The 71,431-nt window shown below is 43.6% G+C and overlaps 4 protein-coding genes across 6 annotated transcripts in view; 2 read left to right on the top strand and 2 right to left on the bottom strand.

Moving 5' to 3' along the window:
- Positions 1-788, bottom strand: part of LOC100136456 (prostaglandin G/H synthase 2) — a 4,787-nt gene extending 3,999 nt beyond the window's left edge. Inside the window, exons 1-3 of the mRNA XM_014139742.3 lie at positions 631-788; positions 285-401; positions 23-166 (exon numbers count right to left, since the gene is read on the bottom strand). Coding sequence (XP_013995217.1) covers positions 23-166; positions 285-401; positions 631-691 — 322 coding nt within the window. The 5' untranslated portion in view covers positions 692-788. The remainder of the gene's footprint in view (positions 1-22; positions 167-284; positions 402-630) is intronic.
- Positions 789-19,929: 19,141 nt separating this feature from the next.
- Positions 19,930-27,542, top strand: arpc5 (Actin-related protein 2/3 complex subunit 5). Of its 2 annotated transcripts, none has more exons than XM_082960647.1 (4): positions 19,930-20,195; positions 20,712-20,783; positions 21,002-21,178; positions 26,600-27,542. In XM_082960647.1, exons 1-4 carry the CDS (start codon positions 20,055-20,057, stop codon positions 26,660-26,662), a joined length of 453 nt encoding a protein of 150 aa, XP_082816773.1. In that variant the 5' UTR covers positions 19,930-20,054; the 3' UTR covers positions 26,663-27,542.
- Positions 27,476-31,818, bottom strand: LOC106568914 (uncharacterized). Its single transcript, XM_014139743.3, has 8 exons — positions 31,714-31,818; positions 29,921-31,402; positions 29,575-29,669; positions 29,365-29,415; positions 28,852-29,073; positions 28,525-28,681; positions 28,116-28,292; positions 27,476-27,928 (listed from the first exon to the last, which is right to left on the bottom strand). Exons 1-8 carry the CDS (start codon positions 31,751-31,753, stop codon positions 27,822-27,824), a joined length of 2,331 nt encoding a protein of 776 aa, XP_013995218.1. The 5' UTR covers positions 31,754-31,818; the 3' UTR covers positions 27,476-27,821.
- Positions 31,819-32,701: 883 nt separating this feature from the next.
- si:ch211-106h4.4 (MAM and LDL-receptor class A domain-containing protein 1) lies at positions 32,702-71,231 on the top strand. 2 transcript variants are annotated; one of them, XM_014139746.3, is made up of 50 exons: positions 32,702-32,867; positions 33,307-33,435; positions 33,832-33,960; positions 34,173-34,272; positions 34,712-34,847; positions 35,017-35,159; positions 35,279-35,346; positions 37,398-37,529; positions 37,773-37,897; positions 39,797-40,037; positions 40,240-40,508; positions 42,803-42,893; positions 43,078-43,218; positions 44,771-44,905; positions 45,236-45,363; positions 45,455-45,623; positions 45,901-46,020; positions 46,557-46,711; positions 47,203-47,298; positions 48,035-48,125; positions 48,407-48,529; positions 48,789-48,891; positions 49,064-49,214; positions 49,515-49,734; positions 50,059-50,182; positions 50,614-50,743; positions 50,836-50,914; positions 51,092-51,253; positions 51,342-51,467; positions 52,278-52,493; positions 52,751-52,870; positions 53,031-53,192; positions 53,399-53,490; positions 53,775-53,942; positions 54,199-54,535; positions 54,829-54,922; positions 55,101-55,260; positions 55,539-55,644; positions 55,819-55,962; positions 56,397-56,584; positions 56,724-56,889; positions 58,293-58,511; positions 58,849-59,027; positions 66,796-67,033; positions 68,655-68,814; positions 68,953-69,064; positions 69,230-69,353; positions 69,614-69,710; positions 69,934-69,979; positions 70,148-71,231. In XM_014139746.3, the coding sequence occupies exons 1-50, from the start codon at positions 32,840-32,842 to the stop codon at positions 70,247-70,249; spliced, it is 7,074 nt and encodes a 2,357-aa protein (XP_013995221.3). In that variant the 5' UTR covers positions 32,702-32,839; the 3' UTR covers positions 70,250-71,231. The 2 variants fall into 2 exon arrangements, with proteins under 2 accessions (XP_013995221.3, XP_013995220.3); XM_014139745.3 differs by having other exon boundaries at positions 34,682-34,847.
- Positions 71,232-71,431: the final 200 nt, after the last annotated feature.

Below are 71,431 nucleotides of genomic sequence, written 5' to 3'. Positions count from 1 at the left end.
AGGTTATACCATTTCAACTTACATGTCAGGACATAGCTCATTATAGCGTTTCGCACAAAGGTGATCTTGTTGATGACGTTCCACAACCCTTTGTAGTGAGTAAGAAGGTAGTGAACAGTGTTCGGAGCTGGTTTCAATGATATTTTTATCCATGTTAGGAATTCAGCTGCAGAGTGGATAGAAGTGGGAAATATTTATAACAACAATAACGAATAAGTCGCGTTAATAAGAATGCCCCATTATATCGTTGGAATAATCTGTATTACTGAAAACGTTTTACTTACGAGTTGTGCAGTTCTTTCCATAATATCCAGTCCTTGTGCAGTCGCACTCATAGTTTTCAAAGCCTTTTGAATTACATAACCCCCTATTTTCACAAGGCTGTGCACAGCAAGGATCAACTGAAAAGATACGTCAAAAGTTTAGAAGGCTATACAAAATTATTATTATTAATGACTATTTTTTTTCTCCATTACAAGCATTATAATCTTTAACAAACAATTCGGATAAATCGAAAACACCTTATGTACAGTAAAGGTATAATTATAATAAGCCAAATACATTATTTTCACAATAGAATAACTAAAGATGAAAAAATATTCATATGAGAATCCAAATAAATATGCTCACCTCCTTCGCAGAAGTAGAGCCCCACAGTCCAGAGCAAAAATAAACAGATTACTTTATTCATCTCCGAAAGATTCTATTGAATCGCAATCCGGTATAAAATGTCAAGTTCCAGTCGACTCCTGCTCACTCCTGGTCACAGTGATTCTGATGTTCTTGGATGCCTGGTCCATATTTATGTATGATGCTCATTCCAAGCGCCTACGCAAACTATTACGCTCCTGTCGGCTGGGGGGGGGGGGGGGGGGGGGGGGGGACGGACGGACGGACGGACGGGACGGACGCTTCCTCTTGGAGGTATGTGGTCTATTCTGCATCCAGTCTATTTTGGCATCCACATAGTGAGAATTTAAAACAATAAAACAAAAGTAACGGTATTTACAGTGTATTCAATCACCGTACATAGTTTTTTAAAAGATTAAAGATTGATAAGAAAAGTAACACGTTTTCTAAAAACGTATAACAGGCAGAATCTACCGCACATCCAAAATCGATTAGTGAAAAAAATGAAAAACAGGAAAAAGTCTCCGCACACTTCCAGGTAGATCCAAAAAGTATTTTGATCGTAGCTAAACCTTCGGTCAGTCGACCCCTGGCTCTCTGTGTGTCCTTATCTGTACTATGGTTTTTGGAGAACTGCTCCGATGAGGGTCGACTGATTTGCATCTAAATTTGCATCTGACTGGACGTGTGTTGAGACTTTTTCTTGTTTTCCCACTGAATATTGATAACAAAACTGAAAGAAATACAGCCTACAGCCCTACACTGTTGCGTCTAAGTATCCACTGTTATTTGAGACACCAGGCTAATACTACACTAAAGTTTGTCGGCCATAGGGAAGATTTACTTTGCCATTATAGGCTATCTGATGCTGTGAACAAACGTTTTGGCACATAATACTAAAGTATTTTGACTTTATTGTGTTTATGTCCTCAACAGTTTTTGGTATACGCGTCTGTTTCCGGTTGTAACATAAATTGTTAACCCTCCTGTTATGTTGCAGGTCAATTTCACCCATTTCTGCTTTTGAGTTGTCTAAAATACTCTCTTTTTCTCCATGAAATGAAATGACTTTTCCTAATTTAGGGTCATAAACCTAACTTCAAAATGTGGACACACTGATGTGTTGTGGAATGTCTGTGTAGATTTTGTATACAAACATGATTTGGTGGGTCGTATAGATATTTGCACAGGTCCAAAATAAACAAGTGTCTTTGATGTCTTTTGTTTTGACTGGTTCTAGTTGCACTTTTATAATTATATTCGGGTGAAAAGGATCTTTCCAAAGCTTCTCCTTCTCAGAGCGAGAGCAGCAGATCTCTGACACAGACACTCCAAAATGAGCTCCAAAAGATTTTCAGTCCTTGAAGCCTCATCACAAATTCTGGACCGTGACAGTGAAATAGAAGAAGAGGTTTCAGAGACAGAGGACATTTCAGAGATAGAGGACAATGCTGTTTTGATGATCCAGATTGTGCATTTTTCTTTGGTGAAGAGGATTCAAAGGAGGAGTCTACCATACCATCCCCTCCATCAGATGAGAGGACATGGAAGTCTAAAGATGGTAATATAGAATGGTCACTGTCACCACAACGAAGTCAAGGTAGACTGTCAGCTTCCAGTGTAATCAAAATTGTTCCAGGGCCTACTCAATTTGCTCTCCCCCCCTCGCCAAGACAGTAAAACTAGCACCACTTGTGTAGAATGCAATGAATACATCTGCAGAAAGCACACATGTACATTGTGTTCAACATGTTGAGAGAAAGACTGAAGGGATCATTTTGACCAATAGGGTCAAATCACACCAAAGTGTTACTGTTACTGGGAAATTCAAAAACAATGCCTGCTTGGGGAAACAGAAAATGCTTGTTTGTGAGAAAGGAAATATGTTTAATAAATAGTTCTCAAATATAGAGTTTTTGAAATCAAATGTTCTTCTATTTTTTCTTTCTGTAAGGTCTGAGAAGACAAAATAAAGTTTAGTCTGTTTTTACTTGATTCTTTGACTGTCTTGAGCGTGTTTAAACTGTGCGTGTCAATCTGACCCATACCACAGTCATTTTTTCCCCAGCAAAGCACAAGAGTTAAATCAGTCAATTGGATATCACATAATAAATCATCATAATCATCCAGAATGATTTATTAGGACTATTATTGTGGTTATAATTTATATAGTTGTTATTCTTATTTTTATTCTCATTCATATTAACACAATATTCTTTTACTTTTTAATTTTTAGATATTTAAACAAAAATAATATAAATGTTAGGCTATGTAATAGTTATGTAATTAAGCAATTATTTCAAGATATAATTGTGATTTCATTTTTTGGTGAAAATGCATTATTGGCAAACTTCCAAAGCAATTACCAGTAAGTAAGGCATGGACCATATATATAGAAATCGTTGACATTTGTTTAGTAAAAACAGTAGGATAAATATAAATGTTCTATTCTTTCCTTTTAAGAGCTTTGTCAGAACGGACCACGTGGACGGACCATGTACAGTATGGACGGTGGGAGACATATGGACGGTGGGACATAAATGGACGGTCAGACGCATATGTAGTCATTTGGCGCCGACATGTGGACAAATGTACAACTGTCTTTACAGCAGTGGTGGAAAAAGTACTAAATTGTCATACTTGAGTAAAAGTAAAGATACCTTAATATAAAATGACTGAAGAAAAAGTAAAAGTCACCCAGTAAAATACTACTTGAGTAAAAGTCTAAAAGTATTTGGTTTTAAAAATACTAAAGTATCAAAAGTAAATGGAATTGCTAAAGTGTAGTTAAGTATCAAAAGTAAAATGAGAAATAATTTCAAATTCCTTATATTAAGCAAACCAGACCGCACAGTGTATTTATTGATGAATAGCCAGGGGCATACTCCAACACTCAAACATAATTTACAAACGAAGCATTTGTGTTTAGTGAGTCTGCCAGATCAGATGTAGTAAGGACAACCAGGGATGTTCTCATGATAAGTGTGTGAATTGGACAATTTTCCTATCAAAATGTAACAAGTACTTTTGGGTGGTCAGAGAAAATGTATGGAGTAAAAAGTGCATTATTTTATTTTGGGAATGTAGTGAAGTAAAAGTAAAAGTTGCCAAATATATATATATATAGTAAAATAAAGTGCAGATACCCCCAAAAAAGACTTAAGTAGTACTTTAAAGTATTTTTTCTAAATTACTTTACACCACTGCTTTACAGTGAAAGTAGTATGACTGACCAGGCTACTAAAATTGTTATTTGTCTTTGACGTCCTTAATATGTTTTATATGTGATGCTTAATTTGAATACTTATTTGCAAGAGTTAGTAACACCTGTTTATGAATGAAATATGAACCAATTGAGCTTGCTCATCTACAGTAGCTGAGTTGAGAGACTAAAGTGACTGACAAATTACTAATAGTAATTGACTATAGTATACCTAGTTAGTAGCCTAATAATGAACTCAGATCAGTGAGTGAACTTAACTTTTTAAAAGTGCCAGAGGTTGGCTAACTGTCCACATCAGTTCTGGCTGTGCAGTTACTGACATTGAACAGGTGCATGTTTTTGGCGATGGCAATGGTTTAGTGTAAAACAGCCTACTGCAAGTAGCCTAGTCCAGGGATGGGCAACTTTGATGGGGGTGGGGGCCACGAAAAAATAGAACTGCCCCCCCCCCCCTTGTGAGCAGAACATTTTAGCGGCCCCCATCGCAAAGAGGAAATAAAATTCTACACATTTTTCCATGTGATGGAGAAAAGAGTAATTTCCTACAATTCAACACATTTTTCCATAGGGTGGAGGCAAATGTTTGCAGTTTTTATATGACAATGGGCCCCACCCCAGTCGGAAATATGACCATGCTTACTACAACTTAAGATAGCTGGCCGCTAGACTAACTTACCAATCCTAAAATATTTAACTGACATGGGATAATTGAGTGACTAGCGATGCACAACCAAATGTCTAAATTGGTGAAGCAGTTCCGTCCATCAATGGCGTGCTGTTCCCTAGAGTTCCCTGAAGGTGACATGGGTGCACAACCAAATTTCAAAACCAAAAATTCAGCTTTTATTTCTTTCATCACATTCCCAGTGGGTCAGAAGTTTACATACACTCAATTAGTATTTGGAAGCATTGCCTTTAAATTGCTTCACTTGGGTCAAATGTTTCGGGTAGCCTTCCACAAGCTTCCAACAATAAGTTGGGTGAATTTTGGCCCATTCCTCCTGACAGAGCTGGTGAAACTGGGTCAGGTTTGCAGGCCTCCTTGCTCGCACATGCTTTTTCGGTTCTGCCCACACATTTTCTATAGGATTGAGGTCAGGGCTTTGTGATGGCCGGTCCAATACCTTGACTTTGTTGTCCTTAAGCCATTTTTCCACAACTTTGTAAGTATGCTTGGGGGTCAACTGCTCTTCCTCCCGGGGAAGGACTGCCCGTTCCATGATCTCGCCATCACGGTTGACAACTCCCTTGTGTCCTCCTCCCAGAGTGCTAAGAACCTTGGCGTGATCCTGGACAACACCCTGTCGTTCTCCACTAACATCAAGGCGGTGACCCGATCCTGTAGGTTCATGCTCTACAACATTCGCAGAGTACGACCCTGCCTCACACAGGAAGCGGCGCAGGTCCTAATCCAGGCACTTGTCATCTCCCGTCTGGATTACTGCAACTCGCTGTTGGCTGGGCTCCCTGCCTGTGCCATTAAACCCCTACAACTCATCCAGAACGCCGCAGCCCGTCTGGTGTTCAACCTTCCCAAGTTCTCTCACGTCACCCCGCTCTTCCGCTCTCTCCACTGGCTTCCAGTTGAAGCTCGCATCCGCTATAAGACCATGGTGCTTGCCTACGGAGCTGTGAGGGGAACGGCACCTCCATACCTTCAGGCTCTGATCAGGCCCTACACCCAAACAAGGGCACTGCGTTCATCCACCTCTGGCCTGCTGGCCCCCCTACCTCTGAGGAAGCACAGTTCCCGCTCAGCCCAGTCAAAACTGTTCGCTGCTCTGGCACCCCAATGGTGGAACAAGCTCCCTCACGACGCCAGGACAGCGGAGTCAATCACCACCTTCCGGAGACACCTGAAACCCCACCTCTTTAAGGAATACCTGGGATAGGATAAAGTAATCCTTCTAACCCCCCCCCCCTTAAAAGATTTAGATGCATTATTGTAAAGTGGTTGTTCCACTGGATATCATAAGGTGAATGCACCAATTTGTAAGTCGCTCTGGATAAGAGCGTCTGCTAAATGACTTAAATGTAAATGTAAATGTAAATGTCATTGCCCATTTGGAAGACCCATTTGCGACCAAGCTTTAACTTCCTGACTGATGTCTTGAGATGATGCTTCAATATATCCACGTAATTTTCCTTCCTCATGATCAATCTATTTTGTGAAGTGCACCAGTCCCTCCTGCAGCAAAGCACCCCCAAAGCATGATGCTGCCACCCCCATGCTACACGGTTGGGATGCTGTTCTTCGGCTTGCAAGCCTCCCCTTTTTCCCTCCAAACATAACGATGGTCATTATGGCCAAATAGTTATATTTTTGTTCTTGTTTCATCAGACCAGAGGACATTTCTCCAAAAAGTACGATCTTTGTCCCCATGTGCAGTTGCAAACCGTAATCTGGCTTTTTTTATGGCGGCTTTGGAGCAGTGGCTTCTTCCTTGATGAGCGGTCTTTCAGGTTATGTCGATATAGGACTCGTTTTACTGTGGATATAAATACTTTTGTACCTGTTTCCTCCAACATCTTCACAAGGTCCTTTGCTGTTGTTCTGGGATTGATTTGCACTTTTCGCACCAAAGTACGTTCATCTCCAGGAGACAGAAGGCGTCTCCTTCTTGAGTGGTATGACCGCTGCGAGGTCCCATGGTGTTTATAGTTGCATACTATTGTTTGTACAGATGAACGTGGTACCTTCAGGCATTTGGAAATTGCTCCCAAGGATGAACCAGGCTTGTGGAGGTCTACAATTGTTTTTCTGAGGTCTTGGCTGATTTCTTTTGATTTTCCATGACGTCAAGCAAAGAGGCACTGAGTTTGAAGGTAGGCCTTGAAACACATCCACAGGTACACCTCCAGTTGACTCAAATTATGTTTATTAGCCTATCAGAAGCTTCTAAAGCCATGAAGTAATTTTCCGGAATTTTCCAAGCTGTTTAAAGGCACAGTCAGCTTAGTGTATGGAAACTTCTGACCCACTGGAATTGTGATATAGTGAATTATAAGTGAAATAATCTGTCTGTAAACAATTGTTGGAAAAATTACTTGTGTCATGCACAAAGTAGATGTCCTAACCGACTTGCCAAAACAATAGTTTGTTAACAAGAAACTTGTGGAGTGGTTGAATAACAAGTTTTAATGACTCCAACCTAAGTGTATGTAAGCTTCCGAATTCAACTATATATATATACTGTATACAGTGCTGTGAAAAACTATTTGCCCCCTTCCTGAGTTCTTATTTTTTTGCACATTTGTCACACTTAAATATTTCAGATCATCAAACAAATTTAAATATTACACAAAGATAACCCAAGTAAACACAAAATGCAGTTTTTAAGCGATGGTTTTATTTATTAAGGGAAAAAAAGCTATCCAAACCTTTTTAACCAGGAAATCTTTCACCACACTCTGGATCTTCACTCTCAAAGAAGAGAAGCAGAGAAAGGGTTGGGGGAATGTTAGCGCTCTGCTCCCCTTCCCCTGTTCTATCCAGTGGGAGAGAAGCAGATGTGAGGGTGAAAAGAAATGTGGTTGTGTGGAAAGTTGAGAAAACCTGTATTTTTTTCTCAGAGGCTGGCAGGCTGCAGGCTGAAATGGATTGGCAACACACCATAAGCTCATTACACACACATACCACGATGGGATGGCCCTATTCCATTGATGTTGTCTCACTAAGGAACCTCTTCCTTTGGGTTGCTTTTAGCTACTCTGCCACTGGCCATATCATGCAACAAAGTGAACCTATACCTGTGGAATGGTTAACCCCTTATTTGTATATAATAGATAACAAATAGTATACTGCCCTGTTGCCAATAAAGCGACATATTCAACAAGTGGGCCAGGAGATGCAATGATTCATCAATGGTTTGAATGTGTTTAAAATCTGCCTTTGTGAACCTGTAGTGTAGCAATGTTTCATGTAAATTAAAGTTATGGGTTCCTGTTTCACAGGTAGACAATGTTGTTTACAAGTATCAAATACTGATAAAGAAATGGGCATCACAAGGACTGGACAATATGTGTGTGACGGTATGTGTTTAGAAAATGGGACAATGTGTCACGACGTCTACAGAAGGTGGCTCCTCTCCCTGTTCTGGCGGCGCTCGGCGCTCGTCGTTGCCGGCCTACTAGCTGCCACCGATCCCCTTTTCCCTTATCGTTTGGTTTTGTCTGTCTTGTGTTACACCTGTTTTGAGTTGAGTTCATTAGTGGGGTATTTAGTCTTTCTTTCTAGGTTGAGGTTTTGTGCGGGATTGTTTGTTGTTTCCTGTCGTGGGGTTTTGGGGTTGTTTTGTTTTCGTGTGTATTTTTGGAAGGATGTTTATTCTGGACTGTGTCCCGACCCTGTTGAGGTGGACATTTTGGCCTGGTTTGTTTTCCTTATTCCATGCCTGGGTATGGTGTTTTGGACTCAGGACATAAAACACTCTACTAATGCATATTTGGTCTCCTGCGCCTGACTTCACCCCATCACTACTAGTGAGTTCTGACACAATGTTTATTTACATGACAAATTAAACTGCTATTTGCCTTTTAAATTAGTCCTATGTGTGTAGTAACTCAAACTTTTGACAGAATAAGCCCACGTAAGTTGCATTGTCATTCTTGATGCACTAATATCGTCAAGAAATTCAGATCTGCATTAGAACATTGAGTGCGTGCTTAGTCCCCTCCTGTACTCCCTGTTCACCCACGACTGCGTGGCCAAGTACGACTCCAACACCATCATTAAGTTTGCCGACAATACGACGGTGATAGGCCTGATCTCCGACAACGATGAGACAGCCTATAGGGAGGAGGTCAGAGACAACAACCTCTCACTCAATGTGAGCAAGACAAAGGAGCTGATCGTGGACTATAGGAAAAGGAGGGCCGAACAGGCCCCCATTAACATCGACGGGGCTGTAGTGGAACAGGTTGAGAACTTCAAGTTCCTTGGTGTCCACATCACCAACAAACTATCATGGTCCAAACACACCAAGACAGTCGTGAAGAGGGCATGACAACACCCTTTCCCCTCGGGAGACTGAAAAGATTTGGCATTGGTCCCCAGATCCTCAAAAGTTCTACAGCTGCACCATTGAGACCATCCTGACAGGTTGCATCACCGCCTGGTATGGCAACTGCTCGGCATCCGACCATAAGGCGCTACAGAGGGTAGTGCGTACGGCACAGTACATCACTGGGGCCAAGCTTCCTGTCATCCAGGACCTATGTACTAGGGGGTGTCAGAGGAAGGCCCTTAAAATTGTCAAAGACTCCAGTCGACAAAGTCATAGACTGTTCTCTCTGCTACCGCACGGCAAGCGGTACCGGAGCGTCAAGTCTAGGTCCAAAAGGCTCCTTAACAGCTTCTACCACCAAGCCATAAGACTGCTTCACACTTAATCAAATGCCATCAGGACTATTTACATTGACACCCCCACCCCCCTTTGTTCTTACACTGCTGCTACTCACTGTTTATTATCTATGCAGTCACTTTACCCCTACCTACATGTACAAATTACCTCGACCTACCTGTATCCCCGCACATTGACTCGGTACCGGTACCCCCTGTATTTATCCTCGTTATTGTTATTTTAATTGTGTTACTTTTTATTTTTTACTTTAGTTTATTTAGTAAATATTTTCTTGAACTGCATTGTTGGTTAAGGGCTTGTGTGTAAGCATTTCACGGTAGGGTCTAAACCTGTTGTATTCGGCGCATGTGACAAATAAAATTTGATTGGATTTGTATTGCGTGATTGTATACGTGCGATGTATGCAAGTGGAAGGAATCCACATACAGCTCTTGGAGGACCGAAAAGGGATCATTACAAAAACAATGACTCAGCTCTATTATCTTTTTTTTTCTGTGAACCAGCTATTTAGACATGTGCTCCTGTATTTCCCCTATCAAAAACTTCAGACTCACACACTTGTCATCTACTGTAGAAATTGCATGCTGACGCACTGTTTCACCCCTATTTCCTGGTTTTCAACGGTATATTTAATAACACATACTACTAACACTGAAGTGAATCACCTAAACACTCACCATCTATTCCATTCATAAACTGGAGCAGGAATGTGTTAGTTGACTCATGTTATGTCTCAGTACCCTCTGTTAACCTAGTTGACTAGGCTCTCAACTTAGCATACTTCATTGTCTGCTGATGGTTAACGGGGTCCTCATTGTATTGAAAGTGGTTAGGGGTAGGCTTAAGGCACCGGTATGGCATACAGGAGTCATAGAACGTCCTACCTCCTGCTAGGAACCCACATTTAAGCAATGTGTTTCAATAGGCTTCCTGGGAATTTCGTCATTTCTCATTTAAGCAATGTGTTTCAATAGGCTTCCTGGGAATTTCGTCATTTCTCATTTAAGCAATGTGTTTCAATAGGCTACCTGGGAATATTGTCATTCCTCATTTAAGCAATGTGTTTCAATAGGCTACCTGGGAATTTCGTCATTCCTCACCTATAATTGAGAGGGAAGTTCCCTCTTCTCTCTCCCACCATAGTTTTGGGGTTAGAGCGTTAGGCCAGTAACCAAAATGCTGCTGGTTCGAATTCTAGAGCCGATAAAGTTAAAGAGCTGTTGCTATGCAGTTGAGCAAGGCACTTAACCCCTTTTGCTCCAGGGGTGCTGCAAAATGGTGACCCTGTCTGTGAAGCCACTCTCCACGGGTGTCTCAGGGGGAGTTGGAATATGCGAAAAACACATTTGCACTTGTACAAGTGTGTAACAGGACAAATAAAAGTACCCACCAACTTCAGTAACCCTACCAATGGCTATGAAACTGAAACAAAGCACAGTCAAATCTAACCTTAGAGACACAGTACACTCAATACACTGGATCTGACACAGCATATGTTATATTATTTAACCTTTACTTATCTAGAAAAGTCAGTTAAGAACAAATTCTTACTTACAATGACAGTCTAGGAACAGTGGGTTATCCTCTTCAGCGTCTGATCCCGTTAGCGGGATCAAAATCCAGCGAAAAATCATATCGCCAATTAGCATTAAAAAAAATCATCATTTTAAAAAAATAATAATAATATATATTTTTTTTATAGATACACCTCTCCTGAATCGACCCACGTCGTCCGATTTCAAAAAGGTTTTACAGGAAAAGCAAATCATTAGATTATGTTAGATGAGTCCATCGTAAAAAGCAGCAACATAGCCATTTTCCGACCAACCACTTGCATCACAAATAATCAAAAAACAGCTAAATGCAGCACTAACCTTTTACAAACTTCATCAGATGACACACCTAGGACATCATGTTATACAATGCATGCATTCTTTTGTTCAATAAAGGTCATATTTATATATAAAAACAGCATTTTACATCGGCGCGTAACGTTGACTGACTATTTTCCCCTCAAATGCGTCCCGGGAAACAGCGCATAATTCCATTTATTACTATTCGAAAACGATTTTTTAAATTTATATTGTCAATCTAACATTTATAGATGAATATCTCTTGAGAACACCTGTCATACCAGATTTTAAATTAACTTTACTGGGTAATCACACTTTGCGATAAAAGGAGATGCGATACACAGAAAATGAGCTAATAAACCGAGCTCGGCGCCATCTTGGAACAATCGCATGTCACATCTCATCTTGTATAATATTGTCAATAATCGCCTACCTTTAGTTGTCTTCATCAGAAAGCACTTCCAGGAATCCCAGGTCCACAACAGATGTATTTTCGGTCGAAAAAGTCCTTCCTTCACGTTCCATTAGCCTGCTGTTGGTAGCGCGTCCTAGGGCTCTCTCCAAATTCTCCGACGTGCGCAGCCTGAAGTTTCGCCTGTAGGTTCGTTCAAACATGTCAAATGTTGTAAAACATTAATCTTCAGGGCCTGTAACACCAAGAGAGCCAATAAGATTCGAGGGGGATGATTTCATTGTGTTTCAAACCGTTTACAAAGGTGGGGGTAGACATGGCCGCCGGCGTCATAATGGTGATGGCCCATCCCCTGTGACCAATTTCCAATGCGTGTCATTCACTGAGTTTCGACTGTATAAGGCTCAAACCACTGTGAAAAGACTGGCGACATCTAGTGGAAGCAATAGGAAGTGCTCACTGAACCATTGTTAACGGTGTGATTAATAGGGAAAGATGAGAAGTCGAGTCCACAATTCAGAATTCCACTTCCTGTTTCAATCGGTCTCGGGGTTTTGACTGCCATTTGAGTTCTGTTATACTCACAGACACCATTCAAACAGTTTTAGAAACTTTAGGGTGTTTTCTATCCATATATAATAAGTATATGCATGCCCTAGCTTCTGAGTTTGATTAGTAGGCCGTTGAAAATGGGAACGATTTTTTTCAAAATGCGCTGTGGCGCCCCCTATCCTAGGGTATCCTCAAGAGTTAACTGCCTTGTTCAGGGGCAGAATGACAGATTTTTACATTGTCGGCTCAGAGATTCAATCTAGCAACCTTTCGGTTACTGACCCAACGCTCTAACCACTAGGTTACCTGCCACCCCAAAATTATTCATATGGATTTTGTCTCATATACAACGATACCTTGTTTATTATTATTCTCAAATGGTCACTATGCAACTTCAATAATAATAATTATTTCTGTGGCTCATAGGCTGCGTTCAGGCAGGCAGCTAATTTCTGATATTTTTTTCACTAATTGGTCTTTTGACCATTCAGATCAGCTCTGAAAAAGAGCTGCTGTGAAAAGATCTTATGTGACTGGTCATAAAACCAATTAGTGAAGAAAAGATCAGAAGTGGGCTGCCTGTCTAAACGCATTCATAACGTTTTATTGGTACACACCAGTGGCAACCCGTCACCTGTTTTGTAAAAAAAATATATATACAGTACCAGTCAAAAGTTTGGACAAACCTACTACCACCTACTCAAGGGTTTTTCTTAATTTTTGACTATTTTCTACATTGTTGAATAATAGTGAAGACATCAAAACCATGAAATAATACATATGGAATACATGTGGAATCATGCAGTTAAAATGTGTTAAATCTAAATATATTTTATATTTGAGATTATTCAAAGTAGCCACCCTTTTGCCTTGATGACAGCTTTGCATACTCTTGGCATTCTCTCAACCAGCTTCACCTGGAATGCTTTCCCAACAGTCTTTTTAGGAGTTCTCACATGCTGTATGCTGAGCACTTGTTGGCTGATTTTCCTTCACTCTGTGGTCCAACTCATCCCAAACCATCTCATTTGGGTTGAGGTTGGGTGATTGTGGAGGCCAGGTCATCTGATGCAGCACTCCATCAATCTCCTGCTTGGTCAAATAGACCTTACACAGACTGGAGGTGTGTTCGGTCATTGTCCAGTTGAAAAACAAATGACAGTCCCACTAAGCGAAGTCACCAGCAAAGCACCCCCACACCATCACTCGTCCTCCTCCATGGTGGGAACCACACATACGGAGATCATCCGTTCACCTACTCTGCGTCTCACAAAGACATGGCGGTTGGAACCAAAAATCTCAAATTTGGACTCCAGACCAAAGGACAGATTGCCACCGGTCTGATGTCCATTGCTCGTGTTTCTTGCCCCAAGCAAGTCTCTTCTTCTTATTGGTGTCGTTTAGTAGTGGTTTCTTTGCAGCAATTCGACCATGAAGGCCTGATTCACGCAGTCTCCTCTGAATAGTTGATTTTGACATATGTCTGTTATTTGAACTCTGTGAAGCATTTATTTGGGCTGCAATCTAAGCTGCAGTTAAATCTAATGAACTTATCCTCTGCAGCAGAGGTATCTTTGGGTCTTCCTTTCCTGTGGCGGTCCTCATGAGAGCCAGTTTCATCATTGCGCTTGATGGTTTTTGCTCTTGAAATTTTTCGGATTGACTGAACTTCTTAGGGCTAGGCGTCCCGTCAGCGGGACACCTGTCGACAACTTACGGGGAAATTGGAGGGTGCGCAATTCAAATAAATAATCATAAAAATTATGGATATTAAACATTTAGGTACATACAAGTGTCTTATATCGGTTAAAAGCTTAAAGTCTTGTTCATCTAACTGCATTGTACAATAGGCTTGACAGCGAAAGCATGCCATGCGATTGTTTGAGCACGGTGCCCCACATCAAAATATTTTTCAACCAGCACAGGCTTTATAAAAATCACAAATAGCGATTAAATATTCATTTATTTTTTGAAAATCTTCCTCTGATTTGCAATCCAAAGGGTCCCAGCTACAACATGCATGTTCGTTTTGTAAGATAAAATCCTTTATGTCCCAAAAAGTCAGTTAAGTTGGCGCATTCGATTTGAGTAATCCACTCGTTCAACATGCAGAGAAAGGAATCCAAATAGCTACCACTAAATTTTGTTAAAACAAGTCAAAATACATTTCTATTTAATCCTCATGTACCCTAAAATGTAATTAAGCTATAATATTTCATACGGAAAGAAGTATGTTCAATAGAAAATCAAAATAAGCAGGTATGCATCCTCTTCGTCGTGCGTGCACAGACTGATTTCCAACTCTGACTCCCAGTACGAAAACTCTAAATTCTTAATCGTTTGGGAAGAAACAAGCCTGAAACCTTGAACAAAGACTGTTGACATCTAGTGGAAGCCATAGGAATTGCAATCTGGGAGCTGGAATTGCATTGTAAGAGCATTGGCTCTCTCAACAAAAATAAATTCTGGTTGGTTTTTCTTTGGATTTTCTCCTTCCATATCAATTTTAAAATTTCTACAAACTTCAAAGTGTTTTCTATCCAATGGTACCAATTATATGCATATCCTGGCCTCTGGGCCTGAGTAATAGGCAGTTTACTTTGGGCACGTCAGTCAGACAGGAAGTGGAGAAAAAAATACCCCCAAACCCTCTTCCTGGAGATCTACCGGCCTGTGGGTTTTCAGTCCAACACTAATTTAACACACCTGATTCTACTAATAAGCTGCTCAACAAGACCTTAACCTCTCTGGGCCAGTGGGACGCTTGCGTCCCACCTACTCAACAGCCAGTGTAATCCCGTGGCGCGATATTCAAATACCTTAGAAATGCTATTACTTCAATTTCTCAAACATATGACTATTGTCGTGTCTTTGGCTATGCCGGATTAAGTGATATGACATGCTAACTTATAAAATGATTTCTCTGTAATTAATATTACCTGATTAAGCTAATCATGTAAATGTAATTAACAAGAAAGTCGGGGCACCACGGTAGAACGTTTATAGAGCTGTTATCTTCCGAATAAACTCTTAAAATACTTAGTAATATTTTACATCGATAGCCGTCATCTCAATCCTCACCTTATTTTCAGTCTCATAATGAAAGTTGTAAATTCTTGGCTATCTTCACGAACCCTGGCTAACAAGTTGAATCAGCAATACAAAATTGGGTTTAATTATTTATTTACTAAATACCTAACTAATCACACAGAATTACAAATACACAGAATACAATGACGTCATACAGAAAACGTCCTGGTGGACGGAACCTGTATCATGGCTGGTTACACAAAGGAAAGGGGGTTGGGCTTGAATGAAAGAGCGGGAAGATTTAGGAACAAAGAAACAGCAGCTATGCTATCGTAAATACATTATCTTATGCATTCTAAATTACCGCCCATTTGGAAAAGGAAAATGCAATAAATATTTACTCTGAGCTGCGCTTCAGTAGATTGGTCGTAGATGCTGGCCGGGTTGGCCAACAGATCTTCCTGTACTCGGAACAATGTCTCTGGTGGTAAATTGGATACGTGGTGGTATCTTCGTCCGTCTGTTAGACTGGATCCGTCGTCCGTCCTTTCCTAGCCCACGTCGACAGCGGCAGCTGCTAACTCAACGGCTAGGAAGTATCACTTCTGTAGTGAATAAGCTCAAAGTTCATACCATTCGCCATCAAAGCTCACGCCGAGGTTGGCATAGTTCTGTCCTTGATATGTGTGTCTCCTTCTAACGTGGAGGCTGCAGCCCTCCCGTACTGGAACTACCTGGTTATCTTTTCGTCAAAGGATTATATAGTGGGGAGGGGGAGGGAGGTGTTTCATCGTTTATAACCCCTGTCTCTTCACAGGGTTGGGTTACTGATCAAGCAGGGCACTTTCCTTATGAAAACCCAAATCTCTCATTCGGAAGCTAAAATTACATTTCATCTCCTAACAAACATTTTCAATATCAAACATTTCAATTGCATAACAATTCCATGTGACTCTGATAACTAGAGGGTGTATACTTTCTCAGATACAGTTTATGTCGTCCTGTCATCAGTCATAATGTCTCAGATGACAACCGAACTGACATACATACTCATTACGTTCCCAAGCATATTTCCAACTGGTTTTATTAACAAAATATGTGGTACCTTTCTCCATTTGTTTGATGTTCCCAGACTCTCTATATTTAACAGGACAGCAGTCCTTCAGTAGGGTCAGTAAGAGAGGGGAAGGGGGAAAGGTATTTATGGGGGGGTCATAAACCTTACCCACAGGCCAACGTCATGACACTATTTTACACCATTTTAAAGACAAGACTCTCATTAATCTAACCACACTGTCCGATTTCAAAAAGGCTTTACAATGAAAGCAAAACATTAGATTATGTCAGCAGAGTACCCAGCCAGAAATAATCAGACACCCATTTTTCAAGCTAGCATATAATGTCACATAAACCCAAACCACAGCTAAATGCAGCACTAACCTTTGATGATCTTCATCAGATGACAATCCTAGGACATTATGTTATACAATACATGCATGTTTTGTTCAATCAAGTTCATATTTATATCAAAAACCAGCATTTCACATTAGCATGTGACTGGCATGTGAATAGCATTCCCACCGAACACTTCCGGTGAATTTACTAAATTACTCACGATAAACGTTCACAAAAAACATAATTATTTTAAGATTTATAGATACAGAACTCCTTTATGCACTCACTATGTCCGATTTTAAAATAGCTTTTCGGTGAAAGCACATTTTGCAATATTCTGAGTAGATAGCCCGGCCATCACAGGCTAGCTATTTTGACACCCACCAAGTGTGGTACTCACCAAACTCCGATTTACTATTAGAAAAGTTCGATTACCTTTGCTGTTCTTCGTCAGAATGCACTCCCAGGACTTCTACTTCAATAACAAATGTTGGTTTGGTTCCAAATAATCCATAGTTATATCCAAATAGCGGCGTTTTGTTCGTGCGTTCAAGACACTATCCGAAGGGTAAAGACGGGTGACGCGCCCGACGCGTTTCGTGACAAAAAAATTCAAAATGTTCCATTACCGTACTTCGAAGCATGTCAACCGCTGTTTAAAATAAATTTTTATGCAATTTTTCTCGTAAAAAAGCGATAATATTCCGACCGGGAGTCGTTGTTTTTGTTTACATGGTGTTGGCTCGTGCACGCGCCTCAGTCTCATTGTCCTCAGATCGACCACTATCCAAATGCGCTAATGTTTTTCAGCCAGGGCCTGCAAAGCCACCATTCATCGTTCTGGCGCCTTCTGAGAGCCTATGGGAGCGTTAGAAAATGCCAGAGATCCCCTGTTTTGGTTAGAGATGATCAAGAAGGCCAAGAAATAGTCAGAGAGAGCGCTTCCTGTTTGGAATCTTCTCAGGTTTTGGCCTGCCAAATGAGTTCTGTTATACTCACAGACACCATTCAAACAGTTTTAGAAACTTTAGAGTGTTTTCTATCCAAATCAAACAATTATATGCATATTCTAGTTACTGGGCAGGAGTAGTAACCAGATTAAATCGGGTACGTTTTTTATCCGGCCGTGCAAATACTGCCCCCTATCCCCAACAGGTTAACTAGCTGAATCAGATATGCTAAATTAGGATTGGACTGAAAACCTACAGGACAGTAGATCTCCAGGAAGAGGATTGGGCAGCCCTTTCTTAAAGTAATTATGGACTTTGCTTATTTGCCATAATATGGACTTGGTCTTTTAACAAATAGGTTTATCTTCTGTATACCACCCCTACCTTGTCACAACACAACTGATTGGATCAAACACATTAAGAAGGAAAGAAATTCTACAAATTAACTTTTAACAAGGCACTCTTGTTAATTGAAATGCATTCCAGATGACTACCTCAAGAAGCTGGTTGAGAGAATGCCAAGAGTGTGCAAAGCTGTCATCAAGGCAAAGGGTGGCTACTTTGAAGAATCTCAAATATAAAATCTATTTTGATTTGTTTAATCATTTTTTGGTTACTACATGATTCCATATGTGTATTTCATAGTTGTGATGTCTTCACTATTATTCTAGTGGCAATAAAGAAAAACCCTTGAATGAGAAGGTGTGTCCAAACTTCTGACTGGTACTATATATATATATATATATATACTGCTCAAAAAAATAAAGGGAACACTAAAATAACATCCTAAATCTGAATGAATGAAATAATCTTATTAAATACTTTTTTCTTTACATAGTTGAATGTGCTGACAACAAAATCACACAAAAATAATCAATGGAAATCCAATTTATCAACCCATGGAGGTCTGGATTTGGAGTCACACTCAAAATTAAAGTGGAAAACCACACTACAGGCTGATCCAACTTTGAATGTAAAATCCTTAAAACTAGTCAAAATGAGGCTCAGTAGTGTGTGTGGCCTCCACGTGCCTGTATGATATCCCTACAATGCCTGGGCATGCTCCTGATGAGGTGGCGGATGGTCTCCTGAGGGATCTCCTCCCAGACCTGGACTAAAGCATCCGCCAACTCCTGGGCAGTCTGTGGTGCAACGTGGCGTTGGTGGATGGAGCGAGACATGATGTCCCAGATGTGCTCAATTGGATTCAGGTCTGGGGAACAGGCGGGCCAGTCCATAGCATCAATGCCTTCCTCTTGCAGGAACTGCTGACACACTCCAGCCACATGAGGTCTAGCATTGTCTTGCATTAGGAGGAACCCAGGGCCAACCGCACCAGCATATGGTCTCACAAGGGGTCTGAGGCTCTCATCTCGGTACCTAATGGCAGTCAGGCTACCTCTGGCGAGCACATGGAGGGCTGTGCAGCCCCCCAAAGAAATGCCACCCCACACCATGACTGACCCACCGCCAAACCGGTCATGCTGGAGGATGTTGCAGGCAGCAGAACGTTCTCCACGGCATCTCCAGACTCTGTCACGTCTGTCACAGTGTGAACCTGCTTCATCTGTGAAGAGCACAGGGCGCCAGTGGCGAATTTGCCAATCTTGGTGTTCTCTGGCAAATGCCAAACGTCCTGCACGGTGTTGGGCTATAAGCACAACCCCCACCTGTGGACGTCGGCCCTCATACCACCCTCATGGAGTCTGTTTCTGACCGTTTGAGCAGACATATGCACATTTGTGGCCTGCTGGAGGTCATTTTGCAGGGCTCTGGTGGGGCTCCTCCTGCTCCTCCTTGCACAAAGGCGGAGGTAGCGGTCCTGCTGCTGGGTTGTTGCCCTCCTACGGCTCCTCCACGTCTCCTGATGTACTGGCCTGTCTCCTGGTAGCGCCTCCATGCTCTGGACACTACGCTGACAGACACAGCAAACCTTCTTGCCACAGCTCGCATTGATGTGCCATCCTGGATGAGCTGCACTACCTGAGCCACTTGTGTGGGTTGTAGACTCCATCTCATGCTACCACTAGAGTGAAAGCACCGCCAGCATTCAAAAGTGACCAAAACATCAGCCAGGAAGCATAAGAACTGAGAAGTGGTCTGTGGTCACCACCTGCCGAACCACTCCTTTATTGGGGGTGTTTTGCTAATTGCCTATAATTTCCACCTGTTGTCTATTCCATTTGCACAACAGCATGTGAAATGTATTGTCAATCAGTGTTGCTTCCTAAGTGGACAGCAATATATATATATACTTTTTTCGTTGCCTGTTTAGCATGCTATTTTGGTATTAATACGTGTCACATATCAGTTTGCATACAAAGTAAAACATTTTTTTAAAAGCCGCATACAAACATGGTCTCTTTTTCTTTCTTGAGTAAGGCAGCTCCAAAATGCAGGCGTTTCAGCCTAGCTTTTCACTTAGGTAGAGAGCTAGTGTTTTCTTGACCTCTCCCACCATCTACTGTTAATTTATGAGTACTGCTCCAACTATACAAATCATACATCAACCACTAGAGAGCGCCCTCTATGCGGAAGTGAAGCTGTCAGTGCGAGACAGGAAATTAAACCAGGAATTATTTTACTGTAAAAGGAGCACAGACAGATTGCAGTATTCTTCTGTAAACAACAAAACATATCGTCAAAATGTCGAAAAATACTGATTCGAACCAATTCAGGAAGGTGGACGTTGACGAGTACGACGAGAACAAATTTGTGGATGATGAGGATAATGGAGAGAGTCAGGTCGGTCCAGATGAAGCAGAAGTGGATTCGCTGATCAGACAATATCCTTTTACGTTGATTTGATTTACTAAGAGCACAGTTACATTTGAGAAAGTGGCGTGAAGCCGATACAGATTTTCTCCAAAATGTTGCAATGCACAGACCATCTGCCAAGTCGTACTATGATGTTTCAGAATCAAGTATATGCTTTTGCGCGTGTCACTTCAAGTCAGGGCGTGGTGCTTTTATGTCTTTTAATCGTTTATATATATATATATATATGAGGAGAAAATACAATACACGTTGTGCAGTCAGATTTAGGGTTTTATTCAGTGGAAGTTTAGTGGTGGTGGTAGGCCTAATAATTTGTTTATTACCTGATGACAGAAATTTTCAAAGCAGGTTCTGACAAATTGGGGGGTAGGAAGTGAATTCCACCAGTCAGTGAGTCATTGAGTTTCTGAAACATGAAAGCAACGTGATTTGAAGAGGTGAATCAAGCTGACCATGACTGTCTCATCAGTGTTAAACTGTGTTGTGTGTTGTCTCTGTCTGTTTTCCTTAACACCGTGATGCACAGGCAACCTGATGGAAGCTCTGCAGGCTGTGCTGAAGAATCCCCCAATCAACACCAAAAACCAAAATGTTAAGGTGAGCCTTCATTACAACACAATAGATCCGTTTTGAGCATTAATAACGGCCCCATGTGAAACACAACTTGCCTCTGTGTTCCTCAAAATACACTTTGAGCTTCCATCTCCTCAAAACTGAACTGTATAGTCTGTGGTTCACACATCACACAGAGTCGAGGCATGTGAAAGTGTGTACTTCCTTAGCAGAAGATACTAAAATGTGTGTGTGTGTTATAGGATCGTGCTGAGGCCCTGGTGCTTAAAGTGCTGAGCGCCTTCAAGAGTAGTGACATTGAGAAGGCTGTTCAGTCTCTGGATAAGAACGGAGTTGACCTGCTCATGAAGTACATCTACAAGGGCTTTGAGAAGCCTTCTGAAAACAGCAGTGCTACACTGCTGCTGTGGCACGAAAAGGTAAGACTTATCCTTATTGGTGTATGGCTGGAAGCACTTGCAGGGTGTGTGGGCATGCTAAAGCCTGACTGATGATACAGTTGAAGTCGGAAGTTTACATACACCTTAGCCAAATACATTTAAACTCAGTTCTTCACAATTCCTGACATTTACTCCTAGTAAAAATTCCCTGTTTTAGGTCAGTTAGGATCACCACTTTATTTTAAGAATGTGAAATGTCAGAATAAGAGTAGAGAGAATTATTTATTTCAGCTTTTATTTCTATCATCACATTCCCAGTGGGTCAGAAGTTTACATACACTCAATTAGTATTTGGTAGCATTGCCTTAAAATTGTTTAACTTGGGTCAAATGTGTCGGGTAGCCTTCCACAAGCTTCCCACAATAAGTTGGGTGAATTTTGGCCCATTCCTCCTGACAGCTGGTGTAACTGAGTCAGGTTTGTAGGCCTTCTTGCTTGCACACGCTTTTTCAGTTCTGCCCACACATTTTCTATGGGATTGAGGTCAGTGCTTTGTGATGGCCACTCCAATACCTTGACTTTGTTGTCCTTAAGCCATTTTGCCACAACTTTGTGCTTCACGGTTGGGATGTTGTTCTTCGGCTTGCAAGCCTCCCCCTTTTTCCTCAAACATATCGATGGTCATTATGGCCAAACAGTTCTATTTTTGTTTCATCAGACCAGAGGACATTTCTCCAAAAAGTACAATCTTTGTCCCCATGTGCAGTTGCAAACTGTAGTCTGGCTTTTTTATGGCAGTTTTGGAGCAGTGGCTGTTGTTCTGGGACTGATTTGCACTTTTCGCACCAAAGTACGTCCATCTCTAGGAGACAGAACGCGTCTCCTTCTTTAGCGGTATGGCAGCTGCGTTGTCCCATGGTGTTTATAGTTGCGTACTATTGTTTGTACAGATGAACGTGGTACCTTCAAGTGTTTGGAAATTGCTCCCAAGGATGAACCAGGCTTGTGGAGGTCTACAATTTTTTTTCTGAGGTCTTGGCTGATTTATTTTGATTTTCTCCATGATATCAAGCAAAGAGGCACTGAGTTTGAAGGTAGGCCTTGAAATACATCCACAGGTACACATCCAATTGACTCAAATTTGGTCAATTATGTCAATTAGCCTATCAGAATCTTCTAAAGCCATGACATAATTTTCTAGAATTTTCCAAGCTGTTTAAAGGCATAGTCAACTTAGTGTATGTAAACTTCTGACCCACTGGAATTGTGATACAGTGAATTATAAGTGAAATATTCTTTCAGTAAACAATTGTTGGAAAATGACTTATGTCATGCACGAAGTAGATGTCCTAACCGACTTGCCAAAACTATAGTTAGTTAACAAGAAATTTGTGGAGTGGTTGACAAACGAGTTTCAATGACTCCAACCTAAGTGTATGTAAACTTCCGACTTCAACTGTATTCTTGTGGGAAGCTGCTATAGACGACCACATGCTAACAGTCAGTATCTGGATAATATGTGTGAAATGCTTGATAATGTATGTGATGTCAACAGAGAAGTATATTTTCTGTGTGATTTTAAATATTGACTGGCTCTCATCAAGCAGCCCACTCAAGGAAAAAATTCAAACTCTAACTAGTGCTTGTAAACTGGTTCAGGTTATCAGTCAACCTGCCAGGGTATTTATAAACAGCACAGGAATGAAATCATCAACATGTGTTGATCACGTCTTTACTAATGCTGCAGAAATTTGCTTTAAAGCAGTATCCAAATCCATAGGATGTAGTGATCACAATATAGTAGCCATATCTAGGAAAACCAAAGTTCCAAAGGCTGGGCATAATATAGTGTGTTAGAGGTCATACAATAAGTTTTGTAGTGATTCATATGTTGATGCTGTAAAGAATATTTGCTGGTCTGTGGTGTGTAACCTGACGCTGCACTTGACACATTTATGACATTTCTTATTCCTGTTACTAATAAGCATGCACCCATTTAAGAAAATGACTGTAAAAACTGTTAAATCCCCTTGGATTGATGAGGAATTGAAAATTGTATGGTTTAGAGGGATGAGGCAAAGGTATGGCAAATAAGTCTGGCAGCCCAACTGATTGGCAAATGTACTGCAAAATAAGAAATCATGTGACAAAGCTGAATACAAATAAAAATAAACTACACTATGAAACAAAGAAATTATATAAAGAATGATAGTAAAAAGCTTTGGAGCACCTTAAATGACATTTTGGGGAAACAAGCCAACTCGGCTCCATCGTTCATTGAGTCAGATGGCTCATTCATCAAAAAGCCCACTGATATTGCCATCTTATTTAATTACTTTTTCATTGGCAAGATAAACAAACTTAGGGATGACATGCCAGCAACAAATGCTGACACTACACATCCAAGTATATTTGACCAAATTATGAAAGACAAGAATTGTACTTTTGAATTCCGTAAAGTCAGTGTGGAAGAGGTGACAAAATTATTGTTGTCTATCAACAATGAAAAGCCACTGGGGTCTGACAATCTGGATGGAAAATGACTGAGGTTAATAGCAGACGATATTGCCACTCCTATTTGCTTCATCTTCAATTTCAGACTACTAGAAAGTGTGTGCCCTCAGGCCTGGAGGGAAGCTAAAGTCATTCCGCTACCTAATAATAGTAAAACCCCCTTTACTGGCTCAAATAGCCGACCAATCAGCCTGTTACCAACCCTTAGTAAACTTCTGAAACAAATAGTGTTTGACCAGATACAATACTACTTCACAGTAAATAAATTGACAACAGACTTTCAGCGTGCGTATAGGGAATGCCACTCAACAAGCACGGCACTAACACAAATGACTGATGATTGGCTGAGCGAAATTGATGATAAAATGATGTGGGGGCTGTCTTGTTAGAATTCAGTGCAGCTTTTGACATCGATCATAGTCTGCTGCTGGAAAAAACGTATGTGTTATGGCTTTACACCGCCTGCTATAAAGTGGATAAAGAGTTACTTGTCTAACAGAACACAGAGGGTGTTCTTTAATGGAAGCCTCTCCAACATAATCCAGGTAGAAGCAGGAATCCCCCAGGGTAGCTGTTTAGGCCACTTGCTTTTTTCAATCTTTACTAACGACATGCTTTGAATAAGGCCTGTGTGTCTATGTATGCGGATGACTCAACACTATACACATCAGCTACTACAGCGACTGAAATGACTGCAACACTTAACAAAGAGCTGCGGTTAGTTTCGGTATGGGTAGCAAGGAATAAGTTAATCCCAAATATTTCCAAAACTAAAAGCATAGTATTTGGGACAAATCAATCAATCACTAAACCATAAACCTCAACTACATATCATAATGAATAATGTGGAAATTGAACAAGTTGAGGTGACTAAACTGCTTGGAGTAACCCTGGATTGTAAACTGTCATGGTCAAAACGTATTGAAACAACAGTAGCTAAGATGGAGAGAAGTCTGTCTATTATAAAGCGCTGCTCTGCCTTCTTAACAACTATCAACAAGGCAGGACCTACAGGCTCTTTTGTTGCACCTGGACTACTGCTCAGTCGTGTGGTCAGGTGCCACAAAGAGGGACCTCCGAAAATTGCAGTTGGCTCAGAACAGGGCAGCATGGCTGGCCCTTAAAAGTACACAGAGAGCTAACATTAATGACATGCATGTCAATCTCTCATGGCTCAAAGTGAAAGAGAGACTGACTTCCTCATTACTTGTTTTTGTCAGAGGTGTTGACAAGCTGAATGCACCGGGCTGTCTGTTTTAAAATACTAGCACACAGCTCGGACAGCCATGCATACCCTACAAGACATACCACCAGAGGTCTCTTCACAGGCCCCAAGTCCAGAACAGACTATGGGAGGCACACAGTACTACATAGAGCCATGACTACATGGAACTCTATTCCACATCAGGTAACTGATGCAAGCAGTAGAATCAGATTTAAAAAGCAGATACAAATACACCTTATGGAACAGTGGGGACTGTGAAGTAACACAAACATAGGCACAGACACATGCATACACACACACATGATAACATACGCACTATACACACACGTACACATGGATTTTGTGTTGTAGATATGTGGTAGTGGAGTATGGGCCTGAGGGCACACACTTAGTATGTTGTGAATTCTGTATTGTATAACTGCCTTAATTTTGCCAGACCCCATGAAGAGTGGCAGCAGCTAATGGGGATCCATTAATAAATACAAATGCTAATTGACTGAACATTCCAAATTACCATGGCAACTATGTGTCGTAATATTAATATGCAGCCAGCGATCCGCAGTATCCAAGGTACAGCATCCTATCAACTGCGCTGCTGCGCTTATAGTCTATGGCGGGCCTGTGCGTCAAAATCTTCAACAGCAGTCAGCAGATCTCATGACCTGCTGCCCTGTTTTCCCCAACTCTTAAACTAAGCTTCAAATCCTTTCAAGTAACGCCGTCAATTAGAGCAAGGTACATAATGAGTCAAACAAGCACTAGGCCTAAAACATAAACAACAAACGTGAGCTGGTAGATTAGTCAGCCCACACGGGAGAGGGTGGGATTTACACTCTCAGTTTTGATGTGAGTCTTGCGCAACGGACATGCAGGACCATCCCTAACCTACAGGCCTACTGTGTTTTTTTTTAATAGATATGGATAAGATGGGTTCATGGTAGGTGCAGTTGGTAGGCTCATGGGTGCAACTCCAGGCTTGTAGGTTCGATTCCCACGGGGGACCAGTACGAGAGAAAAGTATGAAGATGTAGGCACTCACTAAGTCGCTTTTGATAAGAGCGTCTGCTAAATGACGTAAATGTAAAAATGCCTATCAAAACATTTAATTGTAAATAGAAGTGCCATGATCCCAAGGGAAATAGGCCTATGGGAGGAATATGAATTGATATTAATTTATATATTGTACCTGTAATGCCACCCGGACAAAATAAATAAACACATTGGTCTGAAAAATGACCTATGGGAGGTTTTTTTCTATATCCAGAGACCAAAAACCTGAACAGATGAACCCATTTTTTATTTGCAGACGGGGGGGGAATTGCATTGCAATTATGCATCACTATAGTCATTATATTGTAGGCTTCTGTTTTTAAATAGATAGGCCTACCACGAACCCATGTTATTCATATCAAAACATGCAACACCTACACATGCAGCAGCGAGTGGGCATGTCGCACATGTCACTGACTTCAGTAACGGTCCAGAAAGCAAGTGCCTACAAAAACAGTAGCCTACAACAAGTTTTTTGAGAATGTTGGCAGTCTATCCAGAGACACAAAAACTGACCAGATAAACACACAGGCTATTTGATTAGCAGGAGGGAGGAATTACATTGAATCAAAATCCACATTTCCAATGGGTGCTGCGAGCTGCTGATATAATGCTGTTATTCACATAGACTGTATTCATACTGTGCATGTATCTTTCTGTTTGTGTCGTAGGCTCTCTCTGCTGGAGGACTGGGCTCCATCGTGAGAGTGCTCACAGCCAGGAAAACTGTGTAGGCTTGTACTGGACCTGACTGATTGCCGCTGGGACCACTCACTCAGGGGATGTGCTGGCACTGGGAACCCCAGGGCGTGTAATCATAAAGCGTCTCAAAGTAGGAGTACTGATCGAGGATCAGTTTAGCCTTTTTTAGATCATGATGAATAAAAATACATGGACACTGAGACGCTTTATGAATATGGGCCCAGAACTGGTTTTCTCTCTACGCTTGAAGGAAGCTCGCAGACATCGGACAACCTGTCTCAAACGGCCCCTTCGTAGTCCTACAATGCTTAACGATATTCGATCGGAATCCAACGTTTGTCAAATGTTTTGCGATGTTGTTGTCAAAGAAGATGAGAAATACTTATATTGTAAGATTTACATCATCGTAACGTCATAAGGATGACATGTAATATTGTGTCATTTTCCAAGATAAATATTGCGCTATTGTCACGGTGGGTAGGATGGCACCTAAAGTAAGCTTTCATTCCCTCTAATGCAGAGACCAGTTTGTGTGTGATTATGCTGGAACAAGTTAACCTGGTCCCAGATCTGTTTGTCATCTATAGCCAACTCCACTGGGCATTTAATAATATACAGCACTAACAGATCTAGGACCAAGCTAGTAACAAGTCCTTTGGAATGTAGTGATGGAGGATGCACATGTTCCTGGACACATGTCTCAGAGGGCCTCTTCTTTTCTATAACCTATTTACATGTATAGAAAAATATTCGAATGTCTTGGTAGAGTTATTGAGGGAATATCATGTTCCTTTAGAACAAGTGTAAACATTCTGAATCAAATGACCAAATGCCTTATTGAAATATTCTTTTTTTTTTTTATATATATGCTGTATAGAACAATTCTGGATTTAATAAACAAACATCTTACTATTTGTTTTGTAATTTTTTTCAGAAATTTTCACATTTCTTAAATTTCAAATACTAAAGTTTCTCTATGGAAAAACAAGACAATGGAAAATGTCTATGAAAAAACTGCAAAAAAAATAAATAATAATTACATGCCAATCAATGCTTTCTTCTCTTTATTCATATACTGGTATCTTGCAACGGTTCATTTTGCATTTCTTCCCTGATTGTTGTTGTCATGGTAACCTGCGAGCCGCCACAGCTGACCCAGGTGGTAGATCACCCAGTCTCATAAAGTTCATCCTAGATCAACGGTCCCTCTGCCATCCAGTCATGAAGGAGGATCTGCTCTAGAACAGGCCTCTTGGTGGGATCCTGCTGCAGACAGCAGTTGATCAACTCTTTACACTCTGTACCATAAAGACAAAAATGATAGGATGGTGAGTTTGCCTTTGGGTCTCTATATATATATTTTTTTGTCATTGAGCACCATTTTATGTATCCATAACCACATCCAAATACATACCCACGTTTACCAACACAAACTCTAATTTTCTCTCTCAAATGGTCTCTCGCTCTTGCCTCCCTCCCGCTCACCTTTAGTCAGGCCCTTTTTGAAGCGCAGGCGACCAGCAATGATATCAGCCTCCTTGTTGAAGGGCAGACGGCCACACACCAGGCCGTAGAGCAGTACCCCCAGTGACCAGATGGTGGCGTGGCGGCCCTGGTACACACCGCTCAGCACCCACTCTGGAGGACAGTACTCCTCTGTGCCTGAGGAAGGGGGAAAACATTAGAATTATTTTTGTTTTTTATCTTTACCACTGGTCATGTACATTAGGGCACACTGAAAAAATGTTTTTAAATGGAAAACAGTAATGAGCGCTTCTTATTGGACGAGTTTAGATAGTACCTCCCCATTTCCCTCAGTTTCAGAGCGTTCCCTTGCATTTCGTGCCTACTGAACATAATAACCCTGACCAGCCATTCTCCTGTTGTGTCCTACCTGAGTAGTCTCTGTAGGAGGATTCTCTCAGAAGGTCTCCACAGCCAAAGTCGATGAGCTTAACCCGCAGGTTGTCCGTCTGCACCAGCAGGTTCTCAGCCTTGACGTCTCGGTGCAAGACCCCTCGGTCGCGGCAATGCCGAACAGCCAGTACCACCTGTAATAACATAATATATGCCTCTTAACAAACAGTGGTTAAGTAAAGTGTGAATTAGTAGTGACTAGAGATATTTGTGTATGTGATCCCTGTGGGAAATGAACACACAACCTTAGCGTTTCTAGCGCCACGCTTTTACCAACTGCGACACACAGGTCTAGACCCATCACCTGTATCATGATGATCCTGGCCAGACACTCGTCCACCCGGCCTCCCAGCTCCTCGATGAAATCAAACAGGTCCATGCAGGGATAGGGTCTCTCCACCACCAGGATGAAACGCTCGGCCTCCTCGAACCAATCCAGCAGGCCCAGAACGTAGCAGCAGGACGGGGGCCGTGAGACGATCTGCATCAGGGCCACCTCCAGGGGCAAGGCACTCCTCTCTCCGGGCTGGAGGTGAGAGGGGTTGGGAAGTTGGAGAGGTGAAGGGGAGAGAGGTGGAAAGGTTGAGAGGGGGGTTGCCATTAGATGAGAAGTTTTCCACAGGTGAGAAGGAGAGTGAAGAACAACAACAAGCGTTCCCTTTATTGAGAGTAAGGACCGACAGAACGCCCAACCAACCGTTTACCAACGGAGAATGCAAGAGGCCGAGCCAAACCCAGACCAAAACCCAGTAGGAGCGTTCTTGTCTTCTTAGACTTACGGTACTTGCAATTGCGTCAACTAAAACAGGCTACTTACAAGCTTTACGTATGGCTCAGCCATTCCTCTGTTCACATACTTTATGGCCACCTGAGGGGGAAAAAGCAACATGATATATTCATATAGTAGTGTGCTTTCACTTCTTGCGTTACATGAATATTGATAGATGACAAATCTAATGTTAACTCTTATCTGTTAACTTACTACCACCAGAATTAGAATTCTATAACCAACTGTTAAAAGCTTCACCTGTTGGCCGTCACTTTTGCGCATGGCGGCGTAGACCGCCCCACATCCTCCTTTACCCAGCATGCTCCCCAGTGTGAAGAGAGACTCAAAGCTACCTGCAACAAAGTTACACATGAGATAAAGCCCAAATCATCACAGATTAGAAATAACAAACTCAAGATTAGATACTGTTTCATGTCATATTCAAATACTAGTTCTTCTTTAGCCTGGTCCCAGATGTCTTTGTGCTGTTTTACCACCTCCTGTGGTCATTGTCAGGCCCATGGCAAGACAGCACTAACACATCTGGGACCAGGCTAATTCTTCTTCTTCTGCTGACTTGATACTACGTGTAGTCTGGTCTTACTGGGGTTGGGTCCAAGATTAAAGATACTGGAGTCTGAGGATGAAGATGAAGAAGAGGATGATCCTCTATAGTTGGGTAGTGGGTTCTTCAACTGGCCTCTCCTTTGTCGTGTTAGATAGTGGACAACAATGGGTATCTCCGGACTAGTGTTTCTATTGTTCTTATTCCTCTTCCAGCCCTCCCTGGACCACACCCTCTCCACCAACTCCTCACTGCTCTCCTCCTCCTCTCTGGCCCTCTTTCGTCTCTTCCGTTTGGTGTTATCCTCACGCCATCTCAGGTTTAGTGCCTTACCATTGTTCACCAACCCTCCCCTCCCTCCCCTCCCTCCCTTCAGTCCCGAGCAGGAAAGAACTGCGCTCTCATCTTCCTCCTCCTCCTCCTCGTCTTCCTCCTTGACTTCGTTCTGTCCTCTCAGGGTTTCCTCTTTTCTCTTCCTCCCTTTCTCTCTAATGGCAGCAGCTTCTCTCTCAAGCTCAGCCTGCCTATGTGGAGCTGGAGCTGGGGCTCTGGGCCTTAGTCTATAAGTGTACGTTAAGGCCGGAGTGACCTGTCTTCCTACTGTCTCACTCTGAGAAGAAGGACTTCTGCTGGATGTCTCACTACGACTTCTGCGTCGGCTCAGGAGCGATTCCTCCCCCGTGTCCTTGGCTTTGACTCTCTCTCTGGACTTCAGTTTGATCATGTTGGGCCTCATGCGTGGGTTCTTGGCTCGGGATGGACCGGGAGAGTCCTTATTGGTGGGTTCGCTCCTACTTGGTTTTGGTTTGGGTCTGGCTCGGCCTCTAGCGTTCTCTCTTAGTAAATGGTTGGGTGTTCTGTTGGTCCTTACTCTCAACAAATAAGGGAATGCTTGTTGTTGTTGTTCCTCCTCACTCTCTGTCTCCTGGGAGTGACTCTCCCTGACCCTCAGCCCTGATATCTCTTCAAACAGACAAGCAGCCTCCTTCATCGCTCTTCTACTTTCTCTCTCCTGTCTTTCTCCTTCACTCTCTCCAGATGTCTCACTCTCACTTGCAGAGCTGGAGCTGCTGCTGCTGCTTCCTTCCTCTTCTTCCTTACTCTCATCCCTCTCTCCCTCCCTCTCTCTGCAGCTCCCAGGAGATTGGTCCCTCTCGATTTGGGTCCTGCGTCTCCTGATAGGGTTGGCTAACCTCCTGCCTTGGGGAGAGTTTCTCCTTCTTCCGCACGGAGACCTGCACCTCCTCACAGAGTCGGCCTCCAGCCTCTTACGGGGAGAGCGTTTCATCCCATCTCTAGAGGCGACTAGTGGAGGCCTGCACCTCCTCACAGAGTTGGCGTCCATTCTCCTGCGCTGTGGCTGGGGAGAGTCTCTCCTCTCTGTTGGCTCAGAGGCTCCTGGTGGGCAGGGGAAAGCCGGAGTCCCACGCTTCCCTCTCCTCTCTCTCCCCCTCCTCAGCACTTTCAGTGAGTCTCTGGCCATGGAGAGAGGTCTCCTAAGCCCCCTACGCCTCCCACAGACTGGCAGGGAAATAGAGTACCACTACGTTTTTTCAGACTGAAACAATCGTCTAGCCTGTTACCGTATGTTTTACCACTATAATCGAATAATATACTTGATTTGTAACCCTCGCCTCTAATAATGGCACAACTTTGATTATCTTTAAAAAAAATGTTAATTCAGACAGGGTTGACCTTACTAATATTCTGTAATAGGAAACATATGAATCTACGTAAATGCATAATTCAAACTATTGGCATGTTCTATATATTGTAATAACCAATGATATTGTAATGCAATATTTATTTTTCAATTAATTATCTGAACCTACCAGGGGCAGTTGATGGATTTGACAACCTCCAAGATGCCATACCTCATGACCCACTGACTTTGTTGACCCCAAATGGATACAGAGGCATGGTGATGTCACAATGAACCACAGGTGAGACTGTTCATGATGTCATAATGTGACTGTGCTTGGACACAATATGATGTCACAGAGGAGGTTCCAAATCCCAATTCCATAGTCTAACTACCATAGTAACATATTATTTGCGTTATTTAGAAGTTCATCTATCAATAACCCAATGAATGTTACTATGGTAAATCATTTGTATTAACTTTTATTTAAAAAAAAAAAATAATAATAAAAAAATGGATGTCCCAATCACGTCACTTTTGTGTCGATTAGATTAGAATGTTAATGATTAGTAGACTAATCTACATCACACAATAGTTTATCACTGACTTTGGTTTCCAGACCTGAAATTCAACTGTCACCCTTACACTGATAGGTAACTGTACAGTCGTTTGACATCGATGTACTGTTCCCACTCTCAACACTGACGACTAGGTTCACTGCCAGTTGGTTACAAGCACGCTTGATTTTTTTTGCCTCAACTCCCACCGCCTTACAATCTCTAGGAAAGCTGGCAAAGATAGGAACACAGTGAGGGATCAAGGGGCAGAACTATATAACTCTCTCTCTAGATCCGGTAGTCCAGAGCTCAGCTGTGCTGTGCCAGACAGACAAAGTGATAGGGTTCAGGGCCCGTTTTCCAAAAGCATCTCAGATTAGGAGTACTGATCTAGGATCAGGTCCCCCCTGTAATACAATCTTCTTCATTATGATCTAAAAGGCTAGACTGATCCTAGATCAGCACTCCTGCTCTGAGACTCTCTTAATGAATACTGGCCCTGAAATACATGGCGGGCCATAAAGATTAGGCAGAGGGAATGTAATGTGAGTTTAATGAGTGCACTGTGTGAACTTTAAGCACATGCTATTGATAAAACCAAACGGTTGAGATAATGGAATCTTCATAAAACGAGCTGTCAATCAGTTCCTTGGAAGGGATAGTAAAGTTTATACCAGTCAGGCAGGCAGTTTTCTGAAGCCTCACATTTCTTTTCTTTCTTTTCTGTATTTATTGTATTGTTTCCATGGTTTGTTCAACATGAGAAGATTATTGGTTCTATTATCAAGTGAGTTTACCTGCACATATTGACTTAGAATGATCCTATGTGCATGACTGTGTGTGTCTCTTGGAAGAGTGGATAAGCAGGACGGTGAGGGTGGTCTCACGTGTGGCGCAACAGTAATACCTAGAGGGAATGGAATGGTCGTCAGAGGTCGTCAGTAATCGTTATATTCAAATGGTTGCAATTGTAATCAACTTTCTTGTATGGTGAATTCGCTTTGTGAATATGTGTCCAGCACGGCAGACAATAATCAACAGCAGTGCTATTCAGAATGAAAATACTTTCCATATTTCTTCATTTGTTTCTCCCTTTCTCATTTTAGTAGAAACACCTCCTGAATTCTATTAATTTCAGTTTGCCAATGTAATGTTGTCATTAAAATATACAATGATCAGATCCAGGAAGTCCAAGCACTCCTCTAATAGGAATTTTTATTTTTCAGTCTTTTTGATCCTAGTTTCCTGTTGTCCTGAGAGAGACTTCCTGTGTGCGTCAGGCAAATGTGTCCCCGTTGATGATGTCTGTGATTTCAAGGACGACTGTGACGATGGTTCCGATGAGGAGTTCTGTGGTACGTCAATCTGGAACCTTCCTCCGGCTTCTCTGCATACTCTTCAGCTCTAGAGAGCTATCTTTCTCTTCTCTCTGTTCAACTCTTCGTTCTTCTCGTTCAAAATGCCCGACAGAGGCTGTGGGAACCAGTTGTTTCTTCCTTTGATAAAAAAAAAACACCATTCTGTCTAACAATCAAACACTTTCTATCCCTTTAGTTTTAGTCTTAGTGTTTCTCTAGCGCGTCTCAGACTGTTTGCTGCGTCATATTCATTAGGGCACACTGTAGCAAAGCGTTTTTCAATTTAAAAAAAACAAGCGTTTCTACTGGACAAGTTCAGGTAGTCCATCCCTGTGTCCGCCTGTTATCTTCTGTTTTGTGCCCAATGAATATGACCCTGGTGTCCCCTCTCAGGGTCGTGTGATTTTGAGCGCCACTCCTGTGGATGGAACGACAGCAGTGTGGGAGTGTACCGCTGGAGTCTGGAGATGGCTAACATCAGCCTGATACCTGGACAGGACCACACCACGGGATCACCCTGGGGTATATGTCTCAATACACACACTAAGTTCATCTTCATTCCATTGAAACTAAATGGAAGAAAGATGATCTCAGTGCTACGATGCTTTTGGGAAACCCAGCCCTAGTGAATAGAATGGTCACATAGCTCCATTGTTATGACTGCTGTGTTGTCCATGTGCATCTTTATACAGTATATGTGCTGCCTGCTTGATGTGTGTGTTTATATGTCCCAGGTCATGTTATGCATGTGGAAGGAGACAAAGCAACACACTTTGCCAGGGCCGTGTTGGGGCATTCCGTTGACAAACCAATGGCTTTGGGATGCCAGATAAGGTAAGGAGAAATTCTGTACTAGTCAGCGTTTCCCTTTCATTTATGGCACAGCTGTTTTAATCACTGCGTAACAAAAAGAGGAGGGAGAGTTCGTGCGGTATAAAGTCATAGTTTTTCATCTGGGAATACATTTGTTTTGTGTCTTCTTAAAAGTATTTAATAACCTGATGGTGTATTGAAACAGCTATTTACTAAAATACAAACAAATGCGTTTCTATGTGGTAGCTAGAGCTCATCTACTATGATATCAAGAAAGGGTTTAAAATGTTGTTTGTGGGTTCTTAGCCAGACATGATCAGAGGTAATTGGCCTTAGCCATTACACATTAGCCATTACAACAAGAGGTCCAAGCCTCTTTGTTGAGGTCGCTACAGTAGCTGTTGTACTAAGGATGCTCTGATATTTCTAGCTTCTGTTACCACCTCTATGGTGACTTTAGTGCATCCTCTCGGATGTATCTGGAGATGATCCGAAACACTGCGAGCACAGAATTACTGATGATCTACAAGCCACAGCAGACTAGAGGATGGGAGAATGCTACGGCCTTCATCGGTAATCAACCAGGAGGTTTCAAGGTTGGCATTGGAAACAACACACACACACACACACACACACACACACACACACACACACACACACACACACACACACACACACACACACACACACTCTCTCTCTCTCTCACACTCGTACACGCACACTCTTTTTCTCTCTTGCTCTCGCTCTCTTTTTCTCACCCCTTAGTTGGAGTTTTCTGTGGACCCCTCATCCCATGGAGTTCAGGACATCATGCTGGACGATATCAGCTTTGAGAGCTGTGGGGAAGGGGACATACCTGCAGGCTCCCAACTCCTCACCTGTGACTTTGAGAAGGACACCTGTGCCTGGTAATGACAATAACAATAACAACCATAATAAGAATCAATTTCATCTCCAGTCCTCATAATCATACTCATCATCATCATCATCATCCTTAAGATAACATTATTCCTGGTTATGTTTAAAGGTACCCAGACCACACTGTTTCCCTTCTGTGGAAAAGAGCAAGAGGAATAGACCACACTACTGGCAGTGGTAAGTCAAGTGTTTGCCAAACCACGACTAGATCATATCCTAGATGGAGAGATGGATTATGAGGTGTTTTAGTCAGGAAATGTAAACAGGATTATTCTCTTGGTGTGTGTTTTGTTTATTTGATTGTGTATGTATTGGATATTGTCTACACTACATATGCAAAAGTATGTGGACACCCCTTCGAATTAGTGGATTTGGCTACTTCAGCCACAACCGTTGCTGACATGTGTATAAAATCAAACACACAGCCATGCAATCTCCATAGACAAACATTGGCAGGGGCCTTACTGAAGAGCTCAGTGACTTTCAACGTGGACCGTCATAGGATGCTACCTTTCCAATAAGTCAGTTGGTCAAATTGTTGCCCTGCTAGAGCTGCCCCGGTCAACTGTAAGTGCTGTTAATGTGAAGTGGAAACCTCTAGGAGCAACAACAGCTCAGCCACAATGTGGTAGGCCTCACAAGCTCACAGAACAGGACCACTGAGTGCTGAAGCGTGTAGCGCATAAAAATCGCCTGTCCTCGGTTGCAACACTCACTACTGAGTTCCAAACTGCCTCTGGAAGCAAAGTCAGCACAATAACTGTTAGTTGGGAGCTTAGTGAAATGGCTTTCCATGGCCAAGTAGCCGCACACAGGTCTAAGATCACAATGCCAAGCGTCGGCTGGAGTGGTGCGAAGATCACCGCCATTGGACTCTGGAGCGGTGGAAATGCGTTCTCTGGAGTGATTAATCACGCGTCACCGTCTGGCAGTCCGACAGATGCTACAGCATACAATGACATTCTAGACAATTCTGTGCTTCCAAGTTTGTGGCAACAGTTTGGGAAAGGCTCTTTCCTGTTTCAGCATGACAATGCCACCGTGCACAAAGCGAAGTCCATACAGAAATTATTTTTTGAGATCGGTGTTGAAAAACTTAACTGGCTTGCACAGAGCCCTGATCTCAACGCCATCGAACACCTTTGGGATGAATTGGAATGCCGACTGCGAGCCAGGCCCAATCGCCCAACATCAGTGCCCGACCTCCCTAATGCTCTTGTGGCTGAATGGAAGCAAGTCCCTGCAGCAATGTTCCAACATCTAGTGGAAAGTCTTTCCAGAATAGTGGAGGCTGTTGTAGCAGCAGAGGGGGGACCAACTCCATATTAATGCCCATGATTTTGGATTGAGATGTTCGACCGAGCAGGTGTCCACATACTTTTGGTCATGTAGTGTATGTTTCTGTAGATTACATTTCACATGGTAATCAGAAACTAGGTTTCCATCCAATTGGAGACAGATTTTCATGCAAATATGCTAAAACCTGCATAAAAATAATATGTGCATTTCCCATCAGAGATGTGTTTCCATCAAATTGACTTGTTGCGGATTAGATGCTGTGCGTGATGACGTTGTGCACATAAAAATTACTTTTGCGATTAAATTCCCATTTACCGAATAAAAAAATGTTAGAAGTTTTGTCACAAACATTGTTGCGTTATAGCGAATGTGCCCACTCTGAAGTTGGCACATGCCAACAACTCAGATACAGTGCTGGTAGGCTAGCCTATTATTATGGACTAGAGCGAGATTCTTTTTATTTGTCAAATGGCAGCCAAGAATGGATCATCATGTCACCAGAATAAGACCATCGATATTTATTGGAAAGGAGCATCAAACTCATCACCTTGCACTTTCACCACCCTGTGAAGTTCATCCTAATGTATTTAATCTGTAGTCTGATAAACTGCATGCTTTCCCGAGTCGTAGTTGGAGGTGACTCCCAAGTTTACTTCGATATGATGGTTATTATATCAATATGTGTTCATGAATGCGTTTTCACCGCCATTTCTCACATAATTCATTTTACTCAAACAAAAAGATCCCACCTAGCGATTTAAAAAAAAAAATTTTACCAAAGACTTCCATTTTTTTAATCCATACTTTACTTGCATAAAAAAGTTGGATGGAAACCTGGTTAGAGTACAAGATCGTTCTCAACTGTGTGTGTGTGTGTGTGTGTGTGTGTCTGTGTCTGTGTCTGTGCGTGCATGTACTTGCGTTAACAGGTTATTTCATGTCCATTAACGCCAGCAGCAGGCTGGACCCCTCATCAACAGCCAGACTCATCAGCTACCCTCAGCCAGCAGGCACAGTCATCTGTGTTAGCTTCTGGTATCGCATGTACGGCAGTGATATTGGTAAGGTATTTTTTTAGGCTCCACTGATGGCCAAATTCAATATCTTTGAACTCATTATTTGCTAAAGGCAATTAGTATTTTTTTCGTCCCAATAAAGATACAATTGAGTGGGGAGTTTCAATACGCATGATAACTCTGACATCAGACTCCGAGGAGGCCAAAGGGGATCAAAACAGACCAAATGGTGCCTACTACCTATTGTCCCAGTTGAACAGAAATGACCCCTATCTGGTTCTTCTCCAGGCTCCGTAAGGTTCCTCACCAAGTCAACCAGAGAGCCAGAGACTGTTGTGTGGATGAGACATGGGACTCAGGGGAACAAGTGGCGCTTTACAGACCTTACCTTCACCACTGACACCCCACTACAGGTACATACCGAATGTCAATTTAGAATAAATTGACATATTTGTAGGGGGTAGATGTATTTTTTGTTATAATACATTTTTCAAGGCAAACAAGGCCAAATAAATGATTGGTTGCCTCAGTGCCTGTGTGATCCAGTGGTTACAGCCGATGACCCGGCACAGGTATGCCAGAGTCGACATGGGTTTGAATCAATGATGTATATAAACCATGGATTGCTGAGGCTATGTGTTGGTACTCCCCAGTAGGAACAGTCCTCCATAGGAATGAATAGTATTTCACTAAACATTTTCAAGGAAAAAATTACATGTATTAAAGTATTTTTTTGTTGTAGTCGGGACAGTGTCATTAGTAATCTCAAAAAATTATACTTTAAGGAAAATGTTTTACATATTTTTTTATTTGAATGTTTAGTTCACATAGTATAATTTAAAAGTATGCACTAAGGTGTCTGTAATAGAATAAATGTGGCAAAAATGAATGTAGACAGGAGGCAGCGCCAATTGGCCCAGCGTCGTTCGGGTTTGTGGAGGGTTTGGCCGGCCGAGTTGCACGGTGTTTCCTCTGACACATGGTGCGGCTCGCTTCCGGTTTAAGCTAGCAGTGTGTCTAGAAACAGTGCAGCTTGGCAGGGTCGTGTTTCGGGGGACGTGTGATTCTCGACTTTCGCCTCTCCCAAGTCCATACAGGAGTTGCAGCGATGGGACATCACTGTAACTACCAATTGGGGAGAAAAAGGGGTATAAAATAAAATATATATATATGCTACGAACTTTGTTTGGTGTCAGTCTTCACTGAAGACTACCTGTGCTGGAGGACATCTGCAAGATGCTGCTGGCAGGGTTAAATAATAAATTAATGTCAAATCAGTTAGACTAAGTTGTTGTCTTTTTTGTTTGCTGTCACAGTTTACCTTAAGGTGTAAAAAAATGACCAAACAAAATTTGTAACTAGTACTTCTGACTGGATACTTTGTTTACTCTTACTGCTTAAGAGGGCTTGAGTAGTTTCTTAATTGAGTAAATTACAATCTACTTTTACTAAAGTACAGATGTTCAGTACTTTACCCACCTCTGCAAATTATACGTAGCCTAACTATAAAACGTGGGCCAGCATCCACACTGGAGGAAAGTTTGTCGTTCTACAGTAGGCCTAAATACATCAGCTGATGGCAGGGAAACAAACAGTAGCCTATTATTGGTTTTCACATCTTTCATTATGTGACAATGGACAGGCTAACGGGTAGCCTTCAGAATGTAGCCTATTGGAATATCATCAAAAAACAAGGTGTCTATTGCAACCGTCGATGGCACTAGATGATCGCCAGTTGATGTGTTGTTAAACCGTATGCGCTAAATTCACCCGCACAGCTGATCTCAATTGCAACCATTATTGGTCACCTCATTTCCTCTCCCTAAAAGATGATGTTGGTGTCACCTTAGTCAGAGATCTGTATATGATGATGAGATGCTCATGTCTCCGCCCTAACAATGGGAGTCGTTGTCCCAAAAGCAGGAATCGCAGGCATCAAGTTTAGGCCTGCATATTATTAAGCCCACAGAAATGCATTGGTCTTATTCTGGACAGATTTTGGTGAGAGTGAGCCCTCTCGCTTTGCCTCTTCCTCTTTGTCTTAGTCCTGCTTGCAACCAAAGTCCTTCGTGATACGCTTGCCCTCTGGTTGGTATTTTCATCAGAACAACTTAGTCCTTTTTTAACAGACTAAGGGCGACTTACAGTATCTATTTGACAAGCGTTCCGTAAAATGCACCATTGAAAGCATCCTGTTGGGCTGTATCACCGCCTGGTACGGCAAATGCACCATCTATACATTTTGACCATATACCATCTGTATTTTTCAATGTATTGTCATGTATTTTGACCACATAACGTGTGTTTTTCAGTTCATATTGGAGGCTGTGGTGGGTGGTAAGAAAGGTAGCATTGTCATAGACGACGTGGTAGTGAGCAGCAGCAGCAATGTCAATGGCTCCTGTCCGGCGGAGAGAGAGTGCACCTTCCAGGGGTCCCTGTGTGGCCTGCAGGTGGAGATGTCTGGAGACTTCACCTGGAACAGAACCACCGGGGCCCTGGGGGCCAACACCTCCAGCCCAGCGCTGGATCACACTCTGGGTACTGAACTGGGTGAGAGAGACACGCACGCACACACATGCACGCACACAGGCAGGCACTCGTACACACACACACACACACACACACACACACACACACACACACACACACACACACACACACACACACACACACACACACACACACACACACACACACACACACACACACACACACACACTCATCCTGTATATGATGATATGTTTTTGCTCAGGATACTACCTGAGTGCCCAGCTGTGGAACCACCACGTGGGTAGCAGGGGGCGTATGATAACGGGGGTGAACGATGCCACCCCTCGCAGTGGAGAGTGCTGGATGTTTTGGTACCACATGGAGGGCAGGGCCTCAGGGGAGCTCAACATCTACCTGCAGCCCTTCCCAGGCTCCAGGACCCAGACCCTACTGTGGAGCAGGACTGGAGACCAGGGAGATCGCTGGAGACACGGCCGAACTACGGTCCTCAGCCCTGATATACCTTACCAGGTACATGCAGACACTACTGGCACTGCTTTTACTACTACTGGTGCTACTACTACTATTACTATTACTACTACTGCTTCTGCTGCTTCTGCCACTACTACCACTACTATTACTATTACTACGACTGCAACTGCTGCTGATGCTGCTACTGCTACCACTACTACCACTATTACTTCTGCTACAATTACTACTGCTACTACTATTACTGCTGCTGCTGCTGCTACTACTACTATGGATTATTTGTAATTGAGATTAAGTAATCAAATTACAAAAATGAAGTAACTGTAATTAGCCCGGATGACTTAAAAACATTCTTCATCAGGATTACAGTTACTTTCTTAAACAGCTAATGACATTTAGGATTTCTTCATCTAATATAAATAGGAACATTTGATAACACTTCGTCAGCACTGCTGTCATTTTGTCATAGTAAAATGGTCAGGGCGTGGCAGGGGGTTGTTTTGTGTGGGTTTTTGGGTTTTCTGTTTCTATGTGGGAGTGTTCTAGTTTTCTATTTCTATGTGTTGTTTTTTCATGTTTGGCCGGGTATGGTTTCCAATCAGAGGCAGGTGTCTTTCGTTGTCTTTGATTGAAAGCCATAGTTAGGCAGCCTGTTTTCCTTTGGGGTTTGTGGGTAGTTGTTTTCTGTTTAGTCTAAGTGTACCTGACGGGACTGTTGGTCGTTTTGTTGTTTTTCGTTAAGTGTCTTCATTAAAGAATTAAGAATGAGCACTATCCACGCTGCGTCTTGGTCTCCATTCAACGACCCCTGTGACACTCAAGACTTTTCACATGCTCTCAACCCGGCAAGTTTCTATTGTCCTGCTGAGCGCCCATCAAGGGTGCATGGCTTCTTTTGTATTCCAATTGATTGAATCAATAGATTAGGCTACCAAACCATTTACCACAGGCCTGGTCAATCAGAAAGTTGTCTGGACTCCATAGAGTTGCTGCTTTGTAGTGTATTTACAGTTCACTTTCACTCTGTCTCTGAGTAGCGGGAAAGAAAATGCTATCTAATCGAGCAACATTTAAAACCGAGAATTGTAGAACCTATTGTCCAACCCAAATGTTATGGTAATCAGTGGTTAAGGTTATACATCACAGTATCTTGAATCACGCATTCCTGCTCGGACATGCTAATTAATTTAAACAATTGATCTATTGAATCATACCATTTTAGCAGTCTATTAGACTTAAGTCATTTGAGTGGGTTTAAGATAAGATCATTAGACTACTCGTTTGTTCTATTGCCTGACCCCGCATGACCAAATTTGTTGGCTTGTGCCGCCAACTGAAAACGTTAGGAAAAGGTTTCTATTGAGCCCTGTGGATGGTCTCACAATATCAAATAGAATGTGAGTTATAGCATCTGTATGCTTTCACACCAGTCCCCAAATTAGAAATAGTCATGTTACTATATTTTAGTTGCAGTTAAAATATGCCCGGGTGTTAGAATTGAAAGTAATCCAAAAGTAATCGGTTACGTTACTGATTACTTTATTTTTCATGTTAAAAGTAATCTGCCCAACACTGACTATTACTACACAACTGAATTGAAATCACATTGACCCCAACTGTGGTGTTTGCATGAGAAAGCCAAACACACATTTTGGTCATACATTAATTAGCACTAGAAGTAGATCCACACTGATACAGTGTTTTATCACATATAAACCATTAAACATCTGATTGAGCGTCATAAATCATCTTCCAATGAAAAGATAAAGAAAATAGGCATTTTGCTTTTCTGTGCTGGCACGTACATGGTTGAGTTTGTCACAAAGTCCGCCATGGTCTGCGATATAATCTTTGGATAATCTGAAAAACGGAAATATACCCTCAACATAATCAGACACGTTTTGTGCAAACAGTCTGGTGAGTGCTGACGTGCAATCTGCAGTCAGGTCGTGCACTTCAACCCTTCAGTAGACCACTAAAGGTGTACTAGTACACACAGAGAGTCAGAATGAGAGTACGGGGTGATATCTAGGCATCCTATTGGCACCCTATTCCCTAAATAGTGCACTACCTTTGACCAGAGCCCTACAGTGGTGCACTATATAGGGAATAGAGTGCCATTTCAGACAAACCCTAGATATAGTATGATTTCTACTCTGGGATTCAGCTGAGGACATCTTCAGCTGAGGACCACTGTTTACTGTACCCTGTAATCTATTTTCCCACTAATTTTCACTTATGAAGCATGGACCCTGTACGTATTGTAGTACAATCAAACACAGACAGTTCATAGATAGACTCACTAAGTTTACGGCAATGTGTTTCCTGATTGACAGGTCATCTTTGAGGCTGTGGCCGGGGATGGCCGGGAGGGGGACATTGCCATTGATGACCTCACCCTTGTTAATGGGCCGTGTCCACCACAAGGTGAGTGTGTCAATGAATCGATGACCAGTGGGATGTTAATGTAAAAAAAAAATACACACAGAAACCAGAAAGGCTCTGAAAGCTATTCTTACTATGTGTGTGTTCTTGAGTTCGTGCACACGTCCATCCATATGTGTGTGCACGTAAGTCCATGCGTCCATCAGTGTGTGTGTGTGTTCTGCAGGGTTCTGTGACTTTGAGATGGACTACTGTGGCTGGCTGAACAGTCCCCCAGCTGAGTCAGGAGTGGACTGGGAATGGTGGTCAGGGTCCAGTGGAGGACGCTTCTCTCCAACAGTGGACCACACCACCAACTCTGGCCAGGGTAGGCTGACGGTGTGACTGAAGGGGTTTGATCCCAGACTCATATCAAACATCTCCAATCCCCCAAAAATGTCTATTGTGTTATTGACTGTACGCTTGTTTATTCCATGTGTAACTCTGTGTTGTTTCTGTCGCACTGCTTTGCTTTATCTTGGCCAGGTCGCAGTTGTAAATGAGAACTTGTTCTCAACTAGCTTACCTGGTTAAATAAAGGTGAAATAAAAATTAAATAAATAAAATTCAACTCTGTCTGTGCCAGGCCTCCCGGGTGGCGCAGTGGTCTAAGGCACTGATTCTGGGTTCGAGCCCAGGCTCTGCCGCAGCCGGCTGCGACCGGGAGGCCCATGGGGCGGTGCACAATTGGCCCAGCGTCGTCCGGGTTAGGGAGGGTTTTTGTGGTGGTTAATTTCTGTATTACCAAATGAGGAGAGAGACAAACTTCACACACCAGTCAGAGTTATACTTAAACTACATCTTTAATAATAAGAGCTTTGCAATAGCAATGACTTTCAACGATTCGCCATTTCTAATGAACCGTTGAGTGACAACACAATGGCTACTGAGATCTTTTATAGCAAAGATACACCCCTCTCAACCTACATGACGAACAACAGATACATAGAATGGTCACAAGGTTAAGATTTGTATGAAAGATATCTATAATACTTAGCAGACAGCAACTGCTGTGTCAACAGTTTTCATTGTAAAGACCAGTGTCTGGTCCTCCTACTCCAAACTGGAACCGTCTCACCCTGGTACGGTATAGCACAAAAACATTACCTCACGTTATCTGGAATGCTATTTAGGTTTTATCACCCAAAGACATCGTAAATCTCCTCTGTCAGTGTTATCTCATAGAGGCCCATCCTCAGTAGAACACACACACACAATAGTTAACAGAATACTCTATTCTGTCGAATAAAACAACCATTATAATGCAATACAAGCATTATAACATAATCTTGCAATTTCCACGCCATTTGGCCAGCACGGATATCCTTGTCTCATCGCGCACTAGCGACTCCTGTGGCGGGCCGGGCGCAGTGCACGCTGACCAGGTCGCCAGGTGTACGGTGTTTCCTCCGACACATTGGTGCGGCTGGCTTCCGGGTTGGATGGGCATTGTGTCAAGAAGCAGTGCGGCTAGGTTGGGTTGTGTTTCGGAGGACGCATGGCTCTCGACATTCGCCTCTCCCGAGTCCGTACGGGGGTTGCAGCGATGAGACAAGACTGTAACTACCAATTGGATACCACGAAATTGGGGAGAAAACAGGGTAAAAGATAAAAATAAAAAATCTATTAAAAAAACTCTGTGCCACAAGATCATATTTGACCGCTGGGCTAAAGTCTTAGCTCAACTTTAGGCTTGGGGAGCTAAAACACGTCTTCAAGCCTGTGTGACCAATTGGGTTTGAGCTCTGGTCGGCCCTGTGCCACAAGACAGTGTTAGCCTGCTGACGTTTATACCCAGGGCACAGCGTTTCCCGCTGTGGTTTTCATTGTCTAAAGAAAATGGCTTTACTTGTGTTGTTTGTTGTGGCTCTCCTCTCCAGGACACTACATCATCTTCTTAACAGGTGTATTGTCCTCTGGACTGGAGATTACCCAGCTGCAGAGTGAACCTATGGAGGCGGTAGAGAATGCATGTATAGAGTTCTGGTACTTCATGGACATGTGGGGAGATATGGGTAAGTAGCCTGAACTGGCTCTGATATGGCTGTAAATGGTGAAGGATATAATGCGAAACAATAAACCGATCTTGCATGCACAGGAGGTTGGTGGCGCCTTAATTGGGCTCGTGGCAATGGCTGGAGCGGAGTCAGTGGAATGGTATCAAATACATCCAACACATGGTTTCCAGGTGTTTGAGGCCATTCCATTTGCTCCGTTCCACCCATTATTATGAGCCGTCCTCCCCTCAACAGCCTCCTGTGAGTGTAATACCATGCCACTATAGGGCCTACTGGTGTCATACATACCAAAAAAAAGTGTGCATTTAGTGTTTGCTTCCTCCCCAGATCAAATGGAGCTGACAGTGTATGTGAACGAGACAGGCGTTCTACGGTCGATATGGAGCAGATTTGGTAAACTCGGCACAATCTGGTATCAGGCCATGGTGGACTACAACGCTACAGGACCACACCAGGTCAGACAACGGTCAACCAATAAGACAGCGGTCAACCAATGTACTAGTGAGCATTCAAGTAGACATTGTTGGACCATGTGTTTTGTTGCAGATCATATTTTCTACCAAGCGCCCAGGCAGCGAAGACGGAGGCATAGCCCTGGATGACATCCACGTTAGAATGAACCTGACCTGTGCAGAGCTGATCCCAACCACTTTAGCCCCCACCACAGTACCCACCACCCCTCCAGCCACCCCTATGGACTGCACCTTTGAACATGGTGAGGCACAGAGAAGAGGCTTACTAGGAAATACATTAACCTGGTCCCAGATCTGTTTGCTATAGGTTTGCCAACCCCTCCTAGTTTAGCCTGAAGTCTCCTGGAATTGCGGAAGAATTCCAAGAACATTTACTAAGTTCTGATTGACATTAAGAATGAGTTGCATGGAGGGTTCAGCTTCATAAAGGAGCGCTGTGAAGATGCATTAACATAAGCCAGTAACAGAGAAGATAGGAAAACTACATGAGATGAAAATGTTCCTGTCTTTCCCCATCAGGCCTGTGTAACTGTGTCCAGGAGAGTGACGATGCCTTCGACTGGGTCCACTCCCAAGGCCTGCAGGTGGACCAGCCATGGAATGGACCGCTGTACGACCACACGGTCGGAAATGACAAAGGTACTGTTCTGGAAGAGCTAGCTACTGTCATGGAAATTCTACACAGGGACATTCCAAGTCCATTTTAAATGAATCATTGTTTGTTATCAACATGCTTGAGAGGTCACAGTCAAACTTAGATGCATAAAGTACCGGTCTGAAGTGAGCTTCTCCCACGGGGCAGTCCCGTTAGATCCCTTTATATACTGGTTACACGTTACATAGGCATAGTTCATAGGGTTGGTTCCGTCATGCATCTGGCACCATCTCCTACATATTCTGGCCGTTCTGCCAGATGGTCCAAAGGAGGGGGTTATGTCGCCCCCCCCCCCCCCCCCCCCCCTATATCTTTACCAAGCACAGGCAGGAACCAAGGATTATTTATGACACTAAGACAAGATGAAATTTTGAAGGCAGTCTCTTCACAAGCTAAAATGTTACATCACATTACTCATAGGGAGACAAATTAAACATCCCTGCATCTGCCACAATTGTCACTCAAAGTGACAAAGACTGTTATTTAAAAATGGCTGCTTTGTGTCCTGTGTGTGTGACAGGGTTTTACCTGATGGTGAATATGTCTGGTAGCGTGGACGGTGAGACCGCGGTCGTCTCTGTTCCTCTTACGTTCCAAACCACGAACCTCTGTGTTGGCTTCTGGTATTACATGTTGGGACCATCTGTGTCCAACCTGGACCTCTTAGTACAGACGGTATGCACAGTAGACAGCTACTACAGTATGGGCTGCTTTCCCAGACACAGACTCAACCGGGTCTTGGACTAAGAAGTACTTTCAATTCAGAATCCAAATTGAGCTTGTTTTTTTTAGTCCAGGACTAGGCTTAATCTCTGTCCTGGCCGTATATGTTTTACACTGATGTTTTATAAGGAGTTTTTACAACTCTGGGCCTTAGTTACATTATAATGAACATACAGAATTCCCTGATGACTGCTATTGCCCAAATCATTGTCAATATATGTATTAGTGGCAAGGGTGTTTAGAGTAACAAATAGTAGCCTTCTACAGTTGGTTGAACTGACCGTTGAACAAGTGCCTTTCATCGCCAAGCTTTTACGTTATTGTCCTCTAACTTGCACATAACTACCTTCTCAGCTAATAGTTCTGTTTTCTCAACGTGTCACATATAAGAGTATTGTAACATTTAGTATTACATGGAACAATAATCATTCTCCTCATGGTAGAAAACATCAAGAACTGTGGTGTGGACTCGCCAAGGCTGCCAGGATTCAGAGTGGATGAATGCACAGGTTCAACTCAGCATAGTAGACACACAGGAGGTATGCACACACGCGTGCGCACACAGACACACAGTGGTAATGAGGGCTCAGAACAGGGCAGCACGGCTGGCCCTTGGATGTACATAGAGAGCTAATATTAATCATCTGCATGTCAATCTCTCCTGGTTCAAAGTGGAGGAGAGACTGACTTCATCACTACTTGTATATGTGAGAGGTTTACCTGATGGTACACACACGTGCACATTGACATGTTGAATGCACCGAGCTGTCGGTTTGAACTACTGGTGCGCAGCTCGGACACTTGTGCATATCCCACAAGACATGCCACAAGAGGTCTCTTCACAGTCCCCAAGTCCAGAACAGACTATGGGAGGCACACACTACTACATAGAGCCATGATTACATGGAACTCTATTCCACATCAAGTAACTGATGCAAGCAGTAGAATCAGATTTTAAAAACAGATAGAAATACACCTTATGGAACAGCTGGGACTGTGAAGTAACACAAACATAGGCACAGACACATGCATACACACACACACGATAACATACGCATTACGCACAGACGTGCACATGGATTTTGTACTGTAGATATGTGGTAGTGATGGAGTAGGGGCCTGAGGGCACACAATGTGTTGTTAAATCTGTGAATGTATTGTAATGTTTTTAAAATTGTATAAACTGCCTTCATTTTGCTGAACCCCAGGAAGAGTGGCTGCTGCCTTGGCTAGTGGGGATCCATAATAAATGCACATGTATGATCTGTGGTCTAGGTTCAGTTCTCTGGAAGCAGGAATACCTCTGGCAGTGGGTTTATAGCCATCGATGATGTCACAGTCAAGGAAGGAGCCTGCAAAGATCAACGTAAGAGATGCGTTCATAATGGCTCTATAAACACACTGCCCTGTGAAGCATTTTTTAACACTGAAAGTGTGATTGTTGTTATTATATTGCCAACTAATGCACATAGGATATACTATGTCGATCATATCACTTACTAGAGTTCCATTTCATTCTGTGGGGTTATACCATATCAAACACATCATGTAGGCAATATATTTCCTCACTGATTTGAGACTATGAAGATATTCTAATCGGGAGAGTATGGGGGAAGCAGCAGGGTAATACGTGTTTGCTTCATACAGATCCGTGTGGATTTGAGGTAGACTCCTGGTGTGACTTTGAGATAGACGTGAGTCACAAGGGGCGCTGGGACCGTTTGAGAGGCAGGAAGGACCGACTGGACCACACCTACAGAACTGAGAATGGTGAGTGTTATTATGGCCCAGTATCATTGTGTTTGGGAAGGGTGGTAGAAAAGGAAGGCATACATCTTTTTTTATTGAACCTTATCTAACCAGGAAGTCCCATCGGGCCGTCTTCAGGAAGCAGGTCAAACAGTAGTCATCCATGGCATTGTTTGGCTGCGAATTTAGCTGGTGCAAAAGCGGGATTTGAGCACCCGTTAAAGCGCTGCGTAAATCCAATCTATTATAACGACAATTATTGATTGTCTGTGTCCTGTAGGTTTCTATCTGACTGTGTTGAAACGGAACTCCGAGGAGATCGAGGTGGCGCAGCTGCTTTCTTCAGAGCTAAGCTCTACCACAGGGATGTGTGTTCGTTTCTGGTGAGCTCAGTCCCTCGCTGTTACCTCACTCTCCTCCCAACTCACCTCCCCTCACCTTACTTTTCCCCTCTCGCCCCTAGCCTCGTTTCTCACCTCACTCTCCTACTAAAAAACCTCCCCCCATAATGTCCTCATTTTACCTCTGCCCTGATCTCTCACTCCTCGCCTCTAGGTACTGGCTGCCTGCTGGCTCCACTGACCGTCTGTCGGTGCATGTCCTGAGGAGCGGGGAGCAGGGCCTGGCTCTGTGGCAGCGTTCTGGAGCTTCCTCTACAGTTTGGGAGGTGGCAGAACTCACTGTGTCCGCCCCTAACACCTTTAAGGTTAGCTCACCTAGCTAGCTACCGCAACACCGTAACGCATTCTAATTGGCTGTGGTACCAGCCATTCCTATGACCAGGTATCCTCATTGGAAAGAGGAATGGAAAGTGACTGATGGATATCTTTCCACTTTCTTCTGACTTCACACACGCACAAACCTCCCATCCCCTCACCCCACACACCCCACACACCGCACACCCCACACACCGCACACCCCACACACCGCACACACTCCCATCCCCTCACCCCACACACCGCACACACTCCCATCCCCTCACCCCACACACCCCACACACTCCCAGGTGGTTTTCAGAGCAGAGCACGCGCCGGGCTCTGATTCGACGGTGCAGATTGATGACGTGTCTATGAGGGAAGGAGCCTGTACTCCCACGGGCAGCTGTGACTTTGAGTCTGGCCAGTGTACCTGGGTCAACGAGGACCGGACAGACGGACACGACTGGGTACAGGCAGACGGACGCTTCCATGGCCCAGACACTGACCACACCAGTCAGACACCAGAGGGTGAGGGCTTGGACCACAGGCACCGCAGACAAAGACAAACACGTCGATCGATCCAGGTCAACTAGTTGAAAATCATGCTAGAATAGGATTCCCTTCCAATTAAACATGTGAGAGAGAAGATGCTCTCAGTCAACTTACCTAGTAAAATAACGGTAAATAAACACGGAGATTGTACACACTTCGTTTTAGTAGCTTAATGTGGTGCAGCCAGACATCAAAGCCCATTTTCCTGTGCACCAGATACTCAAGCTGAAATGATAGTTGCTGCCTTACGATGATGACTGATGTATACATGACCTATATTGTGATCTGTTCTGCTCTCAGGGAGGTTTTTGCTGAGCCCGGCCCTGCCCCAGAACCAGAGCAGTCGGGCCGTGGTGGTCTCCGAGTGGATCCAGTCTCACACTGAAGCCACCTGCCTTACCATCTGGTACCACATGAATGGCAGGTCAGAGCCTAGACTTACAGGGACTTGACTTTTATTAGAGGTGAAGTTATTTTGTGTCCAGTACATTAAAACCACATATCACAAGTTACGTACATTCAAAAACAAAAACAAGGTAATTTATGTTTTAGTAATTTAGCAGACTCTCTTATCCAGAAGCAGTTTAGGGTTAAGTGCCTTGCTCGAGGGCACACCAACAGATTTTTTTTTTTTAATCGAGTCGTCTCGGGGATTCGAACCAGCGTCTTTTTGGTTACTGGCCACACGCTCTTAACCGCTAGGCTACCTGCCACCGTATGGAACGGTACTATCGTAATGAACTGTATATGAACTATTGGGATAGCAGGCTCTATATTGGTAAAGTGTGGTAGGAGTCAACATTCCTCTAATAGAATAATTATCCCCCCCCCCTTTATGTGTTCCTTATTGTGCAGTGAGTCTGGGGCCCTGCGCGTGTTTGAGCGCTCTGGGCCAACAAAACAAAAGTTACTGTTTGTGACCCAGTCTGGGGGATCCAACTGGACCCGTTTTTCTGGCTCTGTGGAGAAGTCCGGCCCATTCCAGGTACAGTGACAGTGATTGGTTTAATGCTTTGTAAGCAGCTCACACACTGGTCCTGCTCAGATGAGTGTACCTTCTAACCCCTGTCTGTCTAGGTGCTGATAGACGCAGAATCTGGAGACCGTGGATTTATTGCTGTTGATGACATCATTGTAACGCCAGGGCTCTGTCCAGGTACAGTACAAACAATGTGGAAGGCTTTATAGCTATAGTTGTAGACTGGTTATGGGAAAATCAAAACAACAAGGCTAACTGTCCCTGTCCTCTGTCTGCCCTTTTCCCATACACCTGTTTCGGTCCCCCCATACCCTATTCCATGTCCTTCCATCCCATGTTCACCTGTCCCGACAGACAACGGGACTAGCGGCGACTTTGTGGGGTGCTCCTTTGAGAACGATACCTGTGATTGGGCGGATGTCAGTGTGGGCCAGTTTACATGGCAGCGGGGCAGGAATGGCACTACCACGGAAAACACTGGCCCGTCACTAGACCACACCCTGGGCACTGAGCTGGGTAAGACACACACACACACACATTTAAGACACACACCACCCTTGTAGTTCTACTTTAACTCCACTCTGTTTGTGCTGTATTCCTCCAGGCTGGTACATGGCGGTGGAGTCTAGCCGTGGGGATGTGGACAGCTTTGCAGCGCTGCAGAGTCCCACCATGAAGCAGGCCAGTGCTGTGTGCTTGCTCGAGTTCTACTACCATATGTATGGGACAGGTAAGATGCTCCAACACACATAATAAGTGCTGTATGTTTGCGCTAGCTTGCATGTACGGGTAACTGCCCAAATAAAGGAAACACCAACATAAAGTGTTTTAATAGTGCGTTGGGCCACCACGAGCCTCCAAAACAGCTTCAATGCACCTTGGTATAGATTCTACAAGTGTCTGGAACTCTATATACATTTCATAATTTGGTGTTTTGTTGTTGGTGGTGGAAACCGGTATCTCAGGCGGCGCTCCAGAATCTCCCTTAAGGGTTCAACTGGGTTGAGATCTGGTGACTGAGACGGCCATGGCGTATGCTTTACATCGTTTTCATGCTCATCAAACCATTCAGTGACCACTCGTTCTCCGTGGATGGGGGCATTGTCGTCCTATAGGAACATAGCCACGGTAGCCAAAATAATGGCCTGCCCAGCATGGTGGGCTGTTAATTGCTTAATTAACTCAGGAGCTACACCTGTGTGGAAGCACCTTCTTTCAATATACTTTTTACCTGTATGCGCACGTTTTGCGTATATGCGTGTTTATTAGGGCCGGGATGATACCAGTATCGTGATACTCGTTAGTATTGTGGATTTAACTTCTTTAGTAAAACAGCTCTAATGTTGGAAACAAACATCATTATGTTGTCATCCAGAGTCACATGTATTTATTTTCCAAGATATAGAACACAGTATTTTATATACAGCAGGTTTTTAAAGGACCAAAGAGTTTAGTCTGCTTATGTTTCAGTTTTTGCTATGGACCGTCGTAGTGTTTATGGGTGTGTGTATTGTGTGTATGCATGCTTGCGTTTATGTAGGTGTAGGGGAACTGAGTGTGCTTCTTCAGGAGGGTTCCAGGACCACTCCTCTGTGGTGGCGGTCGGAGGACCAGGGGGATGCGTGGCGCCGGGGGGAGGTGCTGGTGGGTCGTACCCCCCATGTGTTCACCCTGTTCTTCCAGGCGACCAGGACCTTCAGTCAGCTAGGGGACATCGCCATCGACGACATCATCTTCCTCAACTGTAGTCTGCCTGGTGAGCAGCAAACACGCAAAGTGACTGTAGACATGGTACTTGTGTTGTAGAGGAAGGGAAATTACGCTATAAAATACAATGGCAATATCCTAAGTGGTCAATTGTATTTAGGGGAATATAGCATAGCAAAGCATAGCGTAGTACTACCTGTCTATTACAGGAGCTACAGTATATAGAATGAATCTCACTTTGCTCCAGTGCTGATTTAAAGCAGGTTGAGTGAGTCTTTGCTGAACTCTGTTTTCTCTCCCCCTCAGAGCCCCAGGACTCCTGTCCAGCTGGAGTGTTCACCTGCTCTAACCGTGTGTGTGTGGAGCAGAGCCGAGTGTGTGACTACACCGACGACTGTGGGGATGGGACTGACGAGGCCGACTGCGGTGAGTGAGAAGGACCGTTTTGTACGCAGGGAAACCTTGGTTCATACTTTTAACAAGGACCTGGAGTTTTCCCTGGCCAGGTCACATAATAATAACAAAGAGCTCTAATCGGGTTGGTTGTATCCTGAGTGTTCCCTTTCATCTGTCCGTGTGTATCCAGAGAAGCAGGGTTACGCAGAGCATTGCAGCTTTGAGCAGGGCCTGTGCTCCTGGGAGGAGAGTGAGGTGGACACCCCCGGGGCTGACTGGACCTTCCAGACGGGAGAGAGCGCCTGGCCTCAACACGGGCCGCCGAGGGACCACACCAAAAACAATGGAGCAGGTAGGTCCGCTCGGTGCACTTCGAGACAGATTATAGTGTGTGGATCAGGGAGTACAAGAATTGCCCTATGGCCATCCCCATGGTCTTTCATCACAGACTTATAGAGCAGCAACGCTCCTGAGAGATTTACTTCAGCGTGCCTACTGTCGGTGGTGTAGATTCAGGCCGGTTCTTTGTGATGGAACGAGGTTGTCTTTATGTTTCAGGGCACTATGTGATTCCTGGGAGCCACCTGACTGAGAAGGGCCAGACATCAGAGCTGCTTTCCAGCACTCTGCTACCCAGCTCCAACTGCACCGTGAGTCGCTCTACGTTCACAACCACTCTGTCAATCGCTATCTATATGGTTCAACAATCAACACGAATGTTACACCAACACATAGAGATGGCTAGAGGGCGCACTTGCCACAAAAGCCTATTTTAGCTCGCAATAGTGCTGCCTGTGCCGTCACAGAAGCGATCAGGGCAAAGATAGGAAGTGTGCCCTCTCTCCATCTCTATGCACCAACAGCAGTGCCGTAGCCTCCTCAAGCTAGTCTGTAGTTCTCTCACTGAGATGCTGCTCTCTGTCTCCCCCTACAGGTGCGGTTCTACTACTACAGCCAGGATGAGGAGACGGCCAGTCTGACTCTGAGGCTGAGGACAGACCAGGATGGGGCTGATGACACCGTGCTGTGGACCAGAGACTCATCACAGGACTACAGCTGGCACAGGGCAGAGGTCATACTGTTCGTACCAGTCAACAGCAAGGTCAGAGAGGACAACACACATACAAACACGCACACACAGACATTTGTGACATGGAGATGATTTTGTGTGTATTGCATAACAGATTGGATGGCTCATTGGTGTCAAATTAAAATAGAATTTTATTTGTCACATGCGCCGAAAACAACAGTTGTAGAACTTACCGTGAAATGCTTACTTACAAGCCCTTAAAAGGTCTTGCTCACATCCGCTCACATGGTGTGTGTGTGTGTGTGTGCATATGCTTGTGTGTCTGCAGATTGTATTCCAGTATAAGAGAGGAGATAACCATATTGGTCTGGTTGCAGTTGACGACGTTTCCTTCTTCAAGGAGTGTGTCCACGACCCTAACAACAGCCAGCTGCCAGTCAACCCACCTTCCTCTGTCCCTCCAACTAATCCAGCCACACCCACTCCCTCAGACCCTCCCACAACTGAAACCACACCCACTTCCTCAGTCCCTCCCACCACCAGTCCCTGTACGTTTGAGAGTGACCAGTGTCTATGGAGTGACACCAGCGAGGGCGTCAACAGATGGCAGAGACAGGAAGCCGGAAACCACACGGTACCAGAGACGGACCACACGACTGGCACAGGTAACTACAATGGACCACACACACTGACCAAACACATGACCACAACCACCTACCAATGACAACGCAACAGCACATGTAAAACCATTTAGCATAAAGGTGTGTTCTGTTATTTTCATTTCACCAATGACAACTCGATCGGTACTATTAACACAATCAGCCAAGAAAGAAACAGACGGTTACGTTTCTCAACACAGTTTAAAAAGCAAGTGCAGCAGCAGCTCTTTTGACAGGAAATGAAAGTTACAGATTGCATGTTTAAGCCCTTTTCCTTCTCCCTCCTACTTTGTGTATAGGCTACTACATGGCAGTCAATTTCAGCCAGTCCCAAATCGAGGCTCGTCTCCAGAGTCCCGCCCTCCCATCCTTGTCCCCCTACTGCCAGATACTGTGAGTGACAGACAGGACACCCAGTAGGCTGATGCCATGAGCCCGCCTTCGATGTCTACCTCAGTTTTATTCAACAATATTTTATATTATAGCCTCACGGACCATGTATTAGCATCTCTCTCTGTCCCCCACTCTCTTTCTCTCTATCCACCCTTCTCACTCTCACTCTCTCACTCAGGTTTCACTTCCAGATGCGTGGTGAAAGTGTAGGGTCTCTGAGTGTTCTTCTGCAGGAGGCTGAGGGCAAAGAGGTAGCACTATGGTCACGCACACTCACCACCGCCCCCCAGTGGAGACCAGAGCACCTGCCCCTAGGTCAACATCTGCAGCCCTACAAGGTGTGTGTTCCCATATACCCGTTACTAGCTTTGTTGATATGACTCCATTGGGCCGTACATTGAACTGGCACGGTACTTCAGTGGAGTCATAAAACCACATGTTTAGGTCCAGGAGTCATTTTTTAACTGATCATGTTACTAGACCAGGAAAAACTCTGGCCGCTACTAGACTCTACTAGGGCCGAGATTATTCTGTTCTCAGGTCAGGTGATCAGGAGAAACCTCTGGACCCACGGCATGCTAGTTGACTGTACTGACGTAATTGTCTGTCCTCTCAGGTAGTGTTCAGAAGCTGGGCCGGGGAGAGCCTCTCAGATGTCTCCCGTGCTGTTGCTCTGGACGATATCTCCTTCCTCAACTGTGACACATCCTACCAGCCACCAGGTAGGGCTAGGACTGGATCAGTTTAGCCTTTTAGATCATAAGGAATAAGACTAGGTAGACAGGGGGGGACCTGATCCTAGACCTGATCCTAGATCAGCGCTCTGAGAAGCTTGATGAATACGGGCCGAGGCCACATCGTGTCACTGGGTCACTATTTTACTTTTCTCTCCCCAGCCCTGTCTGCCTATGCCTGTTCCTTTGAGAGGGACCTGTGTGGCTGGATGAGGGGGGCAGAGGAGGAACAGGACTGGCAGGTGATGTCTGGTCCTACAGACACCCCAAACACTGGGCCTGCTGGGGACCACACCACCACCACTGGTCAGTCAATCCCACAGTTGCATCACATCACCACTCAATGTACTCATTTCATGATAATGTACATTAAAACACACCCTGTTTTTATTTTTTATTTTATTGCAACATAAAAGGGTTAGTGTAGTGACCCATTTTCAAAGTACCAGCAACTGGGCGTTACATGGAAGACATTTTCAGCATCAGTGTTTGATGCTAGCGATATAGTAGGCTTAAGGTTCTTCCCTCACTGTTTCTGGTACTTTAAAGGGGTAGTGTAACCAATGTGAATGATCATGATTACATCAAATCTGGACAATATAACGTTACAGGATGGAACTGTTGCCATTGTTTAATGTTGGCGTAGTCAGCAGGGTGTGTTCAATTGCTTCAACGGTTCCAACCTGTTGCGTAATTCAATGGTTTCCTCAATGTTAATCAGTGTGTTGTTTAATTCCTAGGGTATTACCTGTACATCGAGAGCTCTGCTCCCAGCACCGTTGGTAGTGTTGCTCAGCTGAAGTCCCAGTTGCTGCCCCCTGCAGGGCCCCAGGGGTACTGCCTCTCATTCTGGTACCACATGTTTGGGCCCACAGTAGGATCACTCCGGATGGTGCTACACACCACACAGTCCCGGCTAGGAACACTGGTAAGAACAGAACCTGGATCAGAGATTAGGAGTAACATCTAACTCTCCCCCTGTCTTTACCTATGACCTATAGGTAATATCTGACCATAGATCAGTGATTAGAGCCATCATCTACCTGCTCTCCTGTCTTTATCTATAGGTGTGGTACAGGAGTCACACTCAGGGGGATGAGTGGCGGCTGGCCCAGAGTCATGTGACTTTACACGAAGTCCACTTGGTGGTATTGGAGGCCTCGGTGGGCGGGGAGGCGGGGGACATCGCCATCGATGACATCACCTTCACCGCAGGACCCTGCGCCCCATCAGGTACCCTTCATCATAACTTCATTCTGTACACTTAGTATAACTCTTCTTAATGGTGTACTCTGATACAAGTCCTAGCATGCATTTGTTAGTTTTTATGTATGTCTGTACATGTTAATATACCTGTATATTTCCATATATCATTAAGTATATGTTGATATACCTTATATGTTGATACACTACATGACCAAAAGTATGTGGACACCTGCTCGTCTAACATCTCATTCCAAAATCATGGGCATTAATATGGAGTTTGTCCCCCCTTTGCTGTTATAACATCCTCCACTTTTCTGGGAAGGCTTTCCACTAGATGTTGGAACATTGCTGCGGGGACTTGCTTCCATTCAGCCACAAGAGCATCAGTGAGGTCGGGCACTGATGTTGGGAGATTAGGGAGATTAGGCCTGGCTCGCAGTCGGCATTCCAATTCATCCCAAAGGTGTTCACTGGGGTTAAGGTCAGGACTCTGTGCAGGCCAGTCAAGTTCTTCCACACCGATCTCAACAAACCATTTCCGTATGGACCTCGCTTTGTGCATGGGGGCATTGTCATGCTTAAACAGAAAAGGGCCTTCCCCAAACTGTTGCCACGAAGGTGGACGCACAGAATCTAGAATGTCATGGTATTCTGTAGTGTTAAGATTTCCCTTCACTGGTACTAAGGGGCCTAGCCCGAACTATGAAAAACATCCCCAGACCATTATTCCTCCTCCGCCAAACTTTACAGTTGGCACTATGCATTCGGGCATGTAGCATTCTCGTGGCATCCGCCAAACCCAGATTCGTCCGTCGGACTACCAGATGGTGAAGCTTGATTCATCACTCCAAAGAACGCATTTCCACTGCTCCAGAGTCCAATGGCGGTAAGCTTTATACCACTAGCCAATGCTTGGCATTGGCATGGTGATCTTAGGCTTGTGTGCAGCTGCTCGGCCATGGAAACACATTTCATGAAGCTCCCAACGAACAGTTCTTGTGCTGACGTTGCTTCCAGAGGCAGTTTGGAATTCAGTATTGAGTGTTGCAACCCGAGGACAGAAGATAGTTACGCGCTACGCGCTTCAGCACTCGCCAGTCCCGTTCTGTGACCTTGTGTGGCCTACCACTTTGCGGCTGAGCCGTTGTTGCTCCTAGACGTTTCCACTTCACAATAGCAGCACTTACAGTTGACCGGGGCATCTCTGGCAGGGCAGCAATTTGACCAACTGACTTGTTGGACAGGTGGCATCCTGTCCAACGCTGCCACATTGAAAGTCATTGAGCTCTTCAGTAACACCATTCTACTGACAATGTTTGTCTATGGAGACTGCATGACTGTGTGTGGCTGAAATAGCTAAATCCACTAATTTGACGTCCACATACCTTTGCATATTTTTTGTATATCTTAAAATATTTTTTACCTTCCAGACCTGTGTGACTTTGAGGAGAGCAGTTGTAACTGGCTTCAGCAGGCTGATGATGACGGTGACTGGGTCAGGGGGTCCGGGTCCACACCTAACCCTAACACTGGTCCGGACTACGACCACACCACCAACACAGCCACTGGACACTACTTCTACCTGCCCTCATCGGGGGTTGACCAGCCTGGACAGACAGCCAGGATGGCCTCCCCACTGTTCCCTGCAGGTGAAAGGGATATTCTGCGTCCCGTTTCTCTACCCTTCTGCTCTATGTGTACTTGTTCACTTCCCTTCATGGAATGAAAAGGAAAGGACTGGTAGAAGATTGGTATGAACCCATGCCAACCCCAATGCTATTCATTGCGTGGGGAAGAGTGGACAAGTGCACACTTTGAGAGAATCGGAACGCAATCATAGACTGGCAACCATCTACTAGAGATGACAGAGGTTCGGTCTTAAATGATAGCCTATTATCTCACTTGCGTGTAGTGTACTACTTTTGAGCAGATCCTAAAAAAACGGAATAAGAATATTTGTTACGTGTCTGTCTGTTTGTGGCGCAGGTAAAGGGGTGTGTCTTCAGCTGTGGTACCACATGTCCGGGAGGGGCATGGGGACGCTGAATGTGTACCAGTGGAGTGAACAAGGGGGCCAGGTAATGCTGCTGTCCCACTCCGGGGACCAGGGTGCTCTGTGGAGGTTTGCCCAGGCAACGCTGCAGCTGGACAGGGACGATTACAGGGTGAGCCCCTGTCTTCATGCTATGGGATGCCGTCCTAGACCAAACAGCTTTTAGTTTCTATTCCCATCCTTCTCCAGCCTAACACTTACTGTAAATAATCCTGTTTAAGGTGGAATCCTACTACTTGTTCTACACTTGTCTTATGTGGCAGGGCTTGCAGACGATAACGGATTACAAAGGGAAACCCAGCCATGAGCTGCCCAGCAAAGCAGAACTCCCAAATGAACTAAATGTCATTTATGCTCGCTTCGAGGAATATAACACCGTGCCTCGCGCGAAAGCCCATGCTTTTCCGGATGACTATATGATCTCGCTCTCCATGGCCAATGTGAGCAAAATGTTTAAACAGGTTAACAATCACAATACCAGGGCACGTTCTCAAAGCATGTGCAGACCAGATGGCAGGTATCGTCACAGACATTTTCAATCTCTCCTTGTCCCAGTCTGTAATCCCAACATGTTTCAAACTGACCACCATTGTCCCTGTTCCCAAAAGCTCCAAGGTAATCAGCCTAAATGTAATTATGAAGTACTCTGAAAGGCTGGTTATGACCCACATCAACACCATCATCCCAGACACCCTGTACCCATTCCAATTCGCATACCTCCCCAAAAGATTCACAGATGACACAATCTAAATTGCATTTCACACTGCCCTCTCCCACTTGTACAAAAGGGGAAATAACTATGTGAGAATGCTGTTCATAGACTACAGCTCAGCGTTCAACACCATAGTCCCCTCCAAGTTTATCACCAAGTTAGGGACCATGGGACTCAACCCCTCAACCTGCAACTGGATTCTGGACTTCCTGACGGGTCAGCCCCAGGTGGTGAGGGTAGGCAACAACACCTCTGCCATGCTGACCCTCAACACGGGGGCCCTTCAGGGGTGTGCTTAGTCCTCTCCTGTATTCCCTGTTCACCCATGACTGCATGGCTGCGCACGACTACAGGGAGGAGGTCAGAGACTTAGCAGTGTGGTGCCAGGACAACAACCTCTCCCACAACGTCAGAAGGCCAAGGAGCTGATCATGGACTAAAGGAGAAAGAGGGGAGAGCAGGCCCCCATCCACATGACTATTGTGGAGTGGTTTGAGAGCTTTAAGTTCCTTGGTGTCCACATCACTAAGGACTTGATCCGCACACACCCGCACAGTTGTGAAGAGGACACGGCAGTGCATCTTCTCCCTCAGGAGTCTGAAAAGATTTGACATGGGCCCTCAGATCCTCAAAGTTCTACAGCTACACCATCTTGACTGGCTGAATCAGCGCTTGGTATGGTAATTTCACCACCCTTGACCGCAAAGCGCTACAAAGGGTGGTGCGGACAGCCCAGTACATTACTGGGGCTGAGCTCCCTGCCATCCAGGACCTCTATATCAGGTGGTGTCAGAGGAAGGCCCGTCCGGCAAACATTTACATTACATTTAAGTCATTTAGCAGACGCTCTTATCCAGAGCGACTTACAAATTGGTGCATTCACCTTATGATATCCAGTGGAACAACCACTTTACAATAGTGCATCTAAATCTTTTAAGGGGGGGGGGGGGTTAGAAGGATTACTTTATCCTATCCTAGGTATTCCTTAAAGAGGTGGGGTTTCAGGTGTCTCCGGAAGGTGGTGATTGACTCCGCTGTCCTGGCGTCGTGAGGGAGCTTGTTCCACCATTGGGGTGCCAGAGCAGCGAACAGTTTTGACTGGGCTGAGCGGGAACTGTGCTTCCTCAGAGGTAGGGGGGCCAGCAGGCCAGAGGTGGATGAACGCAGTGCCCTTGTTTGGGTGTAGGGCCTGATCAGAGCCTGAAGGTATGGAGGTGCCGTTCCCTTCACAGCTCCGTAGGCAATCACCATGGTCTTGTAAAAAACAGTACCAGAGCATCGGCTCTCGGACCAACAGTCTCCGAGACAACTTCTACCCCCAAGCCATAAGACTGCTAAATAGTCAATTAATGGTACCCAAACTATCTGCACTGACTCTATCTTGCACTGACCCTACACACACTCACTAGACTTTTTATATATATATATATATATATATATATACATAATAAATATATATATATATATATATATATATATATATATATATATATATATATATATTTATTATGTATATATATATATTTATTATGTATATATATATATATATATATATATAAAAAGTCTAGTGAGTGTGTGTAGGGTCAGTGCAATGTATATATATGATATATATATATATATATATATATATATTATGTATATGTGTATGTATGTGTGTGTATGTGTGTGACCGACCGCCTCGATTTGGTCTTATGTAGCAACATTTGAAATGGTGTTTTTTACATTGCACTAAAGTAGAGAATCAGCGCTACAAAATGGTATATCATACACTGCAGTTGAGGAACAATGGGAAAGTAATTATGCTTTGACAGTTGATAAACTTGTAACCCCACTTTTGAGCAAATGCCCTTGAATATTTTGGTACACCTACTGGAGAGCTCTTCTTTGTCTACACCTATTCAGCATCTTAAGCATTAGTCCCACCCACCTCTAAGGATTCACATGTGAGGCCATGTGCTAAACAGAGTGAGTAAGGTAGTGTAGCAAACAACCAAAGATTTCAAAACTAAAAGTGGTGAAAGTAGTAGCCTACAATAAGGAAAAACTTCAGGTAAAAAATACACCTTATCTAGTCCTTGGCCTATATCCTAATCTGACTTTGTAAGTGTCCAGATAAAAATATTGTATAAATATTTTATAATAATTAGTTGATGCTTACCCAGACACACTTGTTAAATTGATGGGTCATGTGAAAGAAATACTTTAACCACCCACCAGCCACATCTAGGTAATTGGATGGATCACTATTGTCTAGACATGTTCACATGTTCATGAACTACAATAGATCGCCGTAATGACCTCTAGACACACCTGGCTAACTGGATGGGTCATCTAACCATCTGGCGATGTGGAGTCTTTTGTTTAGACTTGTAGCTAGCTAGCTAAACAATGAACCATAATCCCAACCCAACCCAGTATTTAGGAGTATGGCTAGACAGTACAGTGTCCTTCTCTCAGCACATATCAAAGCTGCAGGCTAAAGTTAAATCTAGACTTGGTTTCCTCTATCATAATCGCTCCTCTTTCACCCCAGCTGCCCAACTAACCCTGATTCAGATGACCATCCTACCCATGCTAGATTACGGAGACATAAATTATAGATCGGCAGGTAAAGGTGCTCTCGAGCGGCTAGATGTTCTTTACCATTTTGGCCATCAGATTTGCCACCAATTCTCCTTATAGGACTCATCACATCACTGCACTCTATACTCCTCTGTAAACTGGTCATCTCTGTATACCTGTCGCAAGACCCACTGCTTATTTATAAAACCCTCTTAGGCCTCGCTCCCCCCTATCTGAGATATCTACTGCCAGTCACATTCTGTTAAAGGTCCCCAAAGCACACACATCCCTGGGTCACTCATCTTTTCAGTTCACTGCAGCTAGTGACTAGAACGAGCTGCAACAAACACTGAAACTGGACAGTTTAATCTCAATCTCTTCATTCAAAGACTCAATCATGGACATTCTTACTGACAGTTGTGGCTGCTTTGCGTGATGTATTGTTGTCTCTACCTTCTTGTCCTTTGTGCTGTTGTCTGTGCCAAATAATGTTTGTACCATGTTGTGTTGCTACCATGTTGTCATGTTGTGTTGCTACCATGCTGTGTTGTCATGTGTTGCTGCCTTGCTATGTTGTTGTCTTAGGTCTCTCTTTATGTCATGATGTGTGTTTTGTCCATATGTTGCTTTATTTTTAATCCCAGCCCCTGTCCTGTCCCCACAGGAGGTCTTTTGCCTTTTGGTAGGCCGTCATTGTAAATAAGAATTATAACTAGTATAATAACTTGCTATAACTAGCAATGCAAATGGCTTTCTGAGATACAAGTAATATTACTACACAGTTCATACACGTAACATTTGCTAGCGAGCCAGCAAATGAAAAGCAATGAAAACGACTTTCTGACAAAATTTGAAACGTATCATATCTGAAAATGTAGCTAGACTCTTACCCGTATACATGGATGAACGCTTCACGGCAGCGTCTTTTCCATTTGGTTATTAGCTAGCTTCAGCTTGTTTTGCCCATTGTGTCAAATCTCTCCGGTTCACACTCTTCCGTGTGCAAAAAGTAGCAACACTTTGAAGTTCTGCATTGCTAACGTTAAATCTTTCAAAAAAGCAGTGGTAGCAAGGATTATCTACACTTACTGAGCAGCACATGTTACAGACAGAAGTGTGCTACAGGGCAAACTAATCCGAACTCACCTCTTGGTATGTCCAGCCCATCCATTATCTCAGCCAATCATGGCTAGCAGGGAAGGTTCCTGACTTTTTCTGTGGCTAAACCAACTAGACTCCTAATTTTACAAAATTGTTTGTGTTTACGGATGGCATACAAGTTTGATATTAAGACAAATGAAAGTTCACATGTTCCAGAAGGCATTTCTGCCCCAAAAAATTTGATTAAAAAAAATGTATTACGTTAAAAAACTTTTACACTAATCATTTGCTGCTGCTACTCTGTTCTTTATTTAATTTGTATTATTATCTATCCGGATGTCTAGTCACTTTACCCTGCCTTCATGTACATATCTACCCAAAGTGTCCCGTACCTCTGCACATTGACCTGGTACTGGTACTCCCTGTATATAGCTCCACATTGATCTGGTACTGGTACTCCCTGTATATAGCTCCACATTGATCTGGTACTGGTACCCCCTGTATATAGCTCAACATTGACCTGGTACTGGCACTCCCTGTACAGTGGGGGGGAAAAGTATTTGATCCCCTGCTGATTTTGTATGTTTGCCCACTTACAAAGAAATGATCAGTCTATAATTTTAATGGTAGGTTTATTTGAACAGTGAGAGACAGAATAACAACAAAAATCCAGAAAAACGCATGTCAAAAATGTTATAAAATGATTTGCATTTTAATGAGGGAAATAAGTATTTGACCCCTCTGCAAAACATGACTTAGTACTTGGTAGCAAAACCCTTGTTGGCAATCACAGAGGTCAGATGTTTCTTGTAGTTGGCCACCAGATTTGCACACATCTCAGGAGGGATTTTGTCCCACTCCTCTTTGCAGATCTTCTCCAAGTCATTAAGGTTTCGAGGCTGACGTTTGGCAACTCGAACCTTCAGCTCCCTCCACAGATTTTCTATCGGATTAAGGTCTGGAGACTGGCTAGGCCACTCCAGGACCTTAATGTGCTTCTTCTTGAGCGACACCTTTGTTGCCTTGGCCGTGTGTTTTGGGTCATTGTCATGCTGGAATACCCATCCACGACCCATTTTCAATGCCCTGGCTGAGGGAAGGATGTTCTCACCCCAAGATTTGACGGTACATGGCCCCGTCCATCGTCCCTTTGATGCGGTGAAGTTGTCCTGTCCCCTTAGCAGAAAAACACCCCCAAAGCATAATGTTTCCACCTCCATGTTTGACGGTGGAGATGGTGTTCTTGGGGTCATAAGCAGCATTCCTCCTCCTCCAAACACGGCGAGTTGAGTTGATGCCAAAGAGCTCCATTTTGGTCTCATCTGACCACAACACTTTCACCAGTTGTCCTCTGAATCATTCAGATGTGCATTGTCAAACTTCAGACGGGCATGTATATGTATTCTTGAGCAGGGGGACCTTGCGGGTGCTGCAGGATTTCAGTCCTTCACGGCGTAGTGTGTTACCAATTGTTTTCTTGGTGACTATGGTCCCAGCTGCCTTGAGATCATTGACAAGATCCTCCCGTGTAGTTCTGGGCTGATTCCTCACCGTTCTCATGATCATTGCAGGTGAGATCTTGCATGGAGCCCCAGGCCGAGGGAGATTGACAGTTCTTTTGTGTTTCTTCCATTTGCGCATAATCGCACCAACTGTTGTCACCTTCTCACCAAGCTGCTTGGCGATGGTCTTGTAGCCCATTTCAGCCTTGTGTAGGTCTACAATCTTGTCCCTGACATCCTTGGAGAGCTCTTTGGTCTTGGCCATGGTGGAGAGTTTGGAATCTGATTGATTGATTGCTTCTGTGGACAGGTGTCTTTTTTACAGGTAACAAGCTGCGGTTAGGATCACTCCCTTTTAGAGTGTGCTCCTAATCTCAGCTCGTTACCTGTATAAAAGACACCTGGGAGCCAGAAATCTTTCTGATTGAGAGGGGGTCAAATACTTATTTCCCTCATTAAAATGCAAATCAATTTATATCATTTTTGACATGCGTTTTTCTGGATATTTTTGTTGTTATTCTGTCTCTCACTGTTCACATAAACCTACCATTAAAATTATAAACTGATCCTTTCTTTATCAGTGGGCAAATGTACAAAATCAGCAGGGGATCAAATACTTTTTCCCCCCACTGTATATAGCTCCACATTGACCTGGTACTGGTACCCCCTGTATATAGCTCAACATTGATCTGATACGGGTACTCCCTGTATATAGCTCCACATTGATCTGGTACTGGTACTCCCTGTATATAGCTTCACATTGACCTGGTACTGGTACTCCCTGTATATAGCTCCACATTGACCTGGTACTCCCTGTATATAGCTCCACATTGATCTGGTACTGGTACTCCCTGTATATAGCTCCACATTGACCTGGTACTCCCTGTATATAGCTCCAGATTGATCTGGTACGGGTACTCCCTGTATATAGCTCCACATTGACCTGGTACTTCCTGTATATAGCTCCACATTGATCTGGTACTGGTACTTCCTGTATATAGCTCCACATTGATCTGGTACGGGTACTTCCTGTATATAGCTCCACATTGATCAGGTCCGAGTACTTCCTGTACATAGCTCCACATTGATCTGGTACGGGTACTTCCTGTATATAGCTCCACATTGGTCTGGTACTGGTACTTCCTGTATATAGCTCCACATCGATCTGGTACTGGTACTCCCTGTATATAGCTCCACATTGATCTGGTACTGGTACTCCCTGTATATAGCTCCACATTGATCTGGTACTGGTACTCCCTGTATATAGCTCCACATTGATCTGGTACTGGTACTCCCTGTATATAGCTCCACATTGATCTGGTACTGGTACTCCCCTGTATATAGCTCCACATTGATCTGGTACTGGTACTCCCTGTATATAGCTCCACATTGATCTGGTACGGGTACTTCCTGTATATAGCTCCACATTGATCTGGTACTCCCTGTATATAGCTCCACATTGATCTGGTACTTCCTGTATATAGCTCCACATTGATCTGGTACTTCCTGTATATAGCTCCACATTGATCTGGTACTGGTACTCCCTGTATATAGCTTCACAGTGATCTGGTACTGGTACTTCCTGTGTATAGCTCCACATTGATATGGTACTGGTACTCCCTGTATATAGCTTCACAGTGTTCTGGTATGGGTACTTCCTGTATATAGCTCCATTCTTGTGTATTTTATTTTATTCCTCTCGTGTTAGTAACTATTTTATTTTTTATAACTTTTATAATAATTAATAAAACTGCATCTTTGGGAAAGGTTCGTAAGCAAGCCTTTCACTGTGAAGTCTACACCAGTTGTATTCGGCGCATGTGATAAATACATTTTGTTTTGATTTAACCATCATGCTCTTGAATAGGTGAATCAGGTGAGCTATTTCAGGGCTACAACAAAATTGTGAAACATCTGGGAGTCCACACGGAGTCGTTTGAAGATCGCTGTACATGATGGTGATTTTGTTTCTGGTGGTTCTCATAGCTGTTACGCTGTTTCAGATCATTGTGGAGGGGGTGAAGGGGAGCAGTGATGAGGGAGACATGGCCTTTGATGACATCCAGGTGACCAGCAGCCCCTGTCCTCCCCCTGGACACTGTGACTTCCAGATCAACCTGTGTGGCTGGACCAACGTGGCCATGGCAGGGGTGGATGAGGAGGACTGGCTGAGGGGCAGAGGGGCCTCACCAAACCCCAACACTGGGCCCAGTGTGGACCACACCACCAACTCCTCCCTAGGTGAGCATGTGTTATGTTCAGTAGGGCACAACGTAGCAAAATGTTTTCAAACAGAGAATTCAAATTACCGTTCTTAATGTTAAAGTTCTGGTATGATTGTTTCTGTTTTCCAAACATTTTGAACGTTTTTGTGTAACGTGTACCTGTCCTGTGGGGAAAAACACAGGGGAAGTGGATGACATGCAAACGGCTATTTAATTTGACAATTTGTTAAAATTCGGTTAGGGTTAGGGCACGTGTCAAACACAAGGCCCGCGGGCCGAATCCTGCCCATGACACATTTCTATCCGGCCCACGCAATGATTTGGGTTGTCAATTCATGTTGGCCCGCTCCCATACAGCCCGCGATGCATTGCACTAGAAGTCACAGCCAATGTGCTGCACGCCAAACTGCAGTGCACTGCCACACACACCCCTCCTCCCAGACCTACACACGAGCCAGCCAGTGCGCTGTGTCATATCATCACTAATGGCACTGACCGAATCTTCTACCGGACTGAAAATGTAAACTTGTTGTTGGCTAAATGGTCATGCCAAATTTGGGTTCCAACGGTTCCTTTTCTGTAGCCTACAACTACAAGACATAATGGGGCGGTTTCCTGGATACAGAAATAAGCCTAATCCTGGACTAAAAAGCAAGATCAATGGAAAATCTCCATTGAAAGTACTTTTTAGTCCAGGACTAGGGTTAATCTGTGTCCGGGAAACCGGCCCTTTGAGTGCACCATACAGCAGAGTAGGCTGGTGGGAGAAGCTTTAGGAGGACAGGCTTATTATAATGGCTGGAATGGAATGAATTAAACAGTATCAAACATATGGATACCACATGTTTGCCTCCGTTTCATTTATTCCATTACAGCCATTACCTGTCCTCCTATAGCTCCTCCCACCAGCCTCCACTGCCATACAGCAAATCTGCATTCAACCTCACCGGTGATCCATGCAGTGCAAAAAAACTGAAAATATGTTTTAATTTTAAATGTTACAACAACCTAGCTAAGTTTTTGTTATTTGGAGTTATTCAATTGTTTTTGATTAGGGTCGCAGCATATAGCCTAATGCACATCTGCAAGCAGCCAAGGGCTGGACAAAAAGTATTTATAACTTTTTTATTATTTTTTTACATGTAAAATATGCTATATACAGCATCCTATGTACATTATAAAAGGCCATATGTTTTCTAATAGAACAATGGCCTGTTTAGGTCGTAGTTGTATGATTGTTTTTTTTAGTTTTTTTTAACAAACATAATAGGCTATGTCTGGCTTGCGAATTCATAGTTTTTTTCCCCAGTATGGCCCTTGCACTGATTGAGTTTGACACCCATGGGTTAGGGTTAAGGTTAGGGGTTTGGTTAAAGGGACAGCCCGACTACATAGCATTAGCGTAATGACTGGAAGTCTAATTAGCAACCTCTTTCAAAAGGTACGCAGATACATAAAAATGGTATCCACGAGTTCATCTGACTCTTGGGAAGTAGATAAAGGGAACATGCCAAAATCCCAAACTATCCCTTTAAGGTTAAGGTAAGTGTCAGTTATATATTTTGGCTAGTCTGGCTGTCAATGGGATGCTGGTCAGAAAAGGCCCCTTAGTCGCTCCCTGTCCTGTCTCCTCCCAGGTTACTACATGTATGTGGACAGTTCTGTGGGCCAATGGGGAGACAGATCCATGCTGTTCAGTGAGATACTGCAGGCGGACAGCAGGGGGTACTGTCTGACTTTCTGGTTTCACATGTATGGCCCTCACATCGGAACCCTCAACCTCTACCCCAATGACAGGTGGGTACAATCGTGTTGTCCTCAGAAGGATGGATGGATGGACAGTTGGGTCGGTGGGTGGATGGATGGATTGATGGATGGGTATATGAATGGTAGATTGATTGGCTTATTGATTGGTTGATTCTTTCATTCCCCCAGGAAACAGCATGCTAGTGGAGGTGCTGCTGATGTCTTGTGGACGGAGTCAGGCAGCCAGGGAGACGTGTGGTTGGAGGGCAGCGTATACGTGGATTATACACAGCCATTCTGGGTAAGTGTCTACAGTCTACTACCTGTGTCATAAACCACAATTCCCAGGCTTCCAAGCCAAATCATTAACAAGACTTGGAAGTATGGTAATGTGAGACTGACGTGTCACTAATTATACTGTATATGTCTGTGATTATATAAAGGCTGTGTCCTGTCCCCTCCACAGTTTGTGTTCATGTACTGGAGGGGCCGGGCCCCCGGCGGTGATGTGGCTCTAGATGACATCACCATCCATCCTGGTCACTGCTACAACACCGTACCCACGGACACTCCAACTCCTACTACAGATAGTAGGTCTCTCTCTGTATTGTACTAGACTGGACTATACATCACTGCACTGAGCTGTATTGTACTGTGCTGTACTGGACTGGAATGTCTGATCAATGGTCACTCAGCCCTCAGGTTTAGACATTTGGTGTGGTCGGCAGGATGGTATTAGAATGAGTTTACTAACAACCCTTTTTTGACAAGGGTGTTACACTAATGTACACAATGTTACAAACAATGTTCACTAACTTTTGAATTCTCAAATGTGTTCTTGTGTCTACAGATTCATTGTCTGTGTGGTTGGGAGTGGTTCTCTCTCTGCTGGTGGTGGCTGTCATCGCCACTGTTCTCTTTGTACTCCGACGGAAACGCTCCACCAAGTATGTCATGATGAGAATTATGATAAAGTTGTTAATGATGAATTGGTGATGTCTTTCATGATGATGATGGTGATGATAAGAATGCTGCTGTTGATGATGATGATGATGATAGCAATGAAGATAACAATGACAATTACAATATTTGTGATTCCAATGTAAAATAGATCCAATGATATCTGATCACAACAGTGGTAGAAATAATTCAGTGACATCTCCCCCACAGCCTACCTGAACCTCTGGAAAATGTCCATGTTTTCGATCTTAGCAACGTAAGTAGAATTACATTATAATATAAAATAGCGAACATCATCACAAAATCATATTCTGTTAAAAGTTATGACAGTCAATGCCATCATGAACATGTGTGTTTGAGAGCCATATTGGCCAAGTTGTGCTCTGTCTAGGACTGTGTAAAGAGACTCCATTTTTATTTCTAGGGTTTAGAATTCGGAAGGGAATCTGAGCTGTCGTTCTTCAACACCTTGTATGATCCCTCTTTAGACACTGCAGAGTTCAGAGGGGTTACCTCTGATGCTTGAGGAGGAATATCGCTAAACCGTTCTCATAACTGTTCTCACGAGCTCATAACAAAACAAAGTTACAATGTACACCAGGGAGAGCGGTTGAAAATTAGCTGGCCGGCTTAAACCATCCCTTTTACAGAAACATTGATAAATGTGCATTACCCCTGTAAAAATGGTAATAAACTCAAACCCTACTAAGCACAGTGTCAACTGAAGTGTATAAGCTACAGTTTGTATCTAACAGTATTCATATTATAGCCTTAGGAAAGCTCGATTGATATATAGTACCAGTCAAAGGTTTGGAGAGACATACTCATTCAAGGGTTTTTCTTAATTTTTTCAATTTTTTTACATTGTAGATTAAAGTAATGATGGACTGTCGTTTCTCTTTTCTTATTTGAGCTGTTCTTGCCATAATATGGACTTGGTCTTTTACCAAATAGGGCTATCTTCTGTATACCACCCCTACCTTGTCACAACACAACTGATTGGCTCAAACACATTAACAAAGGAAAGAAATTCCACAAATTAACTTTTAACAAGGCACACCTGTTAGTTGAAATGCATTCCAGGTGACTACCTCATGAAGCTGGTTGAGAAAATGCCAAGAGTGTGCAAAGCTGTCATCGAGGCAAAGGGTGGCAACTTTGATTTGTTTAACACTTTTTTGGTTACTACATGATTCCATATGTGTTATTTCATAGTTTTGGTATCTTCAATATTATTTTACAATATAGAAAATAGTAGAAATAAAGAAAAACCCTTGAATGAGTAGGTGTGTCCAAACTTTTGACTGCTACTGTATGTTCATTATTTTATGCTCAGGAATTGCATTTACCATAGTGACAAGAGGACAATGTTGATCAAGATCAATAGCTATGTTAAAAAGTGGTATATTCATAATGACATTAGATAAACCAACAAACAGAAATCTTTGTAGCTAGAGTAAGATACTGTTTTGTTGTTGCACTTTACTGTAATAAATGTTTATTTACAAGTTTCTTCTTCATTCTTTGCCTCTCTAACCTGTAATATAAGACAACCATCTCATGCCCCATTCCCAGCCCTCTCTCCAAGCCTCAGTCCTCTCTCCAAGCCCCATCCCTAGCCCTCTCTCCAAGCCTCAGTCCTCTCTCCAAGCCTCAGTCCTCTCTCCAAGCCCCATCCCTAGCCCTCTCTACAAGCCTCAGTCCTCTC

Source organism: Salmo salar, chromosome 14 (genome assembly GCF_965601325.2).
Source record: "Salmo salar chromosome 14, fSalSal1, whole genome shotgun sequence".
Classification (NCBI taxonomy): domain Eukaryota; kingdom Metazoa; phylum Chordata; class Actinopteri; order Salmoniformes; family Salmonidae; genus Salmo; species Salmo salar.
Note: the sequence above shows the minus strand (reverse complement) of the source record. Positions and strands in the feature narration are given on the sequence as shown.

Excerpts from the sequence above, each read along its gene's own strand:
- LOC106568914 (XM_014139743.3), bottom strand. The coding sequence starts at position 31,753 with ATGGCATCTTGGAGGTTGTCAAATCCATCAACTGCCCCTG. Across the intron at positions 31,403-31,713 it reads AAATCCATCAACTGCCCCTG|TCTGTGGGAGGCGTAGGGGG; the intron begins GTAGGTTCAGAT and ends TTTCCCTGCCAG. Across the intron at positions 28,682-28,851 it reads CCAGGATCATCATGATACAG|GTGGTACTGGCTGTTCGGCA; the intron begins GTGATGGGTCTA and ends ATGTTATTACAG.
- si:ch211-106h4.4 (XM_014139745.3), top strand. The coding sequence starts at position 32,840 with ATGAGAAGATTATTGGTTCTATTATCAA. Across the intron at positions 35,347-37,397 it reads AGACCACACTACTGGCAGTG|GTTATTTCATGTCCATTAAC; the intron begins GTAAGTCAAGTG and ends TTGCGTTAACAG. Across the intron at positions 40,509-42,802 it reads GCCCTGATATACCTTACCAG|GTCATCTTTGAGGCTGTGGC; the intron begins GTACATGCAGAC and ends CCTGATTGACAG.
- arpc5 (XM_082960647.1), top strand. The coding sequence starts at position 20,055 with ATGTCGAAAAATACTGATTCGAACCAATTCAGGAAGGTGGACGTTGAC. Across the intron at positions 20,196-20,711 it reads TGGATTCGCTGATCAGACAA|GGCAACCTGATGGAAGCTCT; the intron begins TATCCTTTTACG and ends CCGTGATGCACA. Across the intron at positions 21,179-26,599 it reads TGCTGCTGTGGCACGAAAAG|GCTCTCTCTGCTGGAGGACT; the intron begins GTAAGACTTATC and ends TTTGTGTCGTAG.